Source organism: Pholis gunnellus (assembly GCF_910591455.1).
Source record: "Pholis gunnellus genome assembly, chromosome: 12".
NCBI classification, from domain to species: Eukaryota; Metazoa; Chordata; class Actinopteri; order Perciformes; family Pholidae; genus Pholis; species Pholis gunnellus.
Window position 1 is genome coordinate 660,991 of NC_136539.1, and position 67,144 is coordinate 728,134.

At 41.4% G+C, this 67,144-nt stretch overlaps 1 protein-coding gene across 1 annotated transcript; it reads left to right on the top strand.

Annotated features, from left to right (window-relative positions):
• Window positions 1-7,109: 7,109 nt before the first annotated feature.
• LOC306704321 (interleukin-10 receptor subunit beta-like) lies at window positions 7,110-55,923 on the top strand. Its single transcript, XM_079170615.1, has 7 exons — window positions 7,110-7,239; window positions 7,590-7,713; window positions 17,604-17,788; window positions 20,857-21,011; window positions 34,474-34,618; window positions 50,065-50,210; window positions 50,465-55,923. Exons 1-7 carry the CDS (start codon window positions 7,182-7,184, stop codon window positions 50,633-50,635), a joined length of 984 nt encoding a protein of 327 aa, XP_079026741.1. The 5' UTR covers window positions 7,110-7,181; the 3' UTR covers window positions 50,636-55,923.
• The last annotated feature ends 11,221 nt before the right edge of the window (window positions 55,924-67,144 follow it).

The window sequence follows — 67,144 nt, forward strand, 5'->3', positions numbered from 1 at the left end:
TGGATGTGTTCATTACATCACCATGGCACATGTTGTATTGATCACCATTCTGAATAATGTGTGTGTGCTTAGTGTTTACTTGCTCCCGTGTCCTCTTGATGGCTGGTTGAACTACATGATGGTTGAAAGCACTCATAATGATATGACAGTATTATTAGTACACCATAGCATATCATTGTTGTAGAACATGATTAAGGTGGACTCATGATAAGAATAGAGAGAATTACACACAATTTATTTGTACTGCTTATTATGAATAATACACACACTGATCCGCCCATACACAGATTCGCACACACATATTCAAACTCCTATTCTATATGGTAATCTACACATACATGTATATACACACACATATATATATATATAGTACATGATACATAAGTGCATACACCTACATATATCCTCATAAGTATCTATTAATTCGTATCAGTTAGATACTCTTTGGGCTTGTTTTTATCTACTTATTCTGAAAGAGTTGATATAATTATTTTCGCTATAGATCTCATTGGATGATGCATTCCATTAAGCCTACTGCCAGCAGGCACATTTAAAGAAATATCATCTGATTGATTGAGGTGATGAGGCACTTAAAATGAACCTATATTTAACCTATAATGAAACCTATAATTAACCTACGCATTTAATGACGTCTGCGATATTTTGCCATGCTTCTTGTCTAGCCCTCGCAGCGTTAGATTTCGCCATGATTATGGTCTTGAATTCCTCATATGCGTTCATGATCATCTCCTGCTCGTCAGCGGAGTAAAAAGAGGCTCTTTCTTTGCGTTTATTTGCCGTTGTACTGTTAGAAAATCATGGTTTCGGTGATCGATGCTTCCCCCTTTTGAAGTAGGACGGAAACGCGCAACGATCCTGATGACTGACGTCTGGTTCGAATTAACGAGACTGTTTGAGCGGATCAGCCTTTGAGGAACCGAGATAGCCTGATGTCAATCATCGAGTTAATTTAAGCTGGATAATAGGACATTTGATCGACTTAGTTCAACCACGTACGAAGAATAGGGCCCTGTTCTGATGTGAGGGTTCCGGGACAGAGGATGTCGTATGTGTACAGATTGTAAAGCCCTCTGAGGCTAATTTGTGATTTTGGGCTGTACAAAAATGAATTTAATTGAATTGATTACCTTAAATTCTTTATGTTACACTTTATTATTATCATCATTTTTTAGCTTTATCTTGAACAAAAGATATAGCGCATTGGTCTACGTAACAGACCATGAATAACCTGAAATGCGTCCTAATTGCGCGGTATCGAATCCCGCTCGTGCCTGCTTTGACTCGTTGTGATCATCTAGAAATATGTACGTCAGCAATTAAAATAACCATAGTAGTTGTTACTATGTTTATATGTTTCCACCAATGTTAAAGCATTGGTGGAAAGTTGATTATATTTTCTTTTATTTAGTAACAAAAGATTTCAAAAAATGTAGTGGAGTAAAAAGTACAATATTTGCCTTTGAGGTGCAGTGGACTAGAAGTATAAAGTAACATGAAATGTAAATACACAAGTAAAGAACAAGTACCTCAAAATTGTACTTATTTACTGTCCAAACTAAGGACTTTGTGTGATGATGAAGCAAACAAAGAATGTGACAAATAGGAGGATTATTATTATTTATCAACATAGTTAAGAGTTCAGATAATCCTCTCTTGGGTAGATATTCAAAGTTGTAATTTTCTGAGTGACGTTTTTGTAATAACTAAATAATAATAAATAGAAAGAAGATGAAGAAGTTATCAACTTATCAAGTTTTATATTTTTTATTATAGAAAAACAATAACAACAAAAATGATGTGACTCCCACTTGTACTCCGACACAATAAACAAGCGTAACATTCACAAAGTATACCCCATACCCAGTGTCCCCAACCCAAATCCCAGAGGCCAAACATAATATTATCAACAAGTGTAAGGAAGCGTGGTGAGAAGCCGCTGTTCCGTAATCTGTGAAGCCACGCTATCTCACCACGGTCCGTTTAGATGGTGGCTCTTTCTTGCAGTAGTCCAGTGAGGTTTCCGATTTATAATCCACAAAGTTGGATTGTGCTCTTTGCTGTACAGTCGCCTGGAAATCCTACTCTTTGAGCCCACTGAACGCAGAGTGCTTCACCTGTCTGCGCGCTCCATACTCCTCTCACGTCACTTCAACCCGTCACATTTTATACAAGCGAGCATTTTCTAAAGATGTCACGTATAGCTCTGTGAGTACAACACTACACTCGGGCTCTGTGAGTAAAACACGACACTCGGGCTTAAGGATATCCTACAATAACGAGTCAATGTCCTTCAGACTGAAGACTATAAAGGCGATCAAGTGACGTCACAAAGGCTCGAAAAAGAACGCCCACTGTTTCGAGCCTTTGTGACGTCACGTGAGACAACATCCGGTTATATAAGTGTCTTTATTCTTTGATCGCTGGGTAACCATCATCACCTCTGAGTTACAGCATTATATTGATGAACAGTACACAGTAAATTTGTCTGAGTAAATTTTACTCAAATTGCAAAAAATGTTACTCAACAAAATATAACATTTGGTCCCAGTCTATATAGAGTAAAATCTACTCTTACCTCAGAGTTAATAAGTCAGAGTACTTTTTACTCTATTCAGTGTTTATATTTAACTCTACATGATGATAATTTACTCTATGTAGCATAAAATGAAAACAACTCTACTGCCATTTTACTCAATTTAGTTATGTTTTACTCTATATGGAATTATGTTTTACTCCATATGGAATTATGTTTTACTCTATATGGAATTATGTTTTACTCTATATGGAGCTATGTTTTACTCTATATGGAACTGAATTTCACTCTACATAGAACTAAATTATGATTAAAACCTGTGAGAACTTACTCTGGAAGGTTATCATTAAACCCAACAAGTATGAGACAGATATCATTATTTACCAAAGCACACTTTATTATTTATATAATAAATGTGCAATATATCAAAAGATATTTTACAGAATACATTTTGGACCTCTGTAAAATGAAATGTTGGCCTTTTCACTATGACATCATAGGAAACAGTATGGCACAATAAACAAACTTGCGGCATCACACCTGCATGGTTATATCAAATGCTTTGTAACAGAAAATCTTTCACATCAACTAAATGAGGTCCCTCTTTTGTGCACACAACTTTATATGCATGAAAACATCTTTGTATCAACTCAATGCAGCATCCGAGCCCTCAACTCTGCGACCCTTGGATTCACCTTAGTGGTATCAACATCGATTTCATGAATCATGGTTTGCAAGAAGTTGTACACATTTACCAGATCCTGGTTGTACGAAATACCAAAGACAAAATGAGCTTTGAAAAGTTCAACAAAACAGGCAAGTGTGTCTGGTGACTTACAAGGTATTGCATGTTTGTCAATCACAATGAAGTATTTGTGAATCAGACTCTTCTGGGTCCCCATAGCTAGCAGGTATGGTTGAAGGCTTTCCATGATGCTGTCCAGATGCCCCTGGATGCTCGTCCCAGTCTGTGACAGAAAAAAGATTTAATTAGTCAGCTATAAAATGACTCAGTTTGCAAACAGTTTAAGGAAATGTCTTTCAATTACAGATATACATGATCTTACCATTATTTGACCATAATCTTAAAAAGGGGATTGAAAGGTTTAGAAAAGGGGACAGCACAGTGAAGTTATTCCAGTTTAATTGAACTGTAACCTCACCTTAATGAATTTCACAACACGGTCACTGGCTTGTCTGGCTGAGAGTTTCCCTGGTCTCTTGCGGCCATGTGGTGATGGTGGTAGAAGGTGGACAAGAACCAAAATGGATGACATGTCACTGTCCCATCCTGAAAGTAAAAAATCATAAATAAATATTCACTACAAGCTAACAGTCAATCCATTTTCCCCCCATTCAAAAACAATTCTCCCTTCCATAAATATGATCCTTTACTTTTAGCATACCATTTTCCACGTCTATTGTGCATTCAGCATTTTGAACCAGGTCTTGTAGATCGGGTGTCTGTGTGAGGCCACGGCTTTGTTTGAGGACTTTCTGTTTGTAGATAGTAGGCCACCTCTCCAGGAACTTTGTAGCAGCAGCATCACCAAACATTAGACCAAAATCCTGGTCAATCTGCAGACAAGATAGAATTGGTCAAAACAGAACAGTAAACATTATGATGAAGCACCAAGGTCATGTCATATCTTACAGCCCTAACCCAGGCTATTGTAGAACAGAAATAATAGTGTCATGACAGTGGCAGTAGAATGTTCACATACCAGTCCTGCTATGTCCAGGAATCTTGGAAACATTGTGAATATCAGAGGACTTCAAAATATACGATTATTTATTACGATTATCATTAATCAACATCTTTTTATTGCACTTTCACGTTTAAATGAACAAGAACACTGCTTCCACTTCCATTGTTGTGCTACATTCTGGCTAATGCAGAAATCTTTGCATCAGACTGGTCCTTATCACAGTGCATCTCGTAGAAGGAAAATATAAATAAAATAGTATCAACACTTTTTACCCAAAATTAGATCAACAGAGCACTGCTTTCACTTCCATGTTGTGCTACATTCCAGATATTTACGATTTACCTTTCACACGACACCCGTGACCGTCTGCTCTCTGTTCTGTTGTCTCTCTCCTCTTCTACTAACACCGGAGTCACTGCAGGCAGAACTTTTTTTGAGGCTGCCGCTGCAGGGTGCGCGCATGACTCCTCCCATCTCGTTCGCCCCCTGGTGGTTGGCTGACTGTTAGTTGAGGAAGCGCTTGATTTGATATGTAGCAGAGCATTTTAAACGTCAATATCGCGACGATCATGCTCATTTAATTGTGGCAGCCAAAATCGTGATCGCGATTAAAATTCGATTAATTGTGCAGCCCTACAATAGCATTGACTTCCCACATGTGTAAAATCATGGAGCGAATGATCACAGAAAGACTAACTTATTAATTGGAATCAAGGAAAAATATCAAAGTGGATTTAGAAAAGGAAGGGGAACAATGGATCCAATAGCATGTCTAGCAGCAGAGGTGAGGAAGGCACAAGTGAATAAGGAGGTTGTAGTAGCAGTATTTTTTTATGTGGAAAAAGTGTATGATTTACTGTGGAAAGAGTGACTATTAATCAAAATTAAGAAATTAGGAATATCGGGTAAAATGTTCAGATGGGTTAAACATGTTTTGTTTGGGCGCTCTATAGAAGTGAGAGTGGGAAGGTGTTGTCGGCCAGCCATTTGGTGGACAATGGAACACCGCAAGGAAGTGTGATTAGTCCGTTATTGTTTTCGATAATGATTGATGATGTATATGAAAATGTTGGACAAAATATAGGGAGATCTTTATTTGCAGATGATGGGGCACTGTGGAAAAGAGGTAGGAATGTGGAATATGTTGTGAAACAATCAAAAGAGTGGAACAGTGGTCATTGGAATGGGGATTTAGATTTTCAGTGGAAAAAAAAAATACCCTTTTCTTTGCAAGAAAGAAAATTGGAACAAAGGTCAAAATGTATTTATATGGTAAGGAGCTGAAAAGGATGGACTCGTACACATTTTTAGGAATGTGGTTTGATGCTAGGCTCACCTGGAATGTACATATTGATCAAATGGTTCATAAATGTAAAAAGGTTTTAAATGTAATGAGATGCTTGGTGGGAACAGAGTGGGGAGCTGACAGGTCTGCTTTGAAAGCTATATATATGGGGCTGATAAGATCAGTAATAGACTATGGCTGTGTGGCTTATAGGTCGGCATCTAAAACCTTGTTGGGAAAATTAGATGTAATACAAGCACAAGCATTAAGAATATGTAGGGCCTTTAAAACTACATCAGTGCCGGCATTGCAGGTAGAAATGGGGGAAATGCCATTGGAGTTGAGAAGAATACAGATAACGATGACATATTGGGTCAGTTTACAAGGACATAACCATCCAACAATAAGTGCAATTGAGCCGTGCTGGGAACATGATAAAACGCCAACAAAGAGCTTTGGGTGGGTTGCTACGGGGAAGGCTAGGGAACTAGGTATATTGAATAGGAGTTATTCTCCAGCAGTGGTTCTGCCAACTATTCCTCTTTTGATGCTGCCACAGCCTGAAATTGATCTTGGCCTCCTTGAACTGATGAGAGATGAATGTGGGGGAAACTGTAAGATCTTCAAGTCATATATCAGGAGGAATTACCAGTTATATACAAATGTATACAGATGGATCTAAAGACCCTAAAACTGGTAGAGCAGCAGCAGCAGTAATCCCAGAATTCCAGTATGAGTGTGGGAAAAGACTCAGTGATGACATATCAGTGTTTACATGTGAGATGACGGCCATAGGTATTATATTATAATAATACCTATATTATTAATATATATTATACAGTGGGTAGAGGACGTCAGGCCAGAGAGAGTGGTTATAGCATCAGGAGAAATACCATTAATGTAAATAAAAGTAAGTCAGAAGCTAAAGTGGTGATTAAGGGACAAATCAAAAAGATATGGCAGAATGAATGGAATAAAGGGAGCAAAGGAAGATATCTGTTAAAAATAAACCATTGGTCGGGAGTGCAGGATCTAGTGGACGAAATAGAAAAGAGGAGAGGGTTATGACAAGACTAAGGAATGGCCATACTGGTCTTAACAGTTCCCTCTATGTTATTAGAAAACATAATAATGGAAGGTGTGCATTTTGTGAAGAAGAAGAAACTGTGGACCATGTTTTATTGGCCTGTCAGAGGTACGAGGCAGCGAGAGAAGTTCTGAAAAGTGGTCTAAGAGAGATGGGAGAGGAAAATATAATTAATGTACTAAAGAAAAGCTTTAGTGGCAAATGTTGGAAACTTCTTCTGGCATATTTAGAGTCAACAAGACTAATGAATAGAATTTGAGAATTATTTTTATTTTTATGTTTGTTTGTTTGTTTGGTTTTTGTTTGGTTTTCGTAGTAGAGATTTACTTTCCTTAAATCCACACTCCAGATCAGTGGGTGGCGGTAATGCACCCGAAAGCTATTTGCCAACCGCCATAAAAATCAAAAGAAGAAGAAGAAGGAAGGACTTTCGTTTCCGCGGAATTCCCCCTGCTAGTGTCAGTGAACGCTACCAGGAAATAGGTTTTATTAAAGACAGCGACTCTCTCATGCTGCTCAGCGGGAACGCTTCATCCACCGACAAACATGTCAGCCGCCATTTGTGCCTTCATCCTGACGTTTTCAACCACACTCGGACCCACAGGTAATATCATATGATTGATCATTGAACTGAGAGCTAGACATTACTGTAACTAACTTACTTAGACGGACGGCCAGCCAAGTAGACTACTTCAAACATCACGGAGCTGTTCGTTTAACATGGAGTTAATAGGACTGGAGTATTATTGAAGCATGTTCTGTATTTATCACTTAACACAGACTGAAATAAGACGTTTGTGGCTGGAGAAGAGACGCTACATCCAGAGCATCAGAGACAAAACACCTGCAGTTAATATTTATGGCTTCAGTCAAAAAGTACAGTTGCTCTGATGACATTTACTTGAGTCAAGTGATTCTACTAACACTGTATCCTATTCTATTTGGGCTGTGTAGTGGTATCAGGAGTCCTCAGTGCACCCACAAATGCCCGCTTGACCTCCTATAATATGAATCTGGTGCTGATGTGGGATTCACCTGAAGGTCCAGCCAGCAGCATAGTCTACACAACTGAGTACAAGTGAGTCAAATACAAGTGTGCTTGTTTGCTTTGTCCAGTCTGAAACTCAATTTACTTTTTACATTTGAACTATTAAGAGCTGCATACAGCAGGAAGTAACAGTGAAAAGTCTACAGATTCTATCTGCTCCTTCATTCATGCCGTTTCGTTTCTCTGAAGTGCTGTGATCAGACCGCACACAATTTTCTTCTGACATGTTGATTCATTGCAAATTCCTTGGATGTCAGCAAATTCAACTTAATTATTAAAAATAATTGACAGAGAATGGTTGTATTTGTAAAGTGGCTAGTGTGGCTTAAGCGGTTGCTAGATTGTACATGTTTTGCTGTGTATTCTGATTGAGGCTTTGGCTTTAACAGACAGATTTTTAGATTTTTGGGGTGGCTGAGAGCGGTTCGTTTTACAGCAGATTGGTGGCTCAATCCCTGTGTCACCGAGTCCATGTCGAGTTGTTCTTGGGCAAAGCATTTAACCCAAAGTTGCTCCTGATGGGCAGGTAGCAGCTTGCATGGTAGCGTCTGCCATTGGTGTGTGAATGGGTGAATGATAATATGTAGTGGGCAGCGCTTGAAGTGGTTGGAAGACTAGAAATGTGCTTTTCAAATGCAAGATCATTTGCCATTTTACCAGGACCATCATTTTACTAACTGACAAACTCACAAGGCAAATAAGCAGCCCTTCCCCCTCTACCACTGAACACAGAAACTTCCCTCCTATCAACAATAATATGAGTGCTGTTGTACAGAAGTATCTTCTCTTCTGGGAAAGAGGACTGTGTCATGCCCAATGAGCAAACACAGATTACACTGTAAACAAAATCTGAGAACTATGAGCTCAGTGTTCTTCATTTATTGTTGGAATGCTTTTAAGCATTCCAAGTATTGTTATCCTGTTTTCTTTATTCAACTATTTCTTCCATACACTTCGTTGAAACGCTTCTGCTTCTTCATTTTTTAAGCTACAGAAACCATTCAAATATTAAAATGTTCAGCTCTTTTAGGAGAGGAGTGATATGACTTTTCATATTTTTAATCTTTAAACTTTGAATTATTAAGCTTTTTGCAATCTTTTTTGAATGGGATCTCTATGGAGAAAATCTTCAAATCCTCTTAAACTTCTTCAACTTCCTTCAACTTCCTCATACTTTCAGCTACTGACATTTTTTAAGCCACAGAAACCATTCAAATATTAAAATGTTCAGCTCTTTCAGGAGAGGAGTGATATGACTTATATTTGTAATCTTTAAACTTTTTCAATTATTAAGCTTTTTGCAATCTTTTTTAAAATTGGATTTCTATTTTCAGCAATGTTTCAGCAGTTCATTTCAGCTTTCCAACGCATTTTCACCAGGAAATGCATTTTCTAGTTTTATTTGTCCACCATTTACTGTTAAGGGATAACTTGTGCAGTGTAGCCTGGCTAACATCAGTGAGTCAGTGATACTGACATTGTACTTGTTCATTTTAACGTACAGTTGGTGTTAAATTACAAATCTGCCGTTTATATGAAATGTGATTGTTTTTGTCTCAGAATTGTATTTTCCAAATTTACAGTGATTGGCCTAGAACAGGCATGTCCAAAATCCGGCCCGCGGGCCAATCACGACCCGAGGTCAGATTTTATACGGCCCGCGCCTTCTGTCTTAAAATGCATTATTTATGGCCCGCCAGCACAGTCTAAACGGAATGAATAAATCATACAAATTCAACATGCAATTCCTCTTTTCACCTCATGGTGGCAGCACCACTCTGTAACTGTCTGGCTTTTTTTAATTGTCTCTGACCCTTCAACTGTCATGGCTACGGCAAGTAAAATAAGGAAAGTTGATACCGAGGGCTTTCATATTTTTTCACCGAAAACCGAAACAACTGTGTCTGCCTAGTTTGTCATGAGACTGTTGCCTTGTTTAAGTGATATAATGTAAAGAGACACTACGAGACAAAACATGCTAATGCTTCAACAAGTTATCAGAGAGCGACCGTGCTAGAAAAGTGAAGCAACTCCAAGATAACTTCGCCACACAGCAGCGGTCTTTTTCGCGGGCCCTCGAGTCATATGCATACCTGCAAACTTGTCGCTTTTCAGCGAAATTAGCCGTTTTTAATGAAAATATATCATCCACGTGATCCGTAGATGTTTTCTCTTTAGGGGGGGGGGGGGTCATCTGGCCAGCCAGCGTTTCTCAGATTGGATTGAGATGAGGAAAAAAGGTGATGACGTAATCTTCGCAATAAAACATCTTTGATGTGTCGAGTCTTGGCCAATCAGTGTTAAGATGTCTACACCGTCTTTCCCTCCGTTACAGTTCAGACTTTCTCGGTTAAGGATAACGTCCACTGCATGCGGAACTTTGTTTGTTAACATTCGTCATTATCGCGATTTAGGAGGAAAAAAAACGTAACGCGATGAAACATGCCCGGTTCAGTTCACGCGGTCACTCGTTAACGTTAAACCGGAACACCGGCGGATCTGCTGGCAGGTTTTTTTTTTTTAACTCAAAGTAGAATGAGGATGATTTCGTGGTGACAATAACTTTTAAGACCACGATGATGAGGCCCAGATACTGATGAGATGATGAGGTCAAAGAGCTTCAGGGAGAGGACGCTGTTTGTGTAGCGCAGCTTGATGCAGGGCTGAGATGTGAAGGAGCTGGGCCTGGATAAAGGTGCAGGTCTACTCTAAACAGACGTGAGTACAGCTTCCTGCTGTCGCAGTGTTTTAGAAATATTGATAAGGCAGGGTATGCTAAATGCTGCCTCTGCTCCAAGGAGATGAACTACAGTAACAAGGGCTCCTCAGCGGCGGCAAGGATTGTGGGTCGCGGCTCCTCGGCGGCGGCAGGAGCTGAAGGTCGCTGCTCCTTGGCGGCGGCAGGAGCTGAAGGTCGCTGCTCCACGGCGGCGGCTGGAGCTGAAGGTCGCTGCTCCACGGCGGCGGCTGGAGCTGAAGGTCGCTGCAGCACGGAGGCGGCGGCGGCAGGCACTGGAGGTCGCTGCCGCACGGAGGCGGCAGGCACTGGAGGGCGCTGCCACACGGAGGCGGCAGCGGTCGGGACCGGAGGTCGCTGCTGCTCAGGAACGGCGAGGCTCAGCCAAATGGCAAAGCCTGCTAAGAATAGGCTCAACTCATTGGCGGCGGCCGGGTCCGGGGCCTGCTGCTGCGCTGAGGCGGCAGCCGGGACTGGAGGTTGCTGCTGCTCCTCGGAGGCGGCGGCGGCGGCCAGGACTGGAGGTCACTACTGCTCGGAGGAGGCGGCGGCGGCCGGGACTGGAGGGGCGGCGCCGCCGAGGCGACAGCTGGAGTCGGTCGGACCGTCGACAGGACAAGGGGAGCTGGAGTCGACAGGACACCGGGAGCTGGAGTCGGTCGGACCGTCGACAGGACACGGGGAGCTGGAGTCGGTCGGACCGTCGACAGGACACGGGGAGCTGGAGTTAGCTGTGGCCTAGCGGGAGCAGGGGATCGCTGCAGCCCAGCGGAAACGGGGGATTGCTGCGGCTCAGCGGGAACGGGGGATCGCTGCGGCTCAGCGGGAACGGAAGACTGAGGCTTCCTCTGCCTCTTCTTTGGGGTAACAGAGCGGCTTAGTTCCCGGTTAGCCCTCTGGATGCTTAGAGGCCCTCCATAGGCCTGGCAGGTTCCCATAAACTGTTCCGGCCTCTTTCGAGAGTCGAGCAGGTAGTCCATCAGGTCACTCTTCTCCTTCTGGACACTCGGGGGCCCTCCATAGGTCAGGCGGGTTCCTGCTAACTGTTCATACCATTCCGAGAGAGTGGTATGAAAAAGGTCTGCTGAGTCCTCTTTTGGCCAGATCCTTCTGTCACAGGGCATGGTGGAGGACTCAAGCGCAGACCAGGCAGAGTAGTGTGAAGACAGTAATTTTAATGAACATGATCCACAGAACAGACAAGAGACGAGGGAGGAAATTCCAGCAGGACAGGGAAGACAGACGGGAATACCGGGAACAGGACAAGCCGAACGGGCGGGTAGACAATACAAGGATCTGGCAAGGAGTGATTGAGGGGCAGGAGTTTATGTAGGGGGAAGAGCAGGTGAGAGGAGTTGTGCTGATGAGGGGGAAGTGCTTGATTAGTGATCAGAGGCAGGTGAAGGGAATAGGCTGAGGGAGTGACTGACAGGTAGAGTGAGGAGGGTAGAGAAACACAGAACACAGAGGCAAAGCCTAATCGTGACAATGACAAACTTTTGAAAATGAGACCTCGTTCTCAATGGATTTTGTCTACATAAAAGGTTAATAATCATAATATTGATTGAAAAAAACTATCTAGCTGTTCAACCAGAGCTGAAATACTGATTAATAACTGAATAATAAATTAGTTTTTTGCTTAAAGTAAATGTCTTATCCCTTAATTTTCTTCTCAGAGTACACCAGAATGCTACATTTTAAAGATCATATTTAAAATGAAATTATCCCTGCTGTGTCATTGAACATATAATTATTAAATAATAGTGTATGTATAGGCAACTTGTATTGTTTAAAATAATGTCAGCAGGGACTGTTGGCCCTTGGGCATCTTCACATTATCAAATCTGGCCCTCTTTGAAAAAAGTTTGGACACCCCTGGCCTAGAAGGTCAAAGCTGCACTAACAACAAATGAATATGGCTAATGTGTAAGGTGTTGCTTATAGTGACAAACCCACAAAGAATTAGCACCTGACCTCGCTGCTCTACCCAGCTTTTTGGTTTTCCCTGGTGGTAGAGAGTAAAACAGATTTAAATAGAGAGAAACGAAAAAGCTCAAAAAAGTCACTGTACTGTTCCTGCTCAGCAGCAAACAGGAGACAGAGACAGTTAGAGACTAGCTGGTGAACATAGAGGAGCATTTAGCAGCTAAAGAGACACATATTTCCCTCAGGAGCTGGTGGAGACCATAAACAGAGCTAAAAGGAGACTGAGAGTTGGCTTTAGAGAGTTTTCATGTGAACACAAATACGACTCCAAATGAACGTTTCTAAGTGACAGCTGGATGTTCCAACAGGCAGTTGTTTGCTAATATCAAGTTAATAATGTAATCGTTTGTTGAACATATGTGATTTTCAGCTTGTCGTAGAGTGTGGACACAAACATGACTCCAAATGAATGCTAATATTGCTCCATGTCTGCTGCATGTTTAGATGGGCAACTGTTTGCTCACATGGTAGTCATAGCCGCAAGTAAGGTGATAATATGTATTGATGTAATGGTTCGGTCTTTATTTGATCATGGCAAAGAGCTAGCTTTGTGTCAAAAGTACAGTATTTACACTACATTTCCCAGCAGCATTGTACTAGAGTCGCTGTTTTCTGTATCATATAGTTGTTCAGTAGCATAGCTCTTTTATTTAAGTACTGAGATAGCCTCCAATTTAGTGGCCCTAAGGGGCCAAAACACAATATTTAACAAAACGAAACATTTCTGAGAAAAACACATTTATTCTACAATACAAAAAGTGTAATATACAAGTATTACATAGCTTATACATTATATTGCATTTAAGTGTGCAAATGGATGTGTTTTCATTGCATTATCCTATTTCTTCCCACTGGTTTTGTGGTAGGTCTCGCTTTACAGTGCAGGGAGCGTGAATGTAGATATCGCCGATATTATATATTCCCTAAAACTCCAGATTTAAGGTGTTCAGATATGCATGGTAGTCATCAGTGTATGAATGGGTGTGAATGATGACATAGTGTTAAAGAGCTTTGAGTGGTCAGAAGACTAGAAAAGAACTAGAGTACAGTCCATTTACCATTACATGAAATGTAGTTGTGTTTTTTGAAACGTTATTGTGTTTTGTGGTCTGAAATGATTAAACTTCAGTGGCCTACATAGTAGCCCTACACTGTACATTAGTACATTGCAGGTGGTTATTATAGTAATAAGGTGCATGACTGTCCAGAGATGTTAGAATTAAGTTTGCATTGATAGTTTAATATATATTAAGATTCATATTATATTATGTTATTATTAAATTATGTAATTTATATTAGGTCTATATATATATATATATATATATATATATATATATATATATATATATATATATATATATATATATATATTATTATTCATTCAAATATGAATAGCACTGATTTGGAATGAAATTGGTTCAATGTAAAAAAGAAAAGAAAAAGCTTTGATGTAGATAAACGACTTTTACCATGTTGCTGTAGCTTAACTTGCTACATTCTCTAGAGAGGAACTTCAGTAATAGATTTGTTTAAGTTGCATTCGCCATCTTTAGTGGTTGCATTTTGTGACAAGATAAAGCACTCCGCCATACTTCAGTTGCCAAACTGCGTGTGCACACTTAGGTGTATGATGAACACAGGACTACGGGGGTCGAGCGGAGGCAGAATCTGTTTACTTCACTGATGCTTGGTGCACCAACATAGTCAAAGTTGATGGACAGTATTTCGCTGATGTAGAATTTTTTTTCGGCTATATTGCTTAGTAAATTGTTTTGCTGCTGTTGTTTACATTCCTCCTGATGAAAATAGAAAAAACACAGGAATGCACTACTGTTTTGTTTGTCATGTTTTCTTGTTTTCCAATGATCAGAGTGTAGCATCATCAATGTGTTAAGGCTTTCCTTACAAAATGTGAGGTTGATCTGGTGGAGGAGTACGTCAAAGAATAAAACGTGTTATTTCCTTTTGCCAGTAGGTGGCATGCATAATACATTTGCAGTAGATTGTACAATGTAGCTTGGAGTTACAACAACTTCTTGTTTCATGGCGAATGGCATAAAAATGGGCACCACGCCACGTCAATTTCCTTCCATGAAAACTCACGATTTTGATAATAAAGATCTTTAGATCATCCTGACCAGATTTAAATTCTGTAGGAGTTTGTTAAAATACAAATCCTAAAAATGCAAAAAAATGGACGAATTACTGTAGCGCCCCCCAAGAGGCTAAATGGAATGAAAATATAAGGGTGTAGGGTACTAGAGGACCGAATTCACGGGTGCGCTTTAAGAGAAGGGGCGTAACCCTGGTGACAAGAGGGGTTAAAGGGTGGATGGAAATAAACGTCCACAAGTCAAACAGGCTGTTGCCTGGACCGAAGAGAGGGAACTTGCGTTTGTGGGCGCTAAAACAGCTCTGGTAAACGCAACAATGCTGGCACACCCGTCACCTAGGGCTCCGATTGCCATTACCACAGACGCTTCAGACTACGCGGTGGGCGTGGTGCACGAGCAGTGGGTGAAAGGGGCCTGGCAACCGCTGGCTTTCTTCAGTAAGCAGTTGCGGCCTAATGAGCGGAAGTACAGCACCTTCAATCGGGAGCTCCTCGGCCTCTTTCTGGCCGTTCGGCATTTCCAGTTCCTGCTGGAGGCTCGGCAGTTCACTGCGTTTGTGGATCACAAGCCACTGACGTTTGCCATAAGTAAGAGTGCCGAACCATGGTCCGCACGCCAGCAGCGCCAGCTCTCCTTCATCTCAGAGTTTACCACGGATCTACAGCATGTAGAGGGCAAGGAAAATCTGGTCGCAGACTGTCTCTCCAGGGCCGTCACCGGGGCTGTCCAGTTAGGATTGGACTATAACAAGATGGCTGGGGATCAAGTTTCAGACCCGTGCGTTCAGGAATTGAGGACGGCAGTTACGGGACTGCGGTTGGAGGAGGTCCCGTTTGACGAAACTGGTGCTACGCTCCTGTGTGACGTCTCCACAGGCCAGCCTCGGCCGGTTGTTCCCGACGAATGGAGACAACAGGTTTTCAACGCTATTCATGGACTGTCCTACCCTGGCAAGAGGGCGTCTCAGCAGCGAAGTTCGTCTGGCACGGGCTGAAAAAGAATATACGAAAGTGGGCCGGGACTTGTGTGGTCAGACTTGTGTGCCAGCGCTCCAAGGTGCACCGTCACATAAAGACCCCTTTTAGCACAGTTCTCGGTTCCAGAAAGAAGGTTCGATCACATGAATGTGGACTTGGTAGGACCTATGCCCCATCCCGTGGTTTCACACATCTCTTCACAATGGTAGACCGAACCACTCGTTGGCCAGAAACTGTCTCGTTGTCGTCAACAACAGCGGAGGAGGTGGCTCTGGCATTTATTCAGACTTGGGTCGCCAGGTTCGGAGCCCCAGCTGACGTTTCCTCGGGCCGAGGCCCACAGTTTACGTCAGAGCTCTGGAATGCAGTTGCAGGAAGCCTAGGGGTGAAGCTCCATCGCACTACTGCCTACCCACCCGCAGGCTAATGGTTTATGTGAGCAGTTCCACCGATCGATGAAAGCTGCTCTCCGGGCCAGCCTCAAAGACAGTGGTTAGGTGAACAGGCTTCCGTGGGTCATGTTGGGGCTTAGGACAGCCCCCAAGGACGATCTGAAAGCTTCATTGGCCGTACTGGTTTATGGACAGCCGCTGCGGGTCCGGGGGGAGTTTATCCCCAAAGTCACGACCCAGCAGCGGGAAACGCTCCTAGAAAAAGCTAGACTGTTCAAGCCAGTGCTCACGTCGCAGCACGGCCTCCCACAGTCGTACGTCCTGTCCCGTCCAGCCTCAAGTCAGCGGAGTATGTGTTCGTTTGCCAGGACGGCCACCGTGGGCCCTTTCAACCCCCCTACGACGGGCCGTTTCATGCTCTGGAGACCGTAGACAAAACCTGCAAGGTCGACATGGGCGGCAGGCTGGAACATGTGTCGGTTGACCGCCTTAAACCAGCACACCTGGACCTGGACCAACCGGTAAGGTTGGCCGAACCATCACGCCGGGGGCGACCTCGTACCCTCCCACCAGACCGTGACAAAACCTGAAGGTTTCCTTCGACGGTGGTCTGGCCTCCTCCAGAGACACGGAGTCAGGCTGGTCGGTTGATTCGGGCCCCGAGACATTAAGGGTTTTGACTAATCTCTAGTTTTAGTGAATTCTGGGGGGACGCATGTAGGGGACTAAAGGACCGAATTCACGGGTGCCCTTTAAGAGAAGGGGTGTAACCCTGGTGACAAGAGGGGTTAAAGGGCAGAAGGAAGTAAGTGTGGGTTATGTGTTTTGGATGGAGATAAACGGCCACAAGTGGTGCAGCCAAAAGGAATACCTGCTCCTACAAGGGTATGTTAGAGGATGCAATAAGGACATATGCTGCAAATATAGAGTATAGTAAAATTTTAAATGGAGGAAAATCTAAATAGGCGTATTTTAATGGGCCAATTGTTTTTTTTTGTCAGCTGTATAGGTTTGTAAAATTTCAAGTCAATTGGACATATGGGGTGAGGGGCGTGGCTTTTCAAACTTCTAGGGGGTGCTAGCGAGCCATTTTGTCATAGCCGAGCATGGGACCCATACAATCTTCAATTTTTCACTAGTCCTGATGAGCCTGCCAAATTTGGTAAATGTGTTAGTATGAGAAGGTCCTCAAAAATGTGATTACATGCGTGCCATAATAAGCGATTACAATAGGGTCTATGCGGCCCTACGTTGTCATTGCTCGGGCCCTGAAAATGCATTGCAACAATGTACTACTGTTTTTGTTTTGTTTGTCATGTGTATGTTGTGTTACAAATGGGTTACAACTGAATTTGACTGTGAACCCTGCATAATGACAGAACATGATCCTTGAATCCTCCCAACAAGGACTGATCCTTGTTTTGATTGCTCGGTCATTTTCATTGTGAACATAACCAACTGTAACGAGCGGTCCAGCTCACCTAGGCTTGTCGGGCCGGTCATGTTTTGTTTTTATTATTATTCATTTTCATCTTGCGTCTTTCGGGCGCTCACATAAAGGGCTTCTCAACCTCTTAAGTCCTGTGCTGAATGTCAGTTCCAGTATGTCCCTGGTCACTGCTGTCTTTTTCTATGTTGTCTTCACAAACGCACATTTTAGAATGAAAATCAACACCGGCAAGTCCATGATACCAGCACTGTATTTTGTCCACAGATCCTCAGTCTCCGGCTCCTTCAACAGAGTGGGCTGTGTGAACATCTCCAACCTTGAATGTGACTTGAGCCGCCTCAACAACTCCATATTTGAGTATGCAACGTACACAGGCAGAGTGCGGGCACAGTCGGGGACAGAGAGCTCCGCCTGGGTGAAAAGTAACCAAATTACTTTGGACAAAGATAGTGAGTAAAAACTCTCTTTGTTTTCAGGCTTGTCACTCTAAAACACTGCACAGTGATGTTTATTTAGCATTTACAGATAATCTGCTCTCAAAAACACATATTGTAAGAAATCATTTTAGGATGGCTTTTTAGCACTTAAATGATTCCTCCTTAAAAGGTCTTTACACACTGGTGACATTTGTTTTGTGCGATAAAACTGTGTACTTACACATAGTATGCCAATATTACACGTGAAAGAGGAAGATGAGCTTTTTCAGAACAATGGTGACTTTTCTGAGCTTTCACATCCCGATCACCCAATCATGTTGTGCGGAACGGACATCTTCAAAAAGTGGAGCAGAGGGTTTTGAGTAAATCAACGACATGGAGGCTCCATAGTCCGAACCAAGACGGCAAACTTTATTACTCCTTTCAAACTTGACAAAGGCAGCGCAGACCAAATCCACTCCCTCTGTCTTTACCTTTCACAATAAAAGCACTAGACATATACAGTGCACTGCGTAACTGTTTACCAGAGCAAACTTAAATTCACTCAGAGCATTTTGTTAAAAGGAAACTAAATACAAGAGCTTACAGTAGCTTTAGGCTACAACAATTGACCTCAGACAGACTACCAGATGCTGCTCTGGGGTCAATAGGATGGTAGTTTGTCCTCTGTCTGCGGAAATCTATTCAAACCTTTTATTGAACAAATACTCACCTTGCGAAATAATCGCAAGTGAGTATTCTTTATTTTAATGTTGTTTTTTCGTCATGCCCTTGTATGGAAAGCCTTTACTCGATTAGTCAATCACCAGAGATTGATTTTTATGTACTCTGGTAAATTGTGATGAGCTGTTCTCATTTTAGACTAGAAAAATGAACAAAAGAAAATCAATTAAAGCTGCAATAATCAATATTTTCATAAAAACAATGGGTTAATTCACTCTATGTAAATTCAAAGGTGTCACCCTTCACTTACAGAGAGACAGAGAGTTTGGTAGTTTCAGAAACAGCCAGAGCTGCCCCACAGGGAGTCCTGGGGTGTCTGTGGCCCTCATCCAATTAGATCCCAGTGTCTAAGGCCATGTGAAACGTTCCTTGGAGTTTGCTGTTATCTTCAACCCAGATCAGGCTTTTTGCTGAACAAGCAGGCCCTTTTTTCACCGGCACATGTTGACCACAAGCACATAGTCAGACCCCAACAGTAGCATGTGTATACAATCAGTCTACCTTCAGTGGCTAGCGTAGCATAGAAGTGGTGACGGTAGTTAATTATGTGATAATGTATTATGCTAATGTTAGCTGCACAGGTTTTATTTAGAAAGTAACCATTTGGAAATGTCTTTCTCCTGCCAAACTCACCGGGGATCTAGTATCACTATTATAAGTTGACTTGCTCCAAAACCAGCCTGAAAATTAAGAAAATCTGATACCATTGAATGAGAGTCAATGGAGCAGAGCCAGATAGTTGTCAGACCCTAACCAGAGCTAGCCGATGCTATGCTATGATTGGGCAGTCTGAGTCTCTGTTGTGGAACTAATGAAGGGTAAATTATAATGATGAACTCAAAGAATTGAAAGAAGCACATTTGTGATAAGGGATTACTAAAGAATGACTTTAATATCACTGTTGTATTGTCTAATTCAGTGTTTTTCAACCTTTTCTGAGCCGCAGCACTCTTTACATTAAAAAGATCCCGCGGCACACCAACAACCAAAAACGTTACAAAATGACACTTTTAGCATAATACAGCATATATGCCATGGTGTCAAACTCCATCTCAGAGAGGGACTAAACTAAAAATTGGGACTACGTTGAGGGCCAAATAGAGTCACCATTTAATAAACAGGATAGAAGGGATATTAGACAAAGTGCAAAAAGAATACATGTTTAGGTAGCTACATTATTTTATGCATATGTTCCAGAGCCAGATGTTTGGCATCTTTTCTTGGCTGCCAGTTCATTAATATCTGGGGTTAGGTTCTGTGGAGTGAAGGTGTGCATCAGTGAGACGACTCCTGTGTGAGTTTTTGTTCATCTTCATCACAGAGAAAAGCTGCTCACACAGGTATGTGCTTCCAAACATGCAGAGCGTTTGAGCAGCATGTACAGTAGGCGGAGTTAAGGCATCGTTTCGGGGATGAAGCTTGTAAACTGTGCAGCGCCCACAGAGTCACACTTTGCCTTGAGTGTGTCATTACACTGGAGGTCTATCAGCTCCATGTGGATGTGCACAGGTGCTCTTTCCACTTCAACTGCAAACGGATTGCTGAGCAGTCAAATTTAAATTTCTGAGCTGCAAAGTCGGCAAATCACAGAGTGACCTCAGTGCCAAGTGCGCCCAGTTATCAGCAACATGCGCAGTCGGGAACACAGCGGTGGAGACTTTTACTGCATCACACACGTCTGTGATCACACGTCCCTGAAGCTGGAGGTTTAGCGCAGTGAGATGCTTCATTATGTTGCACAAAAAGCCAGCTCACATCGCCACGTTTCGTCCCGGAGCTCTGTGGTGTGGCGGCCAGTTATGATAAACAATGATATTTTCTGGCGGGCCGGATATATGCTGACAATTTAATGACAAGTCTCTCAATGTGTTGATCCTTACGAGGCTTTTCATCTGGGTTATTTTGTTCAGAGTCTGCATTTTTCCTTTTCAAATATTTCTCCATCGCTGTTCGTCTTGTCATCACAACCTCTCCCGCCCCATCATTTAATTCTACTGTTTTAAATGAACAAAGTCATTATTGCGCTGCCTACTGCCACTTACTGGCATGGAAGAGTATTATTACTTAACCAGCCACAATATTGAAGCTCAGACGTTCAACAATGGCAAACTATTTGCAACAACTAAATAATATTTCTCTGGACTCATTAAGTGAAATTGGACATTTTCCCACGGCACACCTGGCGATCTCTCACGGCACACTGGTGTGCCGTGGCACAGTGGTTGAAAATCACTGGTCTAATTAAGTCATAAACATGTATGTCTTTACTGAGGACATGACAGAAGTGTTTTATTTCAAACCCACCAGCATTTGCTTCTGCCAGAAGCTTTGTCAACTCTGCTCTCTTTCTCCCTCAGCCATCATCAGTTCTCCCGATGTCTCTCTCTTCTCCAATGGGGCTGCTATTGAAGTCAGCATTAAAGATCCGGTGTTCATGATCTCTGCACTCAGGAAAGTTTACCACTCTGCCACCTACAACATCACCTACTGGCAGGATGGCCAGAGGGAGAAGGTGGGATTCATTTAAGTGCTGTTCATAGAGAATAAAAAGAGGGAGTTATTAATTCCAACCAAACTGTTTTTATTGGGTAGATAATGATCTGAGTGCCAGTATTAGAAAAACTCAAGTAAATGCAATAGTGTGCGTGAGACAGTGAGACGGTTGGGCTTTGCCGTGTGTGTGTGTCTCCTGATCATGCTCATTCTCTCCACCTGTGCCCTATCACCTGCCCCTGGCTTTTCCCTCTGCCAACCCCACTCATTTCTACTCACCTGCCGGCAATCCGCTCATCACCCCTCACCTACTTATACTCCCCTGCTTGCCCTGTTCCAGTGGCCGGATTATCCTTTGTTCCCTTTCCTCCCCGTGGACTCTTCGCATCTCCAGTGGTTTCTCCTCGTGTTGATCCTCTGCGTCCCACAGTTTGTGACCAAGCCCTTTTGTGACTTTGCCTTTTATTTTCAGTTTGGACTTTTTCCGCTCCCGGTTGGAGTTGATTTTGTTTTCTGTTTTTGTGTATGCTTCAGTGCCCAGTAAAGAGCCTTGCATTTCACCTCACCTTGTGTCCTGTGTCTAAGTCTGCACCCGAGTCTCTGCCCCACTCATAAACCCACACAGTAAACCGTGAACCGTCACAGTATAATCCGGGCATGAAATACTCAGCAGACGAGTTTTGGGGAACCCGCTTGGCCAGGGGAGGGCCTCGGAGCTTCCAGAAAGCTAACCCCGAGCTAAGCCGCCCTTCCACCCCTAAGAGGACCCAAATGGACTCAGCAGACCACCGTTTGGAGTGGTATGAACAGTTAATGGGATACCGCCTTGTCCAGAAGGCGAACCGGGACTTTTTGGACTCAGAGGACCAACGTATTGAGCGCTTTTCCGCTGATTTGTATGAACAGTTTGCGGGCCTGGCCATGGGAGGGCCTCGGAGTGTCCTTTCAACCCTCGTAGGAGGCAGAGGCAGAGGAAGGGTCAGACTCCCGTTCCCGCTGGGCCGCAGCGATCCCCCGTTCCCGCTGGGCCGCAGCGATCCCCCGTTCCCGCTGGACCGTAGCGATCCCCCGTTACCTGTGTCCCTAAAACAAATACCACTAAATTGTAAGGGAAATATCTTTAATCATTTTTGGGTTGCTGTAAAACAATTAAATATAAAATCCCAGTATTCATGAGGACATCTGTGACTACAGAATGTTTTTGTACATACCCTTTGTAAACACCTGATTTTGAAAACAGGACTTAGTGAGGTGGAATTCAATAGTACCGAGTGAGTCCTATAATACTGAAACAAGAAACATTGAGGAAAGACGTTTGTCCCGCAGAGAAGACTCAATCATCACACAGAGTGCCTGTGTTGTCTGTGGGATGGAGAGAGTGACCTGTGTGCAGTTTGAGCATATATTTTAAAGGGTCAGAGCATCAAGAGAGAAGGGGGGAAGGTGTGTTTGTTTCTAATCTACACATTTCACAATAGTACCTGTAACTAGAAAATTTCGCAAGAAACCTAAGCCTATTTTTAGGCCTCTGCTCGAAAGTTGCTTACCCATACTCAAGAGAGTGTAAATCTCTAACTACAAGGTCTATTTGAATAATTTCTTCTTTTTTTTTATAACAAACACTTGTGAGATCTGTTCAGATGGGTAAATATTGTGTAAATGTTACTGGTTAATAGTAAATGAAGATGGCACACAGCTCAAATTGAAAATTGTCTAGCCCTGGCTAGCCTAAAAACTCTCCCAAATCATAGCAAAACAGGTCAGGAGTCTCTAAAATTTGGCTTTGATAGAGTAAAGAATAAATATATTTAGAGAGTTTTCAGTACAGAGAATTTAGGTGAGATCATCATTTTGGAACCAGGTGTTCCAGCTGTTCCATTGTACTTGTATTACTATATAACTATTTATTTCACTTGTTTTATCAATAATATTGTTCAAACATCCAAATCCATCAGTTTGGCATCATTTTGAGAGCCAGAATCCTCTCTAAGGCTGTAAACCATGGATGATTCTCATCTGAGCTCCAGTCTTCATATGTGTATTGGGAGCTCAGACAGCCTATGATTGGTCTATTTTCAAGATTGAGACCATTTTGGACAAGTCAGAGTCTCAGCAGTGCGGGGATAGAAGCTTGGTTTTGATTGACAGAGTCTTTAGCCCCTAAAAATCGAAGAAACGCCTTCCAAGCCCGTGTGTAAAATCCCATTCGCCCAAAGCTTGCCCCCCTTCCCCCAGGTCCCAAACGTTAGTCTGACCCCCCTTTCTCTAGTCAACACATCAGAGGGTCAGAGGACAAGCATAGTAGCATAGTAAGTTAGCTTTGAACGGATTACCGGAACGTTTTCTTCATGATTCGTCTCAAAGTAAGGAACTTTCACGGTTGTTCTGCTGCTGAGTGGCTTGGTGTTGTGGTGCTTGTTGGCTTGTATCGCTGTAATGCTTTCACTGAGAGAAATTCTGAAGATATCTCTAGATTCCTGATCGAATCATCTTGCAGTTAGATGTATTGGTCGGCCATGCTAGTCATTAGCGCCGTGTTTGTAGCCTTCTCCGAAGTACGAAGCTCCCTGACTCGTGGCCAGAAATACGTGATATTGTGTACAATCTTCTTAGTTAGTTAGTGTAATAGTTTATAATGGTGTTTGCTGTGTGTAAAATGGTTTAGATGATTAAGTTAAGAGACTTTTTTAAGAGACTTTTTTCCGATAAAATAATTTAAAAAAAAGATTTCTTTTTTTAATTTCTTTATGAACTTTGATTTCTACGACGCTCTCTTCGATTAAATATCTCGCTCTGAACCCCAAATGGGGCTCGCTCGGGTCCAAGAGGGAGATGTACTTATGACTTCTGGTCATGTAGTTCTCTTGAATACCTATGTTGAATACACTTATTGTAAGTCGCTTTGGATAAAAGCATCTGCTAAATGACTGTAATGTAATGTAAATCAATAATGGTAAGTTATCTGGCTCCTGTTGAGTTTGTAATGTTGCTAACAAACTCAAGTTTGCCTATGAAACTGTAAGAAAAGTAAAGCACCGGTATGTAGCATCTGGCTAGTACAGTGAGAAGCAAACTCTGAAGCTCTCGTCCTTAACTCGTTTGCAGAGAGGCATTCAGAGGCACTGTCTGACCATGATCTGAACTGTGGTCATCATAAGACTGGTCCATTGGCTGGTCATGCCAATTTTTGGGCCAGCATTTCGACCTTGTACAACTTCTGTTGTGTGAATGTCTATCTCAATGCAGTTGGTGGACAGGGTGCTTATGTGCTTATCGCCGTGTCAGATTACGCAAAAACAAGGACTTAAGGTGGATTTTTCTTCTAAGCCTGGTGTATTCTTGCCCTGAAAGTATGCATGTATCAAATGTTTGTAATAATATCTGGGATGCTAACAACGGGAATGTTTAATTTGGAGGGCTACAACTATTGATGTGGCCTTGTCAGCTCCGTCGAGCACTACGAGAAGAATTTTCTTGACTACAGTCACACTTTGAGGTTGTGACTGTATTCACTTTTGGTCAGCTTTAGATCTGATCTTCCATAAAAGTTGAACTTTCTACCTTTTGGTTGCATGAGGCAAGTCAATTAGGTTGTGATTTAGTTCCCTAAAATAATTGTTCATGTGTTGATCACAGTTATCTGGATCAAAATGTTTAGTGTCGTTGGCTATGAACTCAAGCAGGGACACAGGAAGGTCCTTTCTGGTGAAGTGGAGACTAAGCTAGCATTGTGGAAAGGAGGCTGAACAGGCTAGCCCTTAGGAGGGATGAACATGGATGAATATGTGTTGCATCAGTGGCTAAGAAGAGCACAGGGCAGGATATCTTCTCAAAGGTAAACTACATATCTCCTTAATGTCAGTGTCAAAGAGATCAAAGTCAAGTAGCTGTTATAACTGTCTCAGTTGAGGTTGAGTAGCTGACTTCATTCTCAAGGGCTTAGGGTCAGTAATGAATTGTTCTCATCTTCTGAGTGAAGAGAGTTAACATTTCATCAAGGGAGGATGAAATGTTAACTCCCTTTTAGTGTGGTGTTGTGTGTGCTGGTCAGTAGTAGAGATATTTTTTTCAGCATCCTTAAGTGAAGTGCTTTTTGATGGGAGTCCGATGTCAGAAACCTGTCATGATGTTATATAAATGTAAAAATATATTTAACCACATTTCTGTTATTATAACTTAAATCCTTTTAATTTTAGTGTTAAGAAACCCACATTACTCTATCAAATGTTTAAAGAAAATAGCAAAGACAAATATCAAACACAAGTTATTACAATAACTTTGTTCAATGCTTAAAATCTTTGGTGCGTTTGCACAATCTCACGTGAAGTATTTCATGTGTTGTAAAGCCACGTTTAAAGTCTTCAATGTTCTCAATACATTTCCATGTCAAATGCAGAGTAACCAGCCAAAGAGCTGCTTCTATGACTGTTTAATTAAGTATCTCATAATTATGACTTTCTATCTCATCATTTTGACTTTCTAGCTCATAAACATGACTTTCTACCTCACAATTATGACTTTCTATCTCATAAACATGACTTTCCAACTCATAACTTCGACATTCTATCTCACAACTTTGACTTTCTGGTGGATTCGCGGGCCACATAAAATGACGTGGCGGGCCGGATTCGGCCTTGAGTTTGACACCCCTGCCTTAAGTCATAACAAACTCCTTTCTGTCGAGAATCATTTCTCCGGACGTTTTTTTTCCTCCGCCTCATCAGAAGGAGGCAAAAGAAGTGTCTAATCGCGTTACAGTGGGGGAAAAAAGTATTTAGTCAGCCACCAATTGTGCAAGTTCTCCCACTTAAAAAGATGAGAGAGGCCTGTAATTGTCATCATAGGTACACTTCAACTATGAGAGACAGAATGGGGGGAAAGAATCCAGGAAATCACATTGTAGGATTTTTAATGAATTAATTGGTAAATTCCTCTGTAAAATAAGTATTTGGTCACCCATATACAAACAAGATTTCTGGCTTTCACAGACCTGTAACTTCTTCTTTAAGAGGCTCCTCTGTCCTCCACTCGTTACCTGTATTAATGGCACCTGTTTGAACTCGTTATCAGTATAAAAGACACCTGTCCACAACCTCAAACAGTCACACTCCAAACTCCACTATGGCCAAGACCAAAGAGCTGTCAAAGGACACCAGAAACAAAATTGTAGACCTGCACCAGGCTGGGAAGACTGAATCTGCAATAGGTAAGCAGCTTGGTGTGAAGAAATCAACTGTGGGAGCAATTATTAGAAAATGGAAGACATACAAGACCACTGATAATGTCCCTCGATCTGGGGCTCCACGCAAGATCTCACCCCGTGGGGTCAAAATGATCACAAGAACGGTGAGCAAAAATCCCAGAACCACACGGGGGGACCTAGTGAATGACCTGCAGAGAGCTGGGACCAAAGTAACAAAGGCTACCATCAGTAACACACTACGCCGCCAGGGACTCAAATCCTGCAGTGCCAGACGTGCCCCCCTGCTCAAGCCAGTACATGTCCAGGCCCATCTGAAGTTTGCTAGAGAGCATTTGGATGATCCAGAAGAGGATTGGGAGAATGTCATATGGTCAGATGAAACCAAAATATAACTTTTTGGTAGAAACTCAACTAGTCGTGTTTGGAGGAGAAAGAATGCTGAGTTGCATCCAAAGAACACCATACCTACTGTGAAGCATGGGGGTGGAAACATCATGCTTTGGGGCTGTTTTTCTGCAAAGGGACCAGGACGACTGATCCGTGTAAAGGAAAGAATGAACGGGGCCATGTATCGTGAGATTTTGAGTGAAAACCTCCTTCCATCAGCAAGGGCATTGAAGATGAAACGTGGCTGGGTCTTTCAGCAGGACAATGATCCCAAACACACCGCCCGGGCAACGAAGGAGTGGCTTCGTAAGAAGCATTTCAAGGTCCTGGAGTGGCCTAGCCAGTCTCCAGATCTCAACCCCATAGAAAATCTTTGGAGGGAGTTGAAAGTCTGTGTTGCCCAGAGACAGCCCCAAAACATCACTGCTTTAGAGGAGATCTGCATGGAGGAATGGGCCAAAATACCAGCAACAGTGTGTGAAAACCTTGTGAAGACTTACAGAAAACGTTTGACCTCTGTCATTGCCAACAAAGGGTATATAACAAAGTATTGAGATGATCTTTTGTTATTGACCAAATACTTATTTTCCACCATAATTTGCAAATAAATTCTTTAAAAATGTGATTTTCTGGATTTTTTTTTTTCTTTCTCATTTTGTCTCTCATAGTTGAAGTGTACCTATGATGAAAATTACAGGCCTCTCATCTTTTTAAGTGGCAGAACTTGCACAATTGGTGGCTGACTAAAACTTTTCATGACTATTTAGCTCAAATCTCATCCATTTATAAAAGACATTATTTTTCCCTTGTATGGCACGTTGTTTGCTTTCCGCTACAAAAGTTTGGCTCAAGATTTCATTTTGGGATTGAGCCACCTTTCTCTTTGCCCTCTCTTTTCTTTCTTTTGGCCATATACCTATTATCTTCTCCACTCTATGAATAGATTACAACAATTAAGGGTCTAATGTTGATTTTCTATCCAGGCTAACAGTTCATTCAAGTCTTTAGTCTGTAGCGTTGGCCAGTAGGTGTACTACCTGTATTTCCACTATCTCAAATGTGTTGTGCTTTTTAAAAGCATCATTGGCAATGCCATATCCCGTGTGATTTCCTTTTACATCTCTGCAGCTGCCAATCCTTGATAACAAGGTGCCACGTCTTGTTCTACAGCATCTAGCTCAGTGCTTTAATTTGATAAGGGTTGGTTCCCTGTAGGGGTTTCTTGCATCAACACCGCACTTGCCAAAAAACTGCTTGTTTTGCCTCATACAAATTAAATGGTTTACTGTTGTCGGGGTTGCCTAATGATACAGGTCTCCTTTATTGGCCGGGAAAGCCCCCTCGTCTGCCTCAGTCCACTGTAAGTACACATAATCATCTTGTCCTGTTGCCTTAATCATTGCTCTGGTAAATGGACTTGTACTTGGCGCCTTCCTAGTCTTCCAAACACCCAAAGCACTTAACACTATATGTCAATCACCCATTCATACACTGATGACAGGGGCTACCATGCAAGGTGCTACCTGCCCATCAGGACTAATTAACTCATTCATTTCCCACACATACACCGAAGGCACAGCCTACAGGAGCAATTTGGGGTTAAGTGTCCTGCCCAAGGACATCGACATGGACTGGAGAATAGAACCACCAATCGTCTGATTGGAAGACGACCCGCTCTACTTCTCAATTCATTGTTTGAGCTTTCAGCTTGGTTGGGTCTAGTTTTTCTTCGAACTAGTTGCCATATGACTGTTTTGTGTTCTCCGATGCCGATTTCATTAGCTACATTTCCAGCCACCACTGTTGGGCAGTTTAGCACCAATCAATATCTCTTCTGTGATATGCTTACCGGCTAGGTGCATTAGCAGGGCTTTGATATCCGCCATAGACTGATTCCAGCTGTACTTTCTGCCAGTGCAGCGATCCATCTGTTGTCCCCTTATGTGAGTTCAGGTAGTCTATTGGCCAAGCCTACCTTGTCCAAAATCAACCATGGAACATAATGTGTATAATCTGGTTTTGTTAGTAATGGCATTTGCATGCAAGGTGCATTCAAGCCGTCGAGTCTGTCATTGTCCTCAAGTTCAATTAGATGTAGTTGCTCCTCATTACAGTTTGATTGTCTCTTTGTTGCCAGGCTGCAACATGGTTTGGGGTGTAGCTGGATCTGTGGCATTTTCCACTTCTGTGGTGCTTACACCCTTCCAATCAGCTCTCTGCCATGTCCTTTCTTGATCTTTGCACATTTGTTATTTAACAGATTCTCTTTTTCCCATCGTAATCACTTGTATTGCTTTTCTGTCTTTTCCATGGAGATGTGAAACTCCTTTGATTTGCTGTTATCTTTTTTTTTTTTTGGGCAGTCCTGCTTTTCTTTCTTTATTTATTTATTTTATTTTGCACAAGTCAAACAATGAAATTTAAAATAAACAAACATAACAGAGATAAATGAATATCACAGTGCAGGAAGAGGCAGAAAGCCAACTGGGCTTATTTGAAGCCTCCACCTATATAATATTAACATTTTACAAAATTACAAACAAAGTATGAATAAGACATTACATTACAACGAAAGAAAGGAAGAAAGAGAAAGATAAGAAAAAAATAATGTAGTTGTGTCGAGTGTGTGCGAGCATGTGTGTGGATGTGAGAGTGAGCCTTGTCCTGTGTTTGTTCAGTGATGTTGGATTATACACCTGCAGTAACTCATAAGCAATGGTAATACAAGTCCCTATGAGTGAAACGACTGTAAATGTAATTTAGCAGCTAAAACAAGAAAGACATGAACACTAATACATAAAAGACTGTTACAAGACCGCAATTAGATGTTCTTTTAGGCACCCTTTGAAACATTTTATAGAGGGACATTTCTTAGTTAGGTGGGAAAAGTCATTCCATAATTTGGTTCCCCTAAATCTTATTGAAAATTGACCTCTGCTAGTCAGTAATTTAGGAGGATGAAGATGTGAAGATTGACGAGTTGAGTATGAGTGAACCTGTGAATTAAATTTGTAGTAAGTCTTGAAATGATCAGGAATATTCCCTTCACCTGAAAGTATCTTATAAATGAAAACACAAGTTTGAGAAATATTGATGTCATAAATAGTAAGAATCTGCAATTTCTGAAATAGAAGAGCAGAAGATACAGGTAAGTGTGACTGTGATCGGGTTGCGATCCTAACAAAACGTTTCTGGAGGACCAACATTTTTTGCAGAGAAGTAGGGAAAGTACTTGCCCAAACTATATTACAATATGAAAGATATGGATAAATGATACTGTAATAAAGAATAAGTAGACAGTCTGCAGAGACAAGATGTCTAACCCTACTTAATATTCCAATAGATTTGTTTATTTTTCTACTAACACAGTCAATCTGTTTACTCCAACTTAAACTCTCATCAATAATAATTCCTAGGAATTTTGTAGATGACACTTGAGGCATCTCAACAGATTAAATTTTAATTTTAGATAAATCCTTAGAGTATGATTTTTTTGCCACTGAAAATAATAAAATTAGATTTTTGGATATTCAAAGATAGTTTATTTAATTTGAACCATGTAGCATAGGCAGTTGAACCAGCATTAACTTCCATAATCAGTGAATTGAAATTTGAATCAGAGTAACATCATCTTTTCTGCTACAGTCTTCCTCATCATATGAGCACCGGTCATCCTGTAACACTTTCTTTGCTTCTGCTGTTGGTGCACCATATCCATAATCATCATGGGATCTCTTTTGTGTATTTTCACTAGCTAATGATCTGTCATGGTCATGTCAAGTCTCATTGTCTGTTCCTGGCTTTACCATTGTTTCTCTAATCTTTCCTCTCAATGATTCTAACTCCATCTCTCCATGCAACTCTATTCCATGCTCTTTTTCTGACTCCCTGTCTCTGCCAGCCCCTTCAGCCTGTACTACTGGATACTGGCTTGCTCTGAATGGGTTGTTATCACCCAGATATGGTGGTGGATCAATGTGCCATAGTGATGAGTCAGGTTTGGGCCCCATTGTGGTGTCATCTAACTTTTCCTTCATTACATTGACTTTTTCCTGACATTCTGCATTCACTCTTTCTTTCAGCTGTATGTGTTTGCTTCATGTATGAACTATCCTAATACTTCATTCTCCTACTGTCTTTTTCCTACCATTTTGTCACTGTTGGAGGCCTTGTGATATCTAATGCTGGCCTCCACTGCCACCATTTTTGGCCTGTAGCGGTTCTTTTGTTCCACTTTTTCATGCACAAATGGTCTGGATATTGTTTTATGATTCACATTACTGGGGTGGTCTTTCCATCCTTCTTATATTTGTAGTCTGGGTTAGGGTTAGGCTAACCCTCTCAAATGTATTAATTTGATTTCATGTTTATTTTAGGGTTGAATACATATACATAGAGAATTGCACAATTATTCAGCGCAGTGTAGTGCTGGGAGGTATGACCAAAAATGAGTATCACAGTATTTTGTTAAGATTCTGGCCGTTTCACGGTATATCAAGGTATTTTTTTTTCCTTGACTGGGTTTTTATATAGGTTTATAGTGGCTTACTCTACTGTACAGTATAAAAAACATTTTAATGTCATGTATATAGGGTTTGCTTGGCCCCACAAAATGTTACAATATATGAATGAATCAGAATGCATGAAACAGTTGCAGAATGTAAACAATTTGTATTGTGCTAACTGCAACGTAGTAAAAACGGAACTTAAAAATAAATAGATATGCCAACAACTTGAACATGACAAAACAACATATTTTAAGATAGTTGTATAAACACTAAAACCTGACCTAAATACTCAAAGTATTTAAGTATTCAAAGAGATATTTCTGAAACGTTCTATTGCACAAGTAAGAAACAAGCCTAATATTCATTCACATTATCCTTCAAGCCAAGGTGTTCAAGAATTTAAATGGCTGTTGCTCAGTTATAATTTCCTTGGTTCTCCATTTATCAAATAAAACATTAAAAATTGTATTTGCATTAATATTAGAAAAGTGGGCGACTATACGTAGCTCCGCTTCCAGCTTGCTTCGGTGTTGTTCGTATAATGTTGGGATAGCAGTTTGGCTGAAGTATGCGACATACCTTGAATCCAGTGTTTTAATCATTGCTCTGAATCTTTCTCGACTGTCTGTAGCGGGACCATGTCCTTGCAGAGGTGGATCGTTATTGAGTTCGTATGTCGCTCCACCGCTTGCTTTTTCACATTCACTCACGCTAACGTTACTGTATGACAGCCACGAATCCGACGGCCGTCATCACACTCTTGGTATTCCAACACATGTTTTCTGCTGAGGTGATGGAGTAAGTTGCTCGTGTTACCACCAGCGGCAACAAGAGTGGCTCGACAAACTGGAAGTGTTTTGGTTTTAAAAAATCCGACATTTTGCCAAACAGCAGACACAGCTCCTCTCTTGGGCACAGACTCTATCGGTGCATCTCCGGTCTGTCTTTGTTCATCCTGCATCGCTCTGTTCTGTTCTTTAATGTAGCGTTACTGTAGCGACGGAGCCTCTCCCAGCTGTTAACAGACTGTTGTGCTAGCGGGCTAGCTAGCGAGCTGTACCCAGCATGCCGTTCGACGGTGTAATTTTATAAATATAAAATTATTAGTGTTACAAATTGTTTGTGTCTCAAACTGTGGTGTTGTGGTGTTGTGGTGTTTTGCCCTGTTAAAGAGTGTTAGTTGTGGGTTATTAAGTGTTGTGTTATAAAGTTCTAACCATGATTAGGGGTCCCTTTCAATACACTCTACACAACTAGCCGTCCGACCGTAGCGCCCTTCGCGGCACACAGTATATTCTGCTGCCTGTTGAAGAGTTACAGCTGTTGTTTCGGCTATGCGGTGTATGAAAAATCAATATCATACTTTAAATTAAAACCTAGTGCTGGGCGATCGCCCAGCACTAGCGCAGTGTATTACAGCATTTTTAGCTACTGCTAATTTCCAGTGCCCGTCTCTAGATGGGCCTTTTAAAATAACTATAAAACTGTGTCATATTTGTAGTGTTATTGGGAACAGCAGTACAACTTGCAGACATAGTCATATACTGTATACACCTTCAGACACATACAGACATATACACATCATACATATACCCCCACATACACAATTAAATAATCATTAAATGATTGTGTTGAGTTGTCCACTGTCCGAGATAATTATGGTTCTGATCTTGAGTTCACGTACCGTTTTTAAATGTACTCCTACTAACGAATTGTTTACTTTTGCATCAGATATCATAGTGATATAATGTATAGATTTTGCGACCCGTAGTTCTTTAGTTACTTGTTTTCAAAGTTGGCAAAGCATTTCTTTGTTAATTTCTTGGGTTGTATAAGACTAAAAATACTGAAGTGCATTTCTGGAGATAGATAGATTAACTTCTAAACATTCATTTGAGACGTCATAATCAAACTCAATTTATGTACACTTAAACCACCTTATATAAACAACCACTCCACGTCCTCTTCTGGTGTTTCTATCTTTTCTAAAACATCTATACCTGGGCACGTCAATAATGGTAGTTACAACCTTGCTATTAAGCCAACTTTTACTGAGGAATAAAAGTCCAGATTTGAATCCAACAATAGGGCTTTGATTTTGTCACATTTCGGGAGAAGACTTCTAATATATGGATGCCCTCACCATCAGTTAGTGGCTGTGTGGCCACTAAAATTCAACCAGTGCCAAGTCTAGTGCCGGGGGTTTAATCTCATCTACTAGAGCTGTCATATTTCCCTTAATGCATGCAAAAGCATACATTGCACCGCCAGTTTAATATTTTGCACCCTGAGTTAAAATTTGAAAAATGACAAAATATACAGTATCTATCATTCCTCTTTTCTATGGGCGACTCCGACTCAGTGGTAGAGCAGAGTCGTTTTTCAATCAGAGGATTGGTGGTTCGATCCCCGGCTCCGCTAGTCCATGTCGATGTGTCAATCGACATGGACTAGCGGACACAAGCTGTGCCTGCGGTGTGAATGGTTGGAGTCCTGATGGGCAGGTGGCACCTTGCATAGTAGCCCTGTCATCAGTGTATGAATGGGTGTGAATGGGTGAATGATGACATGTAGTGTTAAAGAGCTTTAAGTCACTTTAAATTAAATTTTTTTATAAGCACTCATGATCTTAAAAACAGGATTAAGAAGTATTAGGCCACTGACTGTGCCTGTCCTGTTACTGAACATGACTAAACATTGGTTGATTCAATTTGCTGCTTGTCTTTTTTATGTGACATTTCTTATGTTGTTTTTAACTGTTTATGCTGTTTGTTTAAAGTCTGTTGGTTGTGCTTGTATATGAAACTTGTATGCTGCTGTCTTGGCAAAGACTCCCTCAAAAACATCTCAGTACGAATATATCCTGGTAAAATAAAGGTTATATGAATACATTTTAAGAAGTTTTAGTAAAGTGGAGTAACCATTTTGATTTAATGCAATCGTGTACGTGTACTTGTCTTATTTGTGCTGTACATAAGCATTTAAAAGTTAATTATTTGATGTATTTTTTTGCTTTTTTTCTTGCTCTTTGTGTCATGTTTTTTGATGAAATCTGGACATAAATACGCTTTTGAAAACAGTTGCTGCAGAACAATAATTTTTGTGATACCATAGAATGATACTGTGACAATATTGTCCGTGCTTCAGTTCATATTTATGTTGGCCATGTCCTGCATGTCACCCTACTTTGATTTAATTTTGTTAAATTCATTTTTTATTCAAAACCAAAAGCCAGTCAGATGCTAATCATCCATTTTGTGGTGGAGGATAAGATTGCAGCTTGATTATCTGTGACCAGTTCTGTTTCTCTCTCTGTGGTGTCCTGTAGCTGCTGCAGGCCAGACTAGACCACACAATTGACCACTTCTCTGTTCTTCCTACAGGCCAAAAGCAACAGCAACATACAGCAGAACCGAGTGGTTCTTAGTGACCTGGACCCCTGGACCAAGTACTGCGTCCAAGTCCAAATCATCACAGAGTGGAACCCTAGCAAGCCCAGTGCAGCTGTTTGTGAGAGCACCACAAGCGGTAAGTGTCTCTTGCTAGATTTTTATCAATTGATTTATTTGTAAAAGCACATAGGGTGGCCTGCCATACATCTTTGAATCCACCTGTGACTTACACCACCACTTAAAATGATTTGATTACAATAAAAAACTGATGTGAACAGGTTTCAAGCCATGCTAAAGGCAGGACTGGAAAATAGATCTACTGGATGGTTGGTAGCCCACTTTGCACAAATATGAATGGTTCCCAGACAAAAACCTGACTTGCCTCTAGCCCCATCATCAGGTCAAATGTTGTATTTGTTTATGACTTAATACCTGCAAAGCTCATGACATTCCCATCAGCCTCACTTTGTCTTTGGCGCTAATTAATACATGTTAGCGTGCTAACATGCGAAACTAAGATGATACTAATGATAAACATTATACCTGCTGAACATCAGACTTTACACTAAAACAGTAAATAGGAAATAATACTGAACATGTTCTCTGTAGCGATGACCTAAGTAGCTAGCCGTAGTTGAAAATGAAAGAAAGAGTTAAAAAGCTAAGAGAAATAGTTTTAGTCAGAAAAAGTGTTGTTGTTGCTGCTGCTAACCTGACATATCGTGAGTTGAAAGGGACATTTTCAAAGTTCCATTAAGGTTCATCTTCATCTTCTGTGCTATTATGAACAGTTGTCGAACAGAAGAGAAGTGAACTAAGAGCTAAGGAATTATATTTTTACATGCAAGTACTGCAATAGTTCTGTGTCACAACAGCATTTCATTCAAACCACCACTGTGTTACAGCCTTACAGAGCCACGAGCATGACTGACTCTTAGACTATATCTAAAGTTATCTCAGTGCCAGATCCGTTTAGCTACCCTATTCATTCTGCACGTACCTACCCTGTAAGCAGCCCCTACTCTGCCTCTGATTGGCTACTGACTGCTAAACGCTAATGTTAGCCTATCTATGATGCTACCCGCCACTTCAACCTAGACAGGCCCGGTAGGAGTGATTCAAGTAGCTCAAGTCTTTGACCCGTACTATGCTACCCAGCTGGAACAACGGGTTTATAATTTTCGTATGCTATTTCATTGTGTAGATTTCAAATATTGGATGTTTTACAAAAATTGATGGAAAATCCTTAATTGGCCTAATTGGGGGCTGGAGCTCTCTCAACAGACCGGTTCAGTGCCTGAAGTGCTCGTGCCCTTATTCACTTGCTGGCATGTATATCGGCCGCTATCAGCAATACCTTGCTCCATAATTTTATTTATTTATTATTTTTTTAAGCATGTTATACTGCGTCAGTTTTTATTGTCAATCTTAATGTTGTATTATAGATAGATAGATAGATAGATAGACGGACAGACGGACGGACGGACGGACGGACGGACGGACGGACGTGTCCCAGTCAGGATGTTCGTACATGTTATGCAGCAGGATAAAGGGAGACATTCTGAATTTCTACAGTGAATAAAGATTACACACACATTGATACATGTCATACAAGGTGCCACCTGCCCATCAGGATTTAAACACATACTCATTCACGCACACTCGCACACCAATGGCACATTCTCGGGGAGCAATGTGGGATTCAGTATCTTGTTCTCTTGGACATGTGTACTGGAGGATCGAACCGCCGCGTGACCGTTTCTCTCTCAAGCCAATAAAGAGACAATAATATGCATTTATTACCTGCAGTATTAACTATTGCAGTGCCCTACTTTCTGGTCTTTCTAGAAAAGAATATATCTGAACTAGAAAATTTCGCAAGAAATTTTGACAGTGTGGCTTCTACTGCCCGAAGACGTCGCAATATACACACACGCCGATGTTACCGTTAGTGTCGTTCAGGTTCAATTGAGATAGAGCTACTCTCTTTTCTGCATTTTAGATTCATACTCTTGGATTGACAGTCCACAAATGGCTCCCGTCATTTCTGTACTGGACATATACATCTTTGTTTGAGAAGCCTTTGGAAATGATGGGAGCGTTAGCTCCCATCATTTCTGTACGAACCTCATTCTGAGATTCATGTTAAGATACAGTTAATCTATGGGGCTTTTATTTTGAAAGGGTGGGACTGGGTGGGTGAGAGAGGGGGAGAGGAGACATATTCATAATGTTTGACACAAACACAGAGATTATTAAATGACAGGCTTCATCACAAGTATTCCAGTTAGGATTCACTCTGTGGGGCTTTTATTTTGAAATGGGGGGGGGGGGGGGGGGGGGGGGGTTCGAATGACTGTATGACAGAGAGAGAGAGACAGAAAGATAGAGAGAGACTGAGTGAGTGAGTGAGTGAGACAGGCAGACAGACAGACAGACAGACAGTGTGTGTAGAGAGACAGACAGAGAGCCTGCGTGCGTGTGTGTAACTGGTTGCCATGGTGCCACCTGGTGTTAGAGGCAGACTGATTAAGAAACATTACAGTAAACAGTGATTTTTAACAAAACTCCTGCCTCCTTTTAACAAAAAGCAGGAGTCTGAGTGCCAAAATATGGATACCGTGAGAAAGATAAGACTCTGCCGAACACGCTGATGTGTTTATTATGTTTGTGGTTTTAAAAATGTGAGCTCCAGAGCAATATACAAAAGTGGTACCGTCTGCTTTCTTTGAGAAATGAGTGGTCAGATTGTGTTTTTCAGAAGATGTTTTTGCAGAAAGATTTAACATTGGTCTCTATGGAGCAGACCGTTGGTTTTCCTCTCAATTAAGTGATTTTCTGCGAAATGTGTAAATCTGTGGAATTCCATAGTCACCTTTATACGACAACGACAAGATTAGCTACTTTTACATCCAAAATTATGCATGAAGAGTGAAAATTGTTGAGTCGAAGGCAAAAGACAAATATTTTTTTCACAAGAATCTCAAGCTCCTCTTCACTCTAGCGGTGACATCACGCACTCTAAGCTGCGCAATACACACCCATTATAAAGTCGGAAACAGACCCAAATTGTCCTGAAACTTAATCTGTGACTTCATGAAAACTGTGCTAGCTATCAAAATGTCCTGTTTCTTTATTGTTGGAATGCTTTTAAGCATGCTTTTAATTATGCTTTTAAGCATTCCAAGTATTGTTACCCTGTTTCTCTTTATTGTTGGAATGCTGTTAAGCATTCCAACAATATCCTGTTTCTTTATTGTTGGAATGCTTAACAGCATTCCAACTATTGTTATCCTGTTTCTTTATTCTTCCTTATTTTATATTTCTTCCGTACGTTTTTTCAAACGCTTCTGCTCCTTCATATTTTAAGCTACAGAAACCGTTCAAGTATCAAAGTGTTCAGCTCTTTCAGGAGACGGGTGCTATATCTCTTCATATTTCTAATATTTAAACTTTTTGAATTATTAAGCATTTTGCAATTTGTTTTTTGAATGGGTTTCTATGGAGAATATTTTCAAATACTTCAAATAATTCTTCAACTTTCAAATCCTTCTACTTCCTCATACGTTCAGCTACAGACACAATTTCAACTTTAAAATACTGAGAAAATCTTAAGCTATTATTGTATGTTGTAATCTGTTAGATATCTTTTATACTTTTTGAACTGTCCCATTTGAACTTTTATGATTTTTTCAGTCCTTTTCTGCCTTTATAATGGGTGTGTATTGCGCAGCTTAGAGTGCGTGATGTCACCGCTAGAGTGAAGAGCAGCTTCAGATTCTTGTGAAAAAAATAGTTGTCTTTTGCCTTTGCCTCCACAATTTTCACTCTTCATATATATTTTTTAGTTCTTGAAGTAGCTAATCGTGTCGTTTTCGTACACAAGTGACTGTGGAATCCCACAGATTTACACATTTGCAGAAAATCACTTAATTGAGAGGAAAAACTTACTTTCTGCTCCATAGAGATCAATGTTAAATTTGCCCACTCATTTCTCAAAGAAAGCAGACGGTACCAGTTTTGTATATTGCGCTGGAGCTCACATTTTTAACACCACAAACATAAAAAACACATCAGCGTGTTCGGCAGAGTCTTATCTTTCTCACGGTATCCATATTTTATTGATTAGTCTCATGGTTTTGGTATAAAGGGCATCTGTTCGACAGGTAGTTTTGTTGAAAATCGCCGTTCACTCTAATCTCTCACACAGGTGCTCCAATCACCATGCACCCAAGCACACAGGTGTTTCTGTGAGCTCATTAGTGATGGTTATAAACATACAGAGGCACTGAGACACACACGCACACATGACTTGGAGATATGCGTGATGCTGCTCAGCCAATCAAATATGGGTATTCTGACAAGTTTCCTGATTCCAGTGAGATGTACACACACCATGACACAAGTGGGCGAGACGAGGAAAGACCTGGCAGAGCAGGACAATAGTTACTTTAGCTGTAAATGTTAAAACATAGGACAATCTCCAAATGAGAAGGATTGCCAGAGAGATCAGAGTGTCTGTCTGTCTCTCTCTGTCTGGTTATCTCTCTGTCTGGTTATCTCTCTCAGTCTGTCACTCTCTCCCTATGTCTGTCTGTGTCTCACTCTCTCTGTCTGTCTCTCTACGCACATGACATGGAGGGATTGTTAGACCTCCTGTCTGTCTCTCTCTCCCACTCACTCAATCCATCTAACTGTCTGTCTGCCTGCCTGTCTCTCTCTCACACTCACTCAGTCCATCTAACTGTCTGTCTGCCTGCCTGTCTCTCTCTCACACTCACTCAGTCATCTAACTGTCTGTCTGCCTCTCTCTCACTCAGTCCATCTAACTGTCTGTCTGCCTGCCTGTCTCTCTCTCACACTCACTCAGTCATCTAACTGTCTGTCTGCCTCTCTCTCACTCAGTCCATCTAACTGTCTGTCTGCCTGCCTGTCTCTCTCTCTCACTCAGTCCATCTAACTGTCTGTCTGCCTGTCTCTTTCTCACACTCATTCACTCAGTCTATCTCTCTCTTTCTCTCTCTTTTCTGTGTCTCTCTCTCATACAGTCATTCAGGTCTTAGAGATTTTGAGAGGACTTTTCCCTTTTTTAAGCTACAGAAACCGTTCGACTATCAAAATGTTCAGCTCTTTCAGGAGAGGGCTGATATGACTTTTCATATTTGTAATCTTTAAATCTTTTGAATTATTCAGCTTTTTGCAATTTTTTTTAATTGGATATCTATGGAGAAAATCTTCAAATCCTGTTAAACTTCTTCAACTTACAAAGCCTTCTTCTTCCTCATACTTTCAGCTACAGACACCATAGTTCAACATTTCAACTAGAAAGGTTTTCAGCAGTTTAAATGCTTTCGGACTTCAACATTTTTCAGACAGTCTCCCATTTCTGTATTTTCAGCAATTTGTAATCTTTAAACTTTTTGAATTATTAAGCTTTTTGCAACTTTTTTTGAATGGGTTTCTATGGACAATATTTTCAAATCCTCTTAAACTTCTTCAACTTTCAAATCCTTCAACTTCCTCATACTTTCAGCTACAGCCACCATTTCAACTTTAAACTGTTGAGAAAACCCTGATCTATTGCCGCATAATTCAGCTTTTTGATATCTTTTATACTTTTTGAACTGTCCCATTTTAACTTGTATGATTTTTTCAGTCCTTTTCTGCCTTTATAATGGGTGTGTATTGCGCAGCAGAACAGGCTGCTGGCACACAGGTGTTCGTGATTAAGGTAATCAGCAATGTTGATAAACACACAGGCTCACAGACGCACGGGCACACACACTTCTCTCCCTCTATCTCTCTCTGTCTCTCTCATTCAGTCATTCAGGTCTTGGATACTTTTAGAGGACCCCCCCCCCCCACACACACTTATTCTATAGCTACTAATACTTCTACTACTTATAATACTTCTACCACAACTTCTACTACTACTACAACAAATATCACTACTGCTGACATTCTTTAAGCCATAAAAAAACATTCAAATATTAAAATGTTCCGCTCTTTCAGGAGAGGAGTGATATGACTTTTCATATTTATAATCTTTAAATTTTGAATTATTAAGCTTTTTGCAATCTTTTTTGAATGGGATCTCTATGAAGAAAATCTTCAAATCCTCTTAAACTTCAACATTTAAAGCCTTCTTCTTCCTCATACTTTCAGCTACAGACACCATAGTTCAACATTTCACCTAGAAGGGTTTTCAGCAGTGCAGTTTAAATGCTTTCAGGCTTCAACATTTTTCAGACAGGTAGTCTCCCATTTCTGTATTTTCAGCAATTTGTAATCTTTAAACTTTTTGAATTATTAAGCTTTTTGCAATTTCTTTTTAATTGGATATCTATTTTCAGCAATGTTTTTGCAGTTCAATTCAGCTTTCAGCATTCCAACGCATTTTCAGCAGGAAATGCATTTTCTAGTTATTATTATTATTATTATTATTAAGCCCGCAGGATTACAGTCAGTGTGCTTTGGCACAGGCAGTTTTACTGCCTTTGTGCCACTGTTCTGCTCCGACACAATGTTGACTCTGTGTCGTGTATTGGGCTTTGCAGTCAGCTAAACTCTTCATCATACTCTTCCTCCAAGGAACAGACCAGCGTGTTGTATATGGACAGGTTTAATATGAAGAAGTGTGAAACTACAAAACAAACATACAATCACATATTAGTTTTGATCAAACTTAAATACTGTGTATAACAATACTGGAAACGTACATTGCTGTGCCATCTACATATCTTCATCAGTTACATGTTGCACACGTCATCAAACTATTTCTGATTAGAACCAACTAACAAAATAAACCCTCAGAAATACCTAAAGCTATAAAAGTAAATCATACTCACTGGCATTGCCACTCAGAGGGTCAGAAAATGCAGGATGAATGAGGATACTATTGCACAATCACTTGAATATAACGGAGTCATGTTGTCAACAAACCAGGAAAAGGAATCGGTTACTTCCTGTCACATGTGCCACGCATAGTAGGTGAACACTGCAGTATCTACTCCTAACACTAGGCGGCAGTATTTGAACAGTGTGAGCGAAAACACGTAATACCATAACGTAACACTAGGTGGTAGTAATTCCTTCAAATAAAATACAAGTCATTACACTCCCCGCCTGGCATCAGTGGTGATGCCAACCAATCATCTAGTCTTCTGGGGACAGAAGGAGTATACACTCTGTGATAGGTCTGAAGAAGGTTTTGATTACTTTGTTTCTGACTACTTTGATCTCTACTTTTCGGACAAGTCCATCTTCACTTGGTAGAGCCTTCACAATAACACCGATCGGCCATTCATTCCTTTTTGCTTGATTGTCCATCAGAACAACATCTCCCTCCTTAAGGTTTGGCCAGTTGTGAAACCATTTCTGGCGGCTTTGAAGTGTGCTCAGGTACTCTTTCCGCCATCGAGCCCAAAAGATGTCAGCCAAGACCTGAACTCTCTTCCACTGGTGTTGGAACATATCACTCTTGGTGAAATCTCCAGGAGGAACTTCAGGGACCCCTTTTTTCTGAGTGAGAAGAGTAGAAGGGGTCAAAATAAAAGGTGCTTCTGGGTCGCAAGAGACAGGCACGAGTGGTCTTGCATTTAGGATAGCTGAAACCTCTGCCATCAGAGTTGTAAGGACTTCGTGGGTCAACTTTGGATTTCCAGCTTGCAGGAGCATGGAATCTAGGATACGTCGAGCTATCCCAATCATTCGCTCCCACACCCACCCATGTGGGATGAATGGGGTGGGTTGAAAACCCACTGACATCGCTGGCTGAGCAGGTAGTCCTCAACACTAGCCTCTCCTGGGTGCGGATGGTCCAACTTCAGCTCCTTGGATGCACCGACAAAGTTTGTTCCACAGTCCGACTTCAGTTGTTTTGCAGGTCCTCTAATAGCAAAGAATCTGCGGAGAGCGTTGATGAAACTGGAGGAATTCATACTCTCTATCACCTCAATGTGAACTGCTCTCGTTGACAGGCAAGTGAACAGAACAGCCCATCTCTTACTGTAGGCTTGTCCACCTCTGGTGCGACGTGCAGCTACCTCCCAGGGACCAAAAACATCCAGCCCAACATATGAGAATGGGGGATCCATCTGCAAGCGCTGTGAGGGTAGGTCTGCCATCTTTTGCTGCTCCATCCGACCCCGTAATTTCCTGCACAATACACATTTGTGTATAACGCTACTGATACTTCACTTGCCTCCTACAATCCATAAACCACTTGATCTCACAGCTCCCTCAGTTATGTGCCTTCCTTGATGCTTCACTGATGCATGGTGGTGACGAATGAGCAACAAGGCCACATGATGTTTGCCCGGAATAAGCAGTGGATTTGCCTCGTGACTCTGCAGCTTAGCCTTTGAGAGGCGTCCTCCCACTCGAAGCAAGCCATCAGAATCTACGATTGGATTCAGTTTTTGAAGAGAACTATTGGATGGTAAGTCTTGTTTTGCATGCAGACACTTGATTTCCTTTGCATACTCCTCATGTTGCACACATCTGATGACAACATGCTCCGCTTTGACTAGACCCTCCTCTGTGAGCGCCTTCTTACATAAGTGCCATCCAGTGCAGCTGCTGTCATCCTTAGACTTTGCATAGCTGTGAGCAATGTGACGAAGGTGAGCTACCACTTTCACTAGAGAATCCCATTTGGAAAAGTGCTGAAAGCGTTGTGTTCCTAAAGTTCCTTTTGACACTGTGGTAGTGAGCGTGGTCACTTTAGGGCGTATTTCAACGTCCGACTCTGGGTTGATGAGCTTGAATTGGGCCCTTTCTTCATCTGTAAAGTTCTCATTTTTCAGCAGGAATGCTGGACCAGACAGTCAATTAGTTTTAAGCAGGTTACATGCAGCCACTGATCGTGAGCCATGGTCGGCTGGATTGTGCTCGGTGGGAACATGCTTCCACTGCTCTGGCTGAGAAGACTGTTTTATTCTTTGCACACGATTGTTGACGTATACGTAGAATTGTCTTTTTATTATGAATGTATCCGAGCACAACCTTGCTGTCAGTGTAGAAGGTAACTGTCGATATGCATGTCAAGATCTCGCACTATGATCTCAGACATCTCTACAGCAAGTACTGCAGCACAGAGTTCAAGTCGGGGAACAGTAGGCTCTAGTGCAGGAGCTAGCTTGGCCTTACCTAAAACAAACCCAACTTCACTTTGACCAGTCTCCTGGGTGACCTTCAGGTAAGCTACAGCAGCTATAGCTTTTACAGAAGCATCTGCGAACACACAGAGCTCGCTGTACTTGGCTTGTGAAATGGAGAATGATACATATGTGCGAGGCACAAACTGCTCTTTAAGATCTTGCAGAGAATCTTGCCATCTTCTCCATTCATCGTACATGTTCTGAGGCAAGGGGCTGTCCCATTCAAGGGCACTGCTGCTGAGTTCCCTGAGAAGAAGTCTTCCCTTGATTGTCACAGGGGCCAGGAAACCTAACGGGTCAAACAGGCTGTTGATTGCTGAAAGCACTCCACGGCGTGTAAAAGGCTTCTGATTCTGTGGAACTTGGAATGTGAAGGTGTCAGAACTGACATTCCAGCTGACTCCCAAGCTACGCTGAACTGGAATCTCATCTTCCGACAGATCCAAGTCTTTAATGTCCTTAGCCCGGTCTTCAACGGGGAAAGCATTCATCACCTCCAGTCTGTTGGATGCGATTTTGTGAAGGCGAATGTTGGATTGAGCAAGCATTTTTTGAGCTCTTTGCAAAACATCAACAGCTTCGGTTTCAGTTGGAAAAGACTTCAGAGCATCGTCGACATAGAAGTCCCTTTCAATGAACTGCACTGCATCACGACCATACTGCCCTTCTGTTTCCCTTGCTGCCTTTCTCAGTCCGAAGGTTGCTACAGCTGGAGAAGGTCGGTTACCGAAGACATGTACTCTCATGCGGTAGTCCACTACATCTTTGCTGAGGTCGTTGTCTTTGTACCAGAGGAATCGCAGCACGTCTCTGTCTTCCTCTTTGACGACAAAACAGTAAAACATTTGTTGTATGTCGGCTGTGATGGCCACTGGTTCCTTTCGGAAACGGAGGAGGACCCCTAAGAGGCTGTTATTAAGGTCCGGTCCTGCAAGTAACACATCGTTCAGCGACACTCCTTCGAACTGTGCACTTGAGTCAAATATCACACGTATCTGTCCAGGTTTCTGTGGGTGGTAGACTCCGAACATCGGAAGGTACCATCTTTCTTTTCCTTCTTTTATTGGTGGTGCCAGCTCTGCCTGGTTACTATGCAACATCTTCTGCATAAACTCAAGAAATTGAGCTCTCATGTCTCCTTTCTTATCCAGCATGCGCCGGAGAGACTGAAGCCGTTTGTGGGCGTAGTCTCTGTTGTTTGGAAGAAGACGCCTGGGTACACGAAACGGCAATGGGGCAACCCAGCTATTTGCGTGGTCTTTGATGAAGCCTTCCTCCATCTTCTGCAAGAACATCACGTCTTCAACTGATGGTGCTAACTGGTTGTCCTTGTCAGTCTGGCAAAAGACAGTTTCTCCTAGTTTTTCCAAAATTGACTCTGAAGCAAGAGCTGAGACATTCAGCTGTGAGGGAATAGCTCTTGGAATGTTCTTGAAGCCAAGTTTCTCCTTCACATTGATGTGTCTCAAACATGGGGGACAGAGGCTGGGGCGTCCGCTGTTTAAGATGTGTGTTTTCATGACACTAACTTCTGCTGGCTTGTGAGTGTTGTCAAGACACACGTCACCTACAATGACCCAGCCCAGGTCCAGTTTCTGTGCGTATGGGTCATTGTGTTTTCCATTTAACTGCTTTCTCACCTTGTGAACTCTCAGTAGGTCACGCCCGATGAGCAGGAGGATTTCTGCATCTGGATCCAAGGGTGGTATGTGTTCAACTATAGGCCTCAGATGTTGGTGATGCCAAGCCACTTCAGGAGTAGGTATTTCCTCTCGGTTGTTGGGAATAGCGCTGCACTCGGTGAGGGTGGGAAGAGAGAGACTAATTGTCTTATCAATGGCTTCCACAGTGAAGCCGTATGCTCTTCTGCCTGATGTTTCCACAACCCCAGCACAGGTCTTCAGAGTGTATGGTTCAGGTGTGTTATTGACATTGAACATGTCGAAAAACTCAGCTTTTGCGAGTGAAACATTGCTTTGTTCATCCAAGATTGCATACACCCCTTTGATGTTCTGTCGCTGGTCCTGAGAGAAAACTTGAACAAGGCAAATCTTAGAACAGGATTTTCCTGAGAAGCTACTTCCACAGACTTCTGTGCACATGGTTGTCGCATCTGGCTTGTCTTTGTCTTCCTCCTCCCCACCATACTGTCTAGGGGCGCCGAAGGTGTTGACTGACTGTGATGGTGGACCTGGATGAAGAGCGGATAAGTGCCTGTCACTTCCGCATTCAAGGCACTTGATGGCGATCTCACAGTTTTTCGCCTGGTGAGTAGAAGATGCAAGACAGCGGTAGCAGATGTAATTTTCCTTAATAAACTTCTTTCTGTCCTCCAGAAGCATGTTTCTGAAACCCTTACATTTTTTCAGTGGATGCGGCTTGTGATGCATGGGGCACATCTTGTTCAAATCTTCCACTGACTTTTCGGTCTTTGATTTTGCCTCTGCAGAGACATCGGTCTTGTGTACAGTGACTGATTGCTTTGTATTGGAAAAGCGTGAGAGACCTTCTTTCTTTGGGATGGAGTAGTGAGAAGCAGTAATGAAGCTTGGATCATTCCTTGCTTTGGCTTCCTTCCTTACAAACTCAGAAAAGAACCAGAATGGTGGAAATGTCACTTTATGTTCTTCTTTAAATTTTGACCCAACCATTGTCCACTTGTCTTGCAGGGGAAAGGGAAGCTTTTCCACAATTGGACCTATTCCTCTGGAAGTATCTAGGTAACTTAAACCTGGTAAGTACACATCAAACTTTGCAGTCTCCACTTCAAGCAGCAAATCTCCCTGTTCACGGAGCTTGAGGTAGTCTTTGGTGCTTTGTTTTGGGAAATTCTCTAGTTTCGTGAACAGCGACCTCTCTATCGCCTCGGGAGAACCAAAGCATTCTTCTAGTCTGGACCAGATCATTTTTAACCCAACAGATGGCTGACGACTGTTGACTCCCTTAATTCTTCGAGCATACTCCACCGACTCTGGGCCCAGCCACTTAATAAGCAGACTCACTTCTTCACTGGCTGTAAGACCCAGTTCTGCTATGACGTTCTGAAAGGTGGACTTCCAGCTGAGATAGTTTTCAGGTTTGTCATCAAACTTAGTAAGTACTTCTGTTACCAATTGTCTCTTTGTCAGAAATCTTGCAAGCTCGGTGGTTGCGATGTTATTGGCAGTAAGTTGTGGGTTGTTTATCTGTTGAGAATGTGGACCATAAGATGAACAACGGTGTTGCTGTTTACTTGTATCTTCACTCTTAAATCTTGTTTCAACATCCCCTGCTGGTGAGAAGCCAAAATGCCCCTCTAATGCACTAGGGTGAGTTGATGTGGACTGCCTTGTAGGCTTCCAATGCTGGTGTGAAGCTGTGACATCATCATGCAGCACATGCATATCTGTCCTTTTTTCAGCAGGCTCCATGTTGGAGTGCAGAGTTACATATTCACTAACCTTCTGCATTGAGTTTGTTTCCATAGGTAAAAGATCGAAACCTTCACTTTTTTCTCCCGTGTCAAACCTAGCAGCAGCAGATTCCATTACCTCTGCTTTTGCATTAGCAGCTTCAGCTTCCCTTTGTAGTTGAAGTGCATCAAGAGTTGCTTCTAGGCGAGCCTTTTCTAATTTAATTTCCATTTCTTTCTGCGCAAATGACGCTCTTGTTTTCGCAGCTTGTGCTTCTGCTCTTGCCTGGGCTGCTGCCATACTAGCCCTGGTTGATGACCTCACTGATGATCTAGTACTCAGCTTTCCTGAAGATCTTGAAGAATTTGTAGAGTGGGCAGCGAGTGACCTGGTCTCCTCTCTGTCTTTTTCTGTAATCTCTGTGCTCTCCATGTTTTCCGCAATGTCGGATAAACTGACGTGAGGGAAGATGGAGTGACTTACTTTACTTTAATTTGTTGCTATCCGTTGTTGACTTCTGCTCCCTCGCAGAGTGCTGCCATTTCACTGAGCCACACTGAACTACAATTACTACAAGATTTGCTTTGAGAGTATGAACCCTCAGGTCTTCTGTAGTAGCCTTTTATTTATTCCTAAAGTTAACAAAAACCCATGGTGAGGCATTCTTTTATTTCACAGTCCATGTCTCTGGAACAGCCTTTTTGAGGACCTAATGGCAGCAGAAAATGTTGGTATTTGTAGGAGGGAGACGTACCTTTTTGGTCTGGCTTTTAATTGAGTTGTTGAATGTCAGAGTTAAAGCAGGGGGTTCGATCCCCGACTCCTCCAGTCAACGTCAAAGTGTTCTTGGGCAAAACACTTAGCCCCAAGTTGCTCCTGATGGGCAGGTGGCATCTTGCATGGTAGCCCTGTCATCAGTGTATGAATGAATGGATGAATGATGACATGTAGTGTTAAAGAGCTTTGAGTGGTCGGAAGACTAGAAAAGAGAAATAAAAGTACAGTCCTTTTACCATTTATTTATCATTCTAATTAGTTATTGCATTTGTTGTGAACGACGATGATGACCTCATCGACCTGCTCCACCACCACACTCCATCCCGTCGGCTCCGCTCCTCTGATGCCTCCTGTCCCTTCCACTCAGGACCAAGCACCAGACATGGGGCGACAGAGCCTTCTCCATATCTGCCCCCTCCCTCTGGAACTCTCTCCACAAACACACCAGAGACTGCACCGATCTTTCCATGTTCAAATCCCAAATCAAAACCCACCTGTTCAGAACTGCTTTTACTGTGTGACCAATATTGTGTGTTTTATGTTTTTAGTGTATAGCTTTTTTATATGATGATTTTAATGTAAAGTGTCTGAGTATTCTGAAAAGCGCTCTATAAATAAAATGTATTATTATTAGAACTGAAATGTGATAATAACAATGTTGACAAAAAAATCTTTAACCTTAAAATTTTAGGTGAAACACTTCTTTTCAGAAACTGCTCTTAGTTACTTAACTACAATTTACCAAGTGCCTGGATAGACTCACAACTGGGGGTCAATCTTGAAACTCAAACCAATTTATGAAGTATGACCCCCGTAGGGACTGAGTCTCCAATGTTTTACTGACATATACAAAGATAGCACCATGCTATGTGGCCACTGAAAGTACTTAACTAAATCTCAGGGGTTATGCGTTTGACTCAATGTTGTTAGTAGAGTATGTGGAGGACTCAACAAGTTGATGATTCACACGTGTTGGAAATCTCAATTGACTGTCCACCTTAGTGTAAACTTCAGAATGTCTGGATAGGAGTAGTGAATGAGTAGTTGTGTGTGTGTGACTTTGATGTTCCAAAATGGCCAATCACATTTATAAGTGTAATATAAAAGCAGCATTAGACTAGAAGAAGAAGATGGCTGATAACCTGCATCTGACTACTGTAGATGATGGTAGCAGTTAAAAAGAACGTGTTCTATAGAATGTGTTTCACTTCAAAAGTCAGGTCAAGTCAGCTTTATAGCCTTTTTATCTCTGTCATTTTCAGAAAATCAGCACTGCTTAACTTGCAATATGTATGTGTGGTTGCTACAGAGTTAGCCACGGCATGAAGTAGTGCACTGGCATGTACAGTATGCTACAGTAGCTGGTGGTTACAGCAGGGAGATCAAATGTGCATTTGAACTTCTGGGGTAACTTACTTATTGACTGCTAGAATTAGGCTGACTAGATTTACTTTCCTCTGCTTGGCTGCGCTGTGTTCTGTGGCAGCTAGGTGCTGGTAGCATATGTCTAAATAAAAACAGCAAAGTAAGCAACTGCAATGTAGATTCTAAATGCAATACTTGAAACAGTGAAGCTTCTGATTTTTCTAAATTGTTTAGTCTTTTTAACTTTATGGCACTCTTTTTTAACTAAACTGTTTCTTTAGTTTTCTTGACAGTGGTAAATAAAGTTGCACCCGGGTGAGTATATGCACACAGCAGCTGGTTGGCTGTGAAGGTATGAGGAAGAGTTTATTATGGACGAATGGTTCAACCTCTGGGCTCTTGATTAGGAGAATGGGGTTCAAGTCCCATGAGAAGTCTGTCGTACACTTCATCCACTTATTATTTTAAGTTTTTTATTATTGTTTTCAATTTCCACCTGTAGTTTGGTTAGGTTTAGGCAAAGAAAATACTTAAATAAGGTTTTGGAAAAATATGCAAAGCCCACTGTAAACTACATATACACATCCATTATCTAATGTGTGCTCAGGTGGGGTGTCTCGGTCTTGCTCTATACACCAGGGTGAAATAATCTTCCCAGCTGCTAATAGTATTGTTGGCTTCTGACACCTGGGTGCTGGTAGCATATGCTGAAATATTAATTTTTTTAAAGTAAGCAACTTCAATGTAGATAATCTGAGTATAAGAGGACAAAACATTCAGCAGCTGTCACGTGTTGAATTGTGCAGTGACTGATTCAAAGTGCACAAGTACATGAAAACTGGAAAGATACAAATGACTTCTGCTGTTCTTGTCTGATTGTGTTGCAGAAGAAGAGGCTCCGTGGGTGGCAGCTGTAGTGACGTTTGGCATCATGGCAATGTCAGTGGCTCTGGTGGTGATTGCAGTGGTTTATCGGAAACATATTTCTCACTTTCTGTGTCCAAAAGATGCACTGCCTCAGCACTTCAAAGAGGTGTGTATGTGTGTCTGCATGGCATTGTGTGTGTACAAGGTTGTTTGTATTCACCTTCAAACACTGTCGAGTCTTGGTGCATGTGGCAAGCAAAAAAACATGATTACCTTGTATGTGATGTCCACAATTGCCATACTGATTTCCACTGTATGCATGTTAGTATTCATGCAGATATTCATGTTTCTTGTAGTGTTTTACCTTCTTTTGTCTTTCTTAAAAAGGTATTTAACAGTCGTTTCCTTTCTGCCCCTCAGTACCTGCTGGCACCCCCCAACTCGTCCATGTACCTAGCCATGCGTAACTCCCATCCACCTGACGAGATCTACAACCAGGTCAGCGTAATCGCAGATGGCAGGACTCTAGAGGAAGGGCAACCGCTGGAGGCAGCAGGGAGAAACTGCAGCAAACAGCCTGACACCACATAGAGATAGAGGGAAAGACTGAAAAGCACAGACGCAATGATCAAGAGCCAATCTACAGGCTGTAGTCAGTTGGGACTGTTAAGAGATTATCAGCAGGGGGGACTTTAAAGACCCTGAGAAACAGTGTAATAATCGGTTGTTGCTTTACTTCAGAGATTTAATGCAACACATTCTGCAGCAGGGCCATATAATTCCTGGAGCATGAGTTACTGTGATTAAGTGATTAAGTGATTAGATGTCAGCCACAGAGAGGTGTAGGTATAGGATTGATACCTTATCTAAGTGTGATGTTGTAATGTTGATTGTGGCATTGCCACACTGTACTTTACAGAAGGACCGTAACACATTGGAGCTGCCCTCACTAAAGTATTTACATGGTGCTGTATGGATGTGTACTTACAAAAACTGCATAATCTGCCATTCAATGGTCATCACATTTTTTTTAAAGCATACATAGTTTTAATTTAAATGTCCTTGTTGCAATATGAAGGTTTTCCTAATGAAAATAAATTCAGTGGTAATAGTTAAGTGAAGCTAGAACTGAAAGTGTGTTTGTTGTTGTCTCTGGGATGGAGCTGAGGCAAGATAGCAGCTTTAAGTTCTTGGGAATCAGGAATATATACAAAACTGCATATATATCTCATATATGTATGTCTATGTATGTATTGTTGGGAACGAAAAGGAGCATGTTTGAGTTACCAGCATATATAAAACTAAATTATTGACCAATAGAATTATTAATGTCAGTAAAATTATTAACGATTATTAATAACGGGGAACCACCCTACGAACAGGGACAAATAACCAAACGATAAACTAAGTCTCATAATTAATATTCCCTCACAATGTTAATAGTAAAAGTACTATTACACATTCAGAGTGAAAGTCAAGTTTTAAGTTCGAGCAACAGACCACATATCAGCTATTATCACAATACACATGCACAAAGTAATCACAGACAGCTGCTCTTTAAAAGTATATCAGAGTTTATGAAGTTCCAATAATAATGATCTAGTCAACTAATATCTAAAACTAACAACTATACATTTATGAGCACGCTATCTAAAATCAACAAACTGTAGTAAGAGGGAGATATTGTGTGTGTGTGTGTGGGGGTAATATAAACGTAGCTACGTCACGTCCTCTTCCAGGAAGCGAAACAAAAACAAAGCAAACAGTCCAGTAGATTCGTCTAGCGAATGTAAAACTGTTTAATTAGGATTCTCTTTTTAACCAGGAACGTTGCGTGCCTCCTTACATGCAAATTGAATCACATCGAATGGCATAGAGATGGGGGTGAAAGACAGTTTTGTGGAATCAAGGGCATAGTCACGTGGGTCCTGGGGTGTCTGTGGCCTTCCTTGGAGCTTGCTCTAATCTGAAAGACGTCAGATCAGGCTGCAGATATCTCTGCAAAATAGGAAGGCCAGATCCCTTTGTTTCAAAGCACATGGCCCCCAACAGTATGTATGTGTATATGTATATATATATATATATATATATATATATATATAGCTGTGTTTGTGTGGCGTCTCTCCCTTCTCTCCCCGGGTGACACGCCTGATCCGGAACCCCTCCTACACTCCGTCACCGTCGGTCCCTCCTGTCTCACACACACACGCACGCACGATCGTCTCGTTACAGGATCAAACGTGACAATATCAAAATACATATTGTCGTGTTTTTAAATAAACATATAAGCACGTGAGAATAAACTGCTCTTAACTGCAACTCTTCGTATATCTTCCCAGGTTCCCATGCTTCACCTACATTAACCTGGGTCCTAATCCATGTGCAGCTATCACCCTCTATGTACCAACATACATTTATAACAAATACCACACATATTATGGTAATCAGTGTTGCATATTATGTGCCTGACTAACATTTTTTTAGAGTTTTTAAAGTTGTTTTGTTTGGAATATGTATAATAATCATATTTAGTTCTCACTACTGAACATTTAACAAACATAAAAACATGACAGACAGGTTTGCAGTTTTCAAGGTATATATTTCAAATTGCATCTCTTACACACATGAAGATAAAGGGAATACTGCTGTTAAAAGGAACCTGATTTGTTTAAAGTGTTTGCAAACCAAATGTTTTTGCACTTTTGTTCATATAGCAGTACTTTAAAATAAAAGTGCGCAATTCACTACTTTTGAATTCATTATTGAACTTTGCGCAATCATGCGATTTATCGCGATAAAAAATTTTAATCGTTGCCCAGCACTAATACATATTATGCTACATCCACACTAATACGTTTTCATTTTAAAAATTTGTTTTAACACGAAAACGATCTCCGTCCACACGGCGTGTCAGCACCGTTTTCTAAATGATATCCGTCCAGACTAAAACGCCTGCAAATGAATATCACGTGACTCTTCACGTACACTGGGTATGCGGGTGCCGGTGTAAACAGGAAGTAGATTGGTTTCTGAGTTAAAAAAAATAAGAAGAGCTGGTTAGCGCCGCTCACTAATCGCTCCAATAACAAACTTATCCGTCCTCGGGAGCGTTTTCAAACTCCTCTGTTTTCGGTGCTCTAAACTCCGGACGCTCAGTGTAAACAGCAAAACATATGCGTTTAAAATGGAAACGTAGTAGTGTGGACAAGCAAGCAGTAGTGTGGACATCCACACTGCTGCTTGCTTTGAGAAAAACTAACATGTTATTTTAATTTTGTTTTTTGCACAGTGGACAATCTTTCAAAGGGAACACCTCTTATCTTGGAGTTTGAGCTGATACTGTGTCACTGAAAATAAAAAATGTTTTAATATTTGGTCAACTAAAATGTGCATCACTTCCTATTACATCACTGTCAAGAGCCTTTCCCTGCAGGTGGCTAATCATGATTTGCAGACCCCGCCCTCAGTAAACTATCAACGGATAAATCCCAAAAATGAAAAGTCACGGAGGAAAATAGAGTTTAATACTGCGTATTCATTTGCTTTCACTGCCAACAATGCCTGCTTACCTGTATGCTTGAAATGTGGCGAGAAATGTGCAAACAACAAGAAATGTAATGTTGAAACTTCCAGAACAAGCACACAGCATTTGCTGAAAAGTATCAGGCTGGAGATGAGAGAAAAAGAGAGATGGTGTAGTTTCTCAACTGCTGCAGCAAACTGAGTCTTTTTCTCCTCTTCATAAGAGTATGATATTGTTATAACAGGTAAAATAGTAATAAAATGTCAAGAATTGTCTTTATTCTTGTTCTATAATTTCATAAATAATACAAACTATAGTTTTTGTTTATATAATATAACTATATATAAAACTTTATAAGCTGTGATATCAAATAGCTTTAGCGGCTCCAGACAAATTTGAATTGGTGGAAAATAGGACAAAATGGCTCTTTGGATAGTAAAGGTTGCCGACCTTTGATATAGGCTGTCAGAGTTAGTCCATTTCAACATCAACCCACTTCAAAACAGGCGAGGACAGCCTTCATCGTTGGATGAATCTACCAATATCCCTCATCGGCAGAATTGCTCCAATCAAAAGGACCATACTACCCATGATAAATTACCTGTTCTCAATTATTCCAATCAAGCCCCCACTATCCCTAGCGTGAATGTTTGTCTGTGCCCTGCGATAAACTGTCCAGGGTGTGCTCTGCCTTCGCCCAATGTCAGCTGGGATCGGCTCCAGCGCCCCGCGACCCTGAATAGGATAAGCGGTTTGGATAATAGAAAAATGGAATGGAATATATATATATATATATACACTTGTACTTATAGGCCTTTGCATTCCTAGTTATTATGTTATTATTATTACTTTGTGGAACAGAGGCCATTGATGATTGATTAAGCCCACCCTTGTCTGTCTTGGGACATTGTTTATAACCGTTGTAACGTCAGTCCCTTCATCTTAAGCTCTTGCTTTGTGCTTCTTCTTCAAGTGTTTCTGGGTCTTCCTTTCCCCCCATTGACCTTGTGGATTCTATGTCAGTGCCTGCTTGGTTATTGCTCTTTGGCTTCCCCTTAAGGTATAATAGGTGTCTTAGACAGTGATTAGTAAATGACTGAAGCTTTTTGATGACGTTAATGGTGGTCTTCTTTTTGATACATATAGCAGTATGGTCTAAATGTTGGAGTTGTAGATTTTGAGTTTTGTTTTCCAATGAAAAGATGTACAGCCTAACTGCTAAACCCAGTGGTTCTCAAACCTTTTCTGTCACGCCCCACTTTGGAGGAAGAAAAATGTTCATGCCCCACCGCCCCAACTAAATTGTAACAAAATGGTCCATGTTGAACTTTTATTGAAATAACATTTTGTGACGCAATATGCTCACACATACCAGGAGAATTTTATTTTAAATATGAGCTTTAAAATGTAGCATTCTGGTGTACGCTGAGAAGAAAATTAAGTGATGAGACATTTATTTTAAGCAAAAAACTAATTTATTATTCAGTTATTAATCAGTATTTCAGCTCTATTATTATTAACCTTTAAAGGTTTTAGTCATATAAAAACAAAGATAGCAAGAGTAGCGAGAACCATCGCCTGTACAAATAAAGTGATTAGTTTTCATTACTGTATGTCTTCATATTAACTTCTACTGTTACTGTACAGCTGTTAGGATTGTGGCCAATATTCTATTTGCAATTAATATGCATTCAATCCAGTTCTATTATTTAAATGAAAATGATAATCTACTCTCGCTAAGGTAGCTTATCAAGAGTAAAATAATAGCTGTGATTTAACTGCACGTGGGACTGTTGGGACCGGAAGTCCACTGTCTGTGGTCATCACAGTGAACAGAGTCTGGCAGTGTGATCAGAGGACACGTGAGCCCTTGTTGCTGTACTTCATTTCCTTGGAGCAGAGGCTGTAGTTAGCATACCATTGGGGAAAATCTAAATGACTAATGATTATGTGTGCTTACAAAGCTTGGTGTCCTTTTGTGTCTTCGTTGTGTGAACTTCCTCTGACATTAAGCGCCACAGTTGTTTAGTCTATCCGAAAGAACACTCAGCACTGCTTGTAATGGTAAATAAAGTTGTAGACGGCGTCGATACTTCATGGCGTCTTCTGATGATAAAAGTGACCTTTGTACTAGAACGAGTTGTTAAAGTGTCCCGATACTTAGAATATGCTGTATGAAGGCAATTTGGGTGTGTTATGCTTTCGTGACGTAGATAGCCTGTGACACTATTGTTTACTTGGTATAAATATCCGAGGCTCAGAGTCAGACCTCTGAGCAGCCTTGATCCATGTATACTGTATGTGAATCAACTCTGTCTCCTTCTTGCAAGAATAAATGGCCTATTGTTTGATGATTCTCCATCGGTCTCGGGTGAATTTTTCTAACACATACCCTGCCTTATCAATGTATTTAAAACACTGTGACAGCAGGAAGCTATACTCACGTCTGTTTAGACCTCCACCTTTATCCAGCAGGCCCAGCTCCTTCACATCTCAGCCCTGCGTCAAGCTGCGCTACACAAACAGCCTCCTCTCCCTGAAGCTCTTTGACCTCATCATCTCATCAGTATCTGGGCCTTTCATTATACTTTGAGTTAAAACAAAACTGACTGCAATGAAAGTCCTGGATGAGGGTAGGGTTCATAACGTACCCCTTCCAGTCTTCCAGGTATTGGGAGTCCACAGCCACGTCTGCGTACCGCCTGGAGACGTTTAACCGTGCACACCTGTCCTTTGCCAATGATCCCGTGGGGGACAAAGGGGTTTGGAGGCAGGAACCAGAGGACTTCCTTTTGGCTGGTTTGACTCCACCTGCAGGGGAAGGTCACAGGTGGACAGCCAAACACTCTGCCCAGGCTGATAGGCGGGAGCTGGAACACGTCTACGGCCTGCCATCGTCTTGTATCTGCTGTGTCCGAGCCCATGTGCAGCGACACCAGCGTAAAAGATCAGAACCCAGTGGCAGCGGGTAACCATAGGCACACTTAAAAAGTGAAAGACCAGAGGCTGGGTGTTATAGGAGAATTCGACCCAGATGAGATGCTTTCTCCAGGAGGCAGGGTTCATGGAAATGAGGCACATAAGCAGGTCTCCAGCTCCTGGTTGAGGTGCTCGGTCTGAGGGCCCACCTGGCTTGGCCCAGCGGATGGTGTCCAGATTCTTGTTGTCGGTCCAAACTAGGAATGGTTGCTCCACTCCCTCCAGCCAGTGTCACCACTCCTCCAACGTGGCCTTGACCGCCAGCAGCTCCCTGTTGCCCACATCATAGTTGGTCTCGCCCTTAAGGATGAGAAGTAGGGTTCCTGGAAGGATATCGGCTGTATCATATCTGCATAGACAACTAAACATTGACAAATCATTGGATAAAGCTGTTTACGAAGTCACTTACACGTATTAACACTTATTTCAAAGGTTCCCGTCTGGCCTTCCTGGGTGGAATATCGGTCAGAATGTCTCTTTAACAGTTACCATTGTTGCAGTTATCTGCACTGACATGTTTTCATATTCATATTCTAACAATGGTAAGGCCAAAGTATGTAAAACCAAGATTATACTTATTTAATTATCTTAACCAATTGTGATTATAAAAGCATATAGGGTTACACACCGATTAATGAATGAAAATCACTTAAACATTATCATCATTAGGGCCGCCCTGTTGCCTCACAGCAAGAGGGGTATGTTCCTCCCATGACATGTCGAAAAAGCTATTTATCTGGTGTTTGTGTGTAAATTTGTGATGCAACAATACCATTTTTAGAAGGGTTTGTATAGCTTTGAATGAAATGTTTGCTTTTGCAAAAGATGTAAGATATTTTGTAAATTGTATATATGTTTTTGTTTTTTGTGATTTGTTTTTCAGATTTCACTTCTGTGTGTCGGTAAGAAGAGAGGCCCCAGGCCTGCAGACTCACAAGTGCATCCATGTGCAGTTACAGTGAATGGGGACAATGTTGTTGATTGTCATAGTCTTACATTACATTACATTACATTACAGTCATTTAGCAGACGCTTTTATCCAAAGCGACTTACAATAAGTGTATTCAACATCGGTATTCAAGAGAACTACTAGTCACCAGAAGTCATAAGTGCATCTCCTTTGTTAAACAAGTATCTAAGAGCATAAACCAGAGCAAACGTACAGTGCAGAAACAAACGCATACAATAAGTGCAACGAGCTAACACAAATAAAATAAGTGCAACAAACTAATACGAATACAATAAGTGCTGAGTGGAAGGCTCAGGGTAGCACTTCTTGAAGAGGTGGGTTTTCAGCCTGATGAAAGATGGGCAGCGACTCTGCTGTCCTGACGTCAGTGGGGAGTTCATTCCACCATTGTGGGGCCAGAACAGAGAAAAGCCGTCACCGGGTCGATCGGCCGCAGGGACCTCTGAGTGACAGGGGAACCAATCGCCCAGAGGCAGCAGAGCGAAGTGGTCGAGCGGGGGTGTAGGGCTAGACCATGGCCTGGTGTAGTTTATTTATTTTTTTACCTACCTTTGTTTTTTCAACACTCAACGGCTGAATAAGGAGGAGAAACGGATTTAGTGGCGGAGTGACTGACAATGCCTTCAAGAAAGACATTTCAGGAAAAGCTGGACATCGTAAGAAATGGTCAGTCAATGCCACAGCTGGCAGCCCTGACTCAGCAGGAAAAGGATTTGTATGAACGGTATTTCTTGCTGACAGCGTCGGAGAAGCGTTGCACATTTTATGGCTGGGGTTGGAGCTATGCTACGCTAACCTGAGGACACCATAGCATTTGAAAACTTTTGGAGCGACTCAAGTGGATCTACAACTCAACGAACACTTTCGCAGGGAAACATCTCCACAACCGCGACACGCGGTGGGATCCCGGCCCCGCTGCGAACCTGCCACAGCAGACCGGCGAAATACAACTGGGGAGGCTCGACTGTCATCACTGGCGTCCATGAATTGAGAAGGACTACTTACTGGAACTGAAACGATGTACTGGGATTAAACTCTTTAAGTTTTGGTAAGTGACAAACTGCGTTAGTTTACAGAGTAACATTACTACTGTTCATTTGTCTATCGTGTCGTTTTCATGAATAGTATTTGAATGGCTCGTGCTCTTATGTGGTGGAATGCGTGGATCCGCTGCAGGTTTGCTGGATTGATGAGTCATAATGAGGTTATTAGGAGGTAATTCAAGCTGTAGGACAGCACAGAAGGCCCAGGTATAAAATGCACGGCCCACCACTGCTACAGTCTATGGGCATATCTATGAGTTACACTCATTGTCTTTTTGATTCTTCACAGTTCATTTTGTTTGTACGCTCTCCAGCGTTTCGGAGAATAACGAAATAAACAGCATATAGTATAAACGCCTCCATTCATGCTCGGAGCTCTCGTGTCTTTTGCGAAGGCTTCTTACATATATTATTATATATTTATTATATAGAAAGCTTAAGCGCTGGTGTTCATGGCTGCCATTGGATTGTACAGAGTCTCTCAGGTCTCCAAACAGCTTCACTCAAAACTGAGCCCTGGCAATACATTAAAGGCTGCTGATTTTACACAAAAGGAGAAAGTTATAATAGTATAATATAATGAATACAAATCTGATTGTGTAAATGTAAACATGAAAAGATACTGCCCCTCATTAAGGCAAGTGGATATGACTTTTCGGTAACACCTTATAATACCGATCAGTTATAAGCCATTTATAACCCTCTAGTTAATAATGAACTAATCATCGACAAAACATATTATTATTTTTAAGTTATTAATAATTGCTATGTTAACATATCACATATTTCTTGCAAGTCATCTAGTCTATATAACCTTAGTAAATAATGAAGTAATCATAAACAATCATTAATAAATGATTCATGAGTAATAAATTGATATATTATGATTCACTGGGGAATAACATCTGCAAACGTTATGACCTTCACCATTTGTTGATCATTTCTAATGATGTGATCTCACACATTTTAGGTTTTTACAGTCGCTAATCTAAAGTATAAACTATTCAGCATTCTGTCCAATCAGTGCCGATCCTTATCATAGAGTGCGTCCAATCAGCGCCGATCCTTATCATAGAGTGCGTCCAATCGACGCCGATCCTTATCATACAGTGCGTCCAATCAGCGACGATCCTTGTGGAATGCGTCTAATTAGCGAAGATCCTTGTTATAGAGTGCATCCAATCAGCAGCAATCTGTATCAATAGAGTGCATCATTTCCAGTGTAGAGCACTTCAAAATTCTCTCCAACCCTATCAAATTTGTCTTGAGTTGTTCAAAAAGAAAATAAGAGAAATTAAGCAAATCCCCCCGAATAAGGATGCACTGGCTCAGATGCTCAAAAGAGCAGTGTACCAAGGAGGACACTGTTGCTTACAAACACTTGAGGTGGCACCAAATATGCCATCTCCAACAGACTGGGGTTGGATAGACCCAAGATATTGAAGACAATTGTGATCAAATCTTCCACAGGAAGTTCATCCTTGAACTCTAAAGCTGTGACTGCAAGAAACGCTGCAACAACAATCAAACAAATGTGTTTTTGAAGCTCTTCTTTGTGTTTGACTCATCCTTTTTAAGCTGTTACAGTCATATTGAATATTGTTAGACTCTTTACAGTCAGTATATTGTCAGGTTCAAGGAAAAAAAGGATCAAGCTTTTATACCTCTAAACAACATGCATGCACAATATTATATATAATATATATTATATATTATATATTATAAAGTCTAGCCTAGGTTCTCAGATACTGTCCCTCACAACGTCACTGAATTCACCAATAACTATTCACCTGGACAGTTTATGATGTTGTATGTGGTATCATTGTAATCATTGATCACCAAAACATCTTTCCTGTCATCATGTTTGGTTCAGGAGATATGATGCTAAATACATAATTTGGTTATGGTGGAAAGTAAAATGGCTGCCATGGCTACTACAATACGTTTCTGTGATGGCTTCATTTCATAAGATGTGTAGGGCATCAAATTGAATGAGTGCCATGCCATGCTTTTATGAAAAAGTGAACATCCTTTTCACACCAGGACTATTACCCATCGCTACAGAAAAGCGGCCTCCTTAGCTGTAACATGTTCATATTGACAATGGGGTAAGAGTGGGGAAATATAAAATAATGAATAAATCTGCTACAGAATTCATTTCTTAGGATTTCAGATGAAAATGCAAAAAAAGTTTAGTTTATTCTGATATGGAATTTTGTCATTGTTATTGTTCTATTAATTGGCAAATTAGATCAATATGAAATTAGTTATAAGGGCTTTTAAAGAGCCATTTAGAATTTGCCCTATGTCAACATTAGAGGTCAAACGTCAAATGATGTTACTCAGTGTCATGAAAATGTGGCGGGTACATAGACATAGTCTAAGCTTTAATATATATACATATGACTTTGTGATATTCTGTGTATTTTACCCTCTTTATTACTCTCTATGTCATGAATTGGATCACTTGGGTGTACCTTAGGGGTGGACTCCTTTTATTGCATCTGTTGGACACTGTAAATTAGACTCAAATAATTAGAAGAAAAATACTCAATCCAGGAGGTGGCAGTAGTGTAATGCAACGCAGTGGCGGGCCATGGATTTTATACGTGGGCCTTCAGTGCTGTTCGACACTTCTAATAACCTCATTATGACATCACAGCTACGGGTTATTATTTGTTTCGTGTAAAAGCCGCATATTCACATAACACTGCAACATTTGACAAATGAAATAAAATGTTACATGAAGTTCAACACCTAGCATACAAAACACGAAATGCAGAGTGCAGATACATGAATGACGGGACGCTGCGTCATTAACGGACAATACAGTCCAAATCAATGTAACACAATGACAAACTCACAAGAGCAGTCGCATATATTCGTATGACAACAAAGCAACAAATCAATCCAGCAGACCTGCAGCGGATCCACGCATTCCACCACACGAGCACGACCCATTCAAATATTATTCATAAAAACGCCACGATAGACAAATGAACAGTAGTAACTGTAGAGGTAAAAAAACGAAGTTCACTTACCAAATGCTGTCTATCCTCCTTTCTTTGTTGACAAAGAGTTTAATCCCAGTACATCAGTTCCAGTAAGAAGTCCTTCTCCATTCATCGACGCCAGTTGAGCCTCCCCAGTTGTATTTTGCTTGTCCGTCTTCCGCTGCCGTTCGGTGGTCGTCTTCGGCCGTGGACCGGCGAAGGGCGGGCCGCGGTTGTGGAGCTGTTTCCCTGCGAACGTGGTCGTTGAGTTGTAGATCCACTCGAGTCTCTCCAAAAGTACCGACGCTCAGTTAAAATGAAACACATTCCCAGCCATAACATGTGCAACGCTTCTCCGACGCTGCATACAAATCCTTTTCCTGGCTGGGTCAGGGCTGCTAGCTGTGGGGTCGTTTCTTACTATGTCCAGTTTGTTCAGAATGTCCTTCTTGAGAAAAGCGTTTCCAGTAACTCCGCCACTAAATCCGTTTCTCCTCCTTCCGCCATTTCATATTAAAAAAACAAAGCTAGGTAACATGTCTTTCAAATATTTCCACTTGAACTCTGTCTGCTACAACCAAAGCTCTGCTAGCAAGCATTATGTTTCGCGGGCACATAGTCACGTGCCCACCCACTGACCAATCACAGCACACTCTGCACCTTGCGGCAGAGAGGCATCTGGACTCTGAGCTGCAGTAATGCTGACGTCACTGTAGGCCTGCAAACCGCTCTGGAGCGTCCATGAATCTCAAACTAAAGATCTGATTGGTTGAAGACTATGTCAATCAACAATATCGTCCCCATTCACTTAAACTGCAAAGGCATTCACTTGTGAGGCCTGGGGCCTCTCTTCTTACCTAGAGACACAGAGGTGAAATCTGATTGGATAAAAGCTCTACTTAAAACAAGCTGCACTGGAAGCAGAGCAACTGAGGAGCACAGTAGCTGTGCAATGACAAAATAAGATAATGGGGAAAATATTTTTATAAATTATAATACATATAAGAACAAATTAAATGTATTAAAGAAAAAATATTAAATTATAAAATAGCTATAACTTTGTGATTCTGTTTAGGCCAGCAGAGAAGGCTTTGCAGGCCCTGACGGCCCGCCACTGATGCAACGTTAAGGTGTGTTCACACCAAACGCGGCGCGAATCGCGTTCATCGCGTCCATCGCGCCGCCGGCATCGCCGGTGACTATTTGTGTTCATTCGCGTGCATCGCGTCCATCGCGCTGGACGCGCCGGAAAGGGGGCGTGGCTTATCGGCCTGAAAGCTGTTCAACTGTCCGCCATCAACCGTAGAAAAATAACCTCTATTTCTGCTCAGTACGTGTTGTGGAAGTCCCAGATATCACGGAAAACTAAACGCCGTCATGTCTGGTTCATAACATAGTCCGGAGGAGCTCCGTGGATTTCATCGAGCTCACTGTGTCTAGCGAGCCACACGTCGGCTGTTTACTACAGCTGTATGAACACACAATAAACTGACTTGGCTGTGATTTAACGGCAATAAACCGACAAAAAGGGACTCCGAAATAACTACGTAATGATGCCGATTTGTACTTGTTTTATCAATGAAGCTCGGATCGATCGGTGCTAGGCTATGCTAACATTATAGCAGCTCCATCAACACTCACGATAACGTCATATAGACGTAAATACGGCAGCGTCTATTTCATTGTTTGTACCATATGGTTTACACACACACATGTATACACATAGTTTGGTCCGGTCTCTACTGATATGAGGGATCGTAGAGCTCTGGGTGAACATGGCGGCTACAGCATTTATTTCCTGATTCAACAACAGCAGGACTTCACTGATGACGGGGAGAGCAACTCAACGCTGATTGGCTATCGTGCTGGAGCGTCACGCGATTTTCACGTTTGGGGCGTTTCGGCGTTTTGACGCGTCGAACGCGCCGCGCCAAACGAGCGAAACGCGCCAAACGCGCCGCGCCATCGCGTTCATCGCGTCTGTACATAGACTTTGTATGTAATCGCGCCGCGTTCATCGCGTTCATCGCGTTTGGTGTGAACACACCTTTAGGACACCAACTGCCCTAAAACCTCAGAGAAGAAGAAAAGAAGCTATTACTTTGAAAGTCCAACCAGAGGAGGCTTGGTGTACTCTGAGCAGGTAGACGGCAGCACTGAAAGTGACTTTTTTGGACCTTTTGATTTGGCGGTTGGCATAAACTGGTTTGTGACTGGATTAGGGTGGCAAATCAGGAAATGGATGAGGATGATAATGTGGCTGGAAACCAGTCTCTGGTGGGAGAGGAGGACGAAAGAAGGGAGAGAACAGGGGGGTGAGGGAAGTTTGAATGGGAGTCAAAATAATAAGAGAAGCTTGGAGGGAAACAGCTCTGATGAAGGAAATAGAGTTGTTCGAAGGAAGATTGTGAGGGAGGAATTTAAAATGATCCTTAAATTCAGAAAGGAAGATGAGCATATCGGTCTTAGACCGATTGCCCTGTCTAGGGAATTGAGAAAGAAGATCGGAGAAGTAGAAATGGCTAAAGTCTTGAGGGACGGAAGCTTATTGATAATATGTAAAACGAAAGAACAAAAAAACAAAACTATGGATATAGAAAGTATCTGTAAGAAAATGATAAGTTAAAAAGGATCTGTGAGTGAGAATCGAGTGACACGAGGAGTGATGACAGGTATTCCTGTAGACGAGGACCTTGAAAAACTCAAACACTGTATCTGTGGGGGAAAAGTGAGCAGAATGAAGAGGTTGCTAAGAACAGTTAATGGAGAAAGGGTTGATAACCTATCTGTTCTTATTGAGTTTCAGGACTCCGTACTTCCTGAAAGAGTCCAAATCGGGTGTATGAGTTTCCCGGTGAGGCTGCTACAAATGCCAGAGATATGGACATAGAGCAGCAGTTTGCAAAGGGAAACAGAGATGTTCCAAGTGTGGAGCGGATCACAGAGTGGAGGAATGTAACGATAATGTGCAGGATAAATGCTGTAATGGTGGTGGCCAGCACAGGGTAATGGTGGATGTGAAGTCAGGAAGAGGGCGGTGGAAATCCAACAGGTAAAAGCAGGAAACAACATCAGCTATGCAGAGGCTGTGAAGAGGTACAAGGACAAAGAGTAATGAATGAAACACCTAAACAAGTTTTGAGAGTAGAGACAAGTCTGTCCGAGGAAACCAATACAATACTGACAGTGGATAAGTTGATCCTGTTTATTGCATATGTAATAAATTGTACTGACCAAGTCAAACAAAAAACAGAGAAAATCAAAATAATAGTGAGGGGAGCTGAGAGATTTTTTGGGATAAAAGTAGTGTCTTGGGAGCATATTAATAAAAGAAGAAATAAATTACGAATAAAGAATAAAGAAGATGGGAAGCCAGGAGGCCCAGGGGATAAGACAGTATGGTTGTATTACAATGGAACACAAGAAGCGTATTAGTAAATGGACAAGAGTTTAAAGGATTAATTAAAAACCTTAAAAAGAAACCAGAAATCATATGTGTTCAGGAAACATTCCTTAAACCAGCATTAGACTTTGTTATTAAAGGTTATGATAGTATTCGCAGAGATAGAGAGGGGAAAATGGAGGAGGGTGTATAATATTTGTAAAACAAGGAATACAGTTCAAAGTTTTGGAGAAAGGAACAGAGTTATAATATGTGATAATAGAAATTTGGTCAACAGAAGGAATGATTAGAATTGCAAACTATTACAACCCATGTAAGAAACTTTCAATCAAATTCCTTGATGAATTAGCTGTACAGTTAGAAGGGAAAGTGATATGTTGTGGAGATTTGAATGCTCATAGCACATTATGGAGTAATAGTAATGATGACAATGGAATGGAAATAGAAGAATTAATGGAGATAAAAAACCTAGTGTGCTTAAATAATGGAACTGGAACAAGATTTAACATCAGAACATGGACAGAGTCGGCAATAGACCTGACTTTAGTATCTGATTCATTGGCAGGTGTTAGCTCCTGGGAGGTAATAAGAGGAACAACAGTAGGAAGTGACCATTATCCAGTAATAATTGAAATAGGGCAGAGTTTAGAAGAATGTGCGACAGAAGGACTACAGAAATGGTCTTTCAGCAGTGCTGACTGGGATAATTTTAGAAGGGTTAGTGATCAAGAAATAGAGAACGTGTGTATTAGTGAAGATGTTGAACATTTAAATGATTCTGTTTGTCAAGCTATTCTAGAGGCCGCAAAGCAGTCCATGCAGAAGAAGGGAGGTAAGCATAAGAAGAAGATTGTACCTTGATGGACTAAGGAATGTGATGAAGCAATTACATCTCAAAATAAAGTATTAAAAAAGAATCATAGTTTTCAGAACCTTATTGAATATAAAAAGTTGCAAGCAAATGAAAGGAGGATCATAAAAAATACAAAGAAGGAATATTGGAGGAAATGTTGTAAATCAATTGGGAGGGAGACAAAAATTGATAAGGTATGGAAAATGATAAAAAGAATGAATGGGATTAAAAGAGAGTTTGGGTATCCAGTCCTAAAGGAAGGTGAAACAACAGCAGTGAGAGATGGAGAGAAAGCAGAGATGTTGGCAAAAACCTTTGTTAAAATACATAGTTCAGATAATATTAGTGAAGAGGGTAAAGAGGGAAGGGAAGCTACAATAGTGGAGAATGAACATTTATTACAGCAAGAGGAATATACTAATGATCTGCTAAACAAGCCTTTTACAAAAACAGAACTTAGCCGATGTCTCAAGAAAACCAAAACGTCGGCACCAGGCAAGGATCAGATTTGTTATATTATGTTAAGCAATCTAAGTGAATCTTCTAAGGATATATTAATTGAATTATATAATAAAGTTTGGGAGGGTGGAAATTGCCTCAAAGCTGGAAGGAGGCCATTGTAGTCCCGATACGCAAACCCGGTAAAGATTATACGAACCCAGGGAACTATAGACCAATAGCTTTAACATCAAATATCTGCAAAATAATGGAGAAAAGAATGAAAGATTAATATATTATGTAGAAAATAAAGGATATATATCCAAATACCAGAGTGGTTTCAGGAAAGGGAGAAGTACATTAGATCCAGTTTTAAGTTTAGAACATGAAATTAGGAAAGCACAGATATATGGGGTCAGATCAGTCTCAATAATTGCAAATGCACACAGAAAGACTCACAAATGCACGCAGAATGATTCACAAATACATTCCAATGCACACATAAATAAATTCCGATTTATATAAATGTAAAAAAAAATATCACAAATATATTTCTGCATTTGTATGTATTTGTGAATCATTCTGCGTGCATTTGTGAGTCAAATTTATTTGTAAATCCTTCTGTGTGCATTTGTAAATCGAATATATTTGTGGATTGTTCTGTGTGCATTTGTGAGTCTTTCTGTGTGCATTTGCAATTATTGAGACTGATCTGACCCCATACAGATAAACAAGGAAAGTGTTGTGGCTGTCTTCTTTGACATAGAGAAAGCATATGATATGATGTGGAGAGAAGGGTAACTAATTAGACTTTGCAAGTTGGGTATTAGGGTCGAATGTACAGATGGATAAACGATTTTTTATAGTAGAGTAGAGTAGAGTAGGGTAGGAAAGAGCT

Bases quoted from the DNA above. Each gene is read 5' to 3' on its own strand.
- LOC306704321 (XM_079170615.1), top strand. From the start codon at position 7,182: ATGTCAGCCGCCATTTGTGCCTTCATCCTGACGTTTTCAACCACACTC. The intron at 7,714-17,603 runs GTGAGTCAAATA...TTTTGTCCACAG, and splicing joins GTCTACACAACTGAGTACAA to ATCCTCAGTCTCCGGCTCCT. The intron at 17,789-20,856 runs GTGAGTAAAAAC...TTTCTCCCTCAG, and splicing joins AATTACTTTGGACAAAGATA to CCATCATCAGTTCTCCCGAT.